This window comes from Ylistrum balloti, unplaced genomic scaffold (assembly GCF_031769215.1).
Source record: "Ylistrum balloti isolate Yb309-2 unplaced genomic scaffold, AGI_CSIRO_Ybal_v1 Utg370504, whole genome shotgun sequence".
Taxonomy (NCBI): Eukaryota; Metazoa; Mollusca; class Bivalvia; order Pectinida; family Pectinidae; genus Ylistrum; species Ylistrum balloti.
In genome coordinates this window covers 228,087-299,944 of record NW_026782326.1, presented here as the reverse complement: position 1 = coordinate 299,944, position 71,858 = coordinate 228,087, and the positions used below count along the sequence as shown (strand labels likewise).

The 71,858-nt window shown below is 37.7% G+C and overlaps 1 protein-coding gene across 1 annotated transcript; it reads right to left on the bottom strand.

The window, feature by feature from the left end:
- Nucleotides 1-48,964: 48,964 nt before the first annotated feature.
- On the bottom strand, nucleotides 48,965-68,334 carry LOC132555547 (4-hydroxyphenylpyruvate dioxygenase-like). Its single transcript, XM_060219898.1, has 12 exons — nucleotides 68,324-68,334; nucleotides 68,188-68,214; nucleotides 67,541-67,603; nucleotides 66,920-67,070; nucleotides 65,314-65,396; nucleotides 63,918-64,111; nucleotides 61,959-62,036; nucleotides 61,333-61,495; nucleotides 58,825-58,896; nucleotides 58,289-58,405; nucleotides 58,037-58,159; nucleotides 48,965-55,120 (listed from the first exon to the last, which is right to left on the bottom strand). The coding sequence occupies exons 1-12, from the start codon at nucleotides 68,324-68,326 to the stop codon at nucleotides 55,046-55,048; spliced, it is 1,149 nt and encodes a 382-aa protein (XP_060075881.1). The 5' UTR covers nucleotides 68,327-68,334; the 3' UTR covers nucleotides 48,965-55,045.
- Between the last annotated feature and the right edge of the window lie 3,524 nt (nucleotides 68,335-71,858).

The window sequence follows — 71,858 nt, the reverse complement described above, 5'->3', positions numbered from 1 at the left end:
CAATGGAACTCCAGCAAAGATAGTCATCATAATGAGTATTAATAAAATAAATTACACGTATGTTAATGTGTTCCGGATAATATTACCTAGTTCGCTTGTTTCTTTCCCCTTCAAGTCTTTCGTCCTTTAAAGCTTTCGTCTTTTCCCCGTCCTTGCCGAGTGTGCTGACTTGACCCCAATCCCCTGAGTCAATGATGACAGATGATATAATGACTTAAGTATGTGAAATGTCAAATGTTTACTGTATACAACCCTAATGAGTGTACCTACCCGGGAGGTTGTCAAACATTCTCAGGATGTAGGATAGTATCAATCTTGATCTATTTATCAACATATCATTACTTATTTACAGTAATAAGGACGTCTGTTTATACTTCATGCCTGTTTTTATCTAGTTTATAGAAGTAGAAATATCAACGTTCAGGGAATATGTTTTTATGTCCTGTGTACTTATCTCGTTAAGTACATCAGGTATACATGTACCTATTTCGGGAGTATTGGTACATCAATTGTACCTATTTTTGGAGTATTGGTACATCAACTGTACCTATTCCGGGAGTATTGGTACATCAATTGTACCTATTCCTGGAGTATTGGTACATCAATTGTACCTATTCCGGGGGTACAGGTACATCAATTGTACGTATTGCTGGAGTATTGGTACATTAATTGTACCTATTCCGGGGGTATTGGTACATCAATTGTACCTATTCCGGGAGTATTGGTACATCAACTGTACCTATTCCGGGAGTATTGGTACATCAATTGTACCTATTCCGGGAGTATTGATACATCAACTGTACCTATTCCGGGAGTATTGGTACATCAATTGTACCTATTCCGGGAGTATTGGTACATCAATTGTACCTATTCCGGGAGTATTGGTACATCAATTGTACCTATTCCGGGAGTATTGGTACATCAATTGTACCTATTCCGGGAGTATTGGTACATCAATTGTACCTATTCCGGGAGTATTGGTACATCAACTGTACCTATTCCGGGAGTATTGGTACATCAATTGTACCTATTCCTGGAGTATTGGTACATCAATTGTACCTATTCCGGGAGTATTGATACATCAACTGTACCTATTCCGGGAGTATTGGTACATCAATTGTACCTCAATTGTACATCAATATATTCCGGGGGTACAGGTTCATCAACTGTACCTATTCCGGGGGTATTGGTACATCAATTGTACCTATTCCGGGAGTATTGGTACATCAATTGTACCTATTCCGGGAGTATTGGTACATCAATTGTACCTATTCCTGGAGTATTGGTACATCAATTGTACCTATTCCGGGGGCATTGGTACATCAATTGTACCTATTCCGGGGGTATTGGTACATCAATTGTACCTATTCCGGGAGTATTGGTACATCAATTGTACCTATTCCGGGAGTATTGGTACATCAATTGTACCTATTCCTGGAGTATTGGTACATCAACTGTACCTATTCCGGGAGTATTGGTACATCAATTGTACCTATTCCGGGAGTATTGGTACATCAACTGTACCTATTCCGGGAGTATTGGTACATCAATTGTACCTATTCCGGGAGTATTGGTACATCAACTGTACCTATTCCGGGGGCATTGGTACATCAATTGTACCTATTCCGGGGGTATTGGTACATCAATTGTACCTATTCCGGGAGTATTGGTACATCAATTGTACCTATTCTGGGAGTAGTGGTACATCAACTGTAGCTATTCCGGGAGTATTGATACATCAACTGTACCTATTCCAGGAGTATTGGTTCATCAATTGTACCTATTCCAGGAGTATTGGTACATCAACTGTACCTATTCCGGGAGTATTGGTACATCAACTGTACCTATTCCTGGAGTATTGGTACATCAACTGTACCTATTCCTGGAGTATTGGTACATCAATTGTACCTATTCCGGGGGTACAGGTTCATCAACTGTATCTATTCCGGGAGTATTGGTACATCAATTATACCTATTCCTGGAGTATTGGTACATCAATTGTGCCTATTCCGGGAGTATTGGTACATCAACTGTACCTATTCCTGGAGTATTGGTACATCAATTTTACCTATTCCGGGGGTATTGGTACATCAATTGTACCTATTCCGGGAGTATTGGTACATCAATTGTACCTATTCCGGGAGTATTGGTACATCAACTGTACCTATTCCTGGAGTATTGTTACATCAACTGTACCTATTCCTGGAGTATTGGTACATCAATTGTACCTTTTCCGAAAGTATTGACACATAAAATGTACATCGTACATTGAAAATTAACAGATAATATCTACTTTATCAGTATCTACAATAGAAATAACGATGGTGTCAGTATATAGTGTCCAATGATAACGGTGGATTTGAAGTTCTGTGTCTGCTATTAGTATTTAATTTTGTCCGAGTAACTACTTCATCAACGTCATACAAAATTCCAATTACACGAGAGAGTCACGTGATGGCAGTCGATCGGTACTTTTACATAAAATAAATTGTACGATGAACATTTACGTCAGTATGGCGTAAACACGCTAAATCTAAAATAATAGAAAGATATTCAACGTGCGAATTCCATTATGTTAACACCGGTACGAGCTGACATCAGCACCCTCAAGTGGGCTTTAAGGTGCTGTACTAGATATCAGCACCCCCTACCGGCCAAAGAGGTGCCAGTCTCGTCTGCAAACGAGATGTGAGCTATAAACATCCCATCTCGAGCTATGATGTTTGAAAGTGGCAGGCTATATATTAAACAATCTGATAGCGAACGAGTACGTTAGTTTGGCACTTGTCGACGTCTTTGACCTCATATTGACTGTCACCAAACAGACCTAGTTCTCTCTAACATAATGTCTCCTTCGATACACTTCGTTTTTCATCCGAGCAAATGTCTTCATCGATACCATTTCTCTATTCGCTCACCAGTACTGTCTTCATCAATATGTTTTCTTGTTCGTTCGTGCTTGCGCTTATTAGTCTCTAGATGAAACTTACGAACTCCAATGCCTGTATTAACGGGTACTTAATCAAGGTGATAAGGCTTTCGCTAGAGATACAGTGTTGTAGATCCTTGTGCGCGTTGTTTCTAGTATAATATGACAGTTACTTGCGGCTGTTCTAGAGCCTCCATCGGTATCCATACTTGTGTATGAAAAAAAAATGTTATTAAGAGCGACATCATTCAGGCTAAATTTGGTTGAAATCTACTCAGAAGTAGTGTTAAAGCAAAAGGTAAGTCTATTCTCCTCTGGGGTCCTTCCTTAGGGATCGAATCAAATTCATTCGATTAAGGAATGGTTGACCTCCTGGATGGTAAAAGGTTTACGGAATCCCGCACTGTAACAAAGCTGTGAATATTGTAATGATGCGGGAGTGATTTGGCAATAATGAATTGTTTAGCATAAAATTATTTACTAATATCACTACTCTTGACACTACACGTAGTGAATCAGCTTCTCCGGAGCACCATTCTCGTGTTGGTCTATGCCAAGCCTTTAGAGAAGGAAAATTATGGATGTTATAAATTCTTATCTTTCGCGTAACTTCATTTTGTCTATATAATAAGTAATTCTGACAATTGAACACAAATCTGTTCTAATTCATTTGCCTAAATATACCCATCACGATAATCTATGCAGGTGCTCCCTCGCTCGTTAGCAGGAAGATCCAATTTAGATTTAACACTTCACCTGCCAAATTGTTTAATATTTTCCACTGCAAACCAATAATTGTTTATCAGCCGTTGTTAGTTTCAGTGATGAAACCACAAAGTATTCCATCAATATCTTCTTATTGCTTGTGTCTGATCCAAAGTATTGTCGCAAACAATACCGCACTGCCACCTGTCTGCCAACTCAGGAACAAGGGGCAAATAAATCGGATAAAAACACGTTTTTGCCGTTTTCAAAACAACAAAGTCGTTAAGATATATTTTCATTTAATTTACCCATTTCAATGAAAAAACCGAGATAACAAATTCTTTACATATTTTAACTTAGTCACACCTTTGATACTTATTCCGGCTTGTGCTGTTTAGGGAAGTGAGAGCAAAGTTTATCAATGCTAATGAGAATTATCATTATTTTGATTACACACTATGCACTTTAACTAGTCATTGTCCCACTACTTCCAGTTATTTTTGTGGTACATCCATTAACGCTACATTTAACGGTAACATCATTAGATAACTCTTTCATATACAACTTCCCGTGAAATGTCTAATTTAAGTCGTGAGCTTTCAACCAACCACAAATCAAGGAAACAAATCGCACCCTACTTCATTATATAATGGAGGCCAGTCATAAAATTAGGGTCTCAGTATGAGGAAGGGGACGTATTGAAGAGGAAGGAGAAATACTGAAAAAAACCATTAAAAAACCCAAAATCAGAGAAACAGTGACAGTTGGTCACTCGAAGTCCAATTAACGCGCAGTAAAGCAAAAATATAACTCTAAATTTGTTCTTTATCATACACCGTGTTGTTCTTTATCATAGAAACAATGTTGCATTCCTCACGCATGTTCCTCTCTTAATTATCAACTTAAATATTTAAACCATATCAATCGACCTATGTCATAAGCAACTATTACAGATATTAACGTTTTGATAACATCTCTTTGGATACAAAAGAACCTTTACCAACTGACACGCAGACCGTAATGTTCAGAAAATAATATTTATCAATAATCTTTCAACATAAGTGTATGGAATCCGGTTGACATAAAAACCCACGAGGACAAAGCCTGTCAATGTGGTGTGAGATATGACAAGCACATGTTAGATCTCCCCTGACCTGGCCGACCACCCAATCAATATGTAAGAGCTTTGACAGACTATCGAAAAACTTAAACACCGTTCTTGATGGTAGGCTGTCCACGATTTGATCACATTCGAACACACTGACACCTGTGATGGTTCTTGCGCAATAGGAATTACATGGTACTAATTAGAATGATAACACGTGATAATGGCGAGTTAATTATTTTCTGATTCACTACCTAAGATAACGTCACTGCGGTATGCTGGCAACCGTCAATGTTTAACAAGAGTTATCACCCTTTATCTTTCACTGGCTGCCTACCAAATCACATGTCATATGAACAATGACTACTGAACTGGAGATATTAAGCACCCATAGAATCAATACCGTCAGTGTCACGTGGCTGGGAGTAGCACCCATAGAATCAATAGCGTCAGTGTCCGTGGCTGGGAGTAGTACCCATAGAATCAATGACGTCAGTGTCCGTGGCTGGGAGTAGTACCCATAGAATCATTACCGTCACTGTCCGTGGCTGGGAGTAGTACCCATAGAATCAATACCGTCAGTGTCACGTGGCTGGGAGTAGTACCCATAGAATCAATGACGTCAGTGTCCGTGGCTGGGAGTAGTACCCATAGAATCATTACCGTCACTGTCCGTGGCTGGGAGAAGTACCCATAGAATCAATACCGTCAGTGTCACGTGGCTGGGAGAAGTACCCATAGAATCAATACCGTCAGTGTCACATGGCTGGGAGTAGTACCCATAGAATCAATACCGTCAGTGTCACGTGGCTGGGAGAAGTACCCATAGAATCAATACCGTCAGTTTCACGTGGCTGGGAGTAGTACCCATAGAATCAATGACGTCAGTGTCCGTGGCTGGGAGTAGTACCCATAGAATCAATACCGTCAGTGTCACGTGGCTGGGAGTAGTACCCATAGAATCAATACCGTCAGTGTCCGTGGCTGGGAGTAGTACCCATAGAATCAATGACGTCAGTGTCCGTGGCTGGGAGTAGTACCCATAGAATCATTACCGTCACTGTCCGTGGCTGGGAGAAGTACCTATAGAATCAATACCGTCAGTGTCACGTGGCTGGGAGTAGTACCCATAGAATCAATACCGTCAGTGTCACGTGGCTGGGAGTAGTACCCATAGAATCAATACCGTCAGTGTCACGTGGCTGGGAGTAGTACCCATAGAATCAATACCGTCAGTGTCCGTGGCTGGGAGTAGTACCCATAGAATCATTACCGTCACTGTCCGTGGCTGGGAGAAGTACCCATAGAATCAATACCGTCAGTGTCACGTGGCTGGGAGTAGTACCCATAGAATCAATCACGTCAGTGTCACGTGCCTGGGAGTAGTACCCATAGAATCAATACCGTCAGTGTCACGTGGCTGGGAGTAGTACCCATAGAATCAATACCGTCAGTGTCACGTGACTGGGAGTAGTACCCATATAATCATTACCGTCAGTGTCACGTGGCTGGGAGTAGTACCCATAGAATCATTACCGTCACTGTCCGTGGCTGGGAGTAGTACCCATAGAATCAATACCGTCACTGTCCGTGGCTGGGAGAAGTACCCATAGAATCAATACCGTCAGTGTCACGTGGCTGGGAGTAGTACCCATAGAATCAATACCGTCAGTGTCACGTGGCTGGGAGTAGTACCCATAGAATCAATACCGTCAGTGTCACGTGGCTGGGAGTAGTACCCATAGAATCAATACCGTCAGTGTCACGTGGCTGGGAGTAGTACCCATAGAATCATTACCGTCATTGTCCGTGGCTGGGAGTAGTACCCATAGAATCAATACCGTCAGTGTCACGTGGCTGGGAGAAGTACCTATAGAATCAATACCATCAGTATCACGTGGCTGGGAGAAGTACCTATAGAATTAATACCGTCAGTGTCACATGGCTGGGAGTAGTACCCATAGAATCAATACCGTCAGTGTCACGTGGCTGGGAGAAGTACCCATAGAATCAATACCGTCAGTGTCACGTGGCTGGGAGTAGTACCCATAGAATCATTACCGTCACTGTCCGTGGCTGGGAGTAGTACCCATAGAATCAATACCGTCAGTGTCACGTGGCTGGGAGGAGTACCCATAGAATTATTACCGTCATTGTCCATGGCTGGGAGTAGTACCCATAGAATCAATACCGTCAGTGTCACGTGGCCGGGAGTAGTACCCATAGAATCAATAACGTAGGTGTCACGTGGCTGGGAGTAGTACGCATAGAATCAATTACGTAGGTGTCACGTGACTGGGAGTATCAATACTGTCACGTGGCTGGGAGTAGTACCCATAGAATCAATCACGTCAGTGTCACGTGGCTGGGAGTAGTTCCCATAGAATCAATACTGCCAGTGTCACGTGGCTGGGAGTAGTACCCATAGAATCAATCACGTCAGTGTCACGTGGCTGGGAGTAGTACCCATAGAATCAATCACGTCAGTGTCACGTGGCTGGGAGTAGTACCCATAGAAACAATCACGTCAGTGTCACGTGGCTGGAAGTAGTACGCATTGAATCAATCACGTAGGTGTCACGTGACTGGGAGTAGTACCCATAGAATCAATACTTTCACAGTCCAGCGGCTGGGAGTAGTACCCATAGAATCAATGACGTAGGTGTCACGTGGCTGGGAGTAGTACCCATAGAATCAATGACGTCAGTGTCACGTGGCTGGGAGTAGTTCCCATAGAATCAATACTGTCAATGTCACGTGGCTGGGAGTAGTACCCATAGAATCAATCACGTCAGTGTCACGTGGCTGGGAGTAGTTCCCATAGAATCAATACTGCCAGTGTCACGTGGGTGGGAGTAGTACCCATAGAATCAATACCGTCAGTGTCACGTGGCTGGGAGAAGTACCCATAGAATCAATACCGTCAGTGTCACGTGGCTGGGAGTAGTACCCATAGAATCAATGACGTCAGTGTCCGTGGCTGGGAGTAGTACCCATAGAATCAATACCCTCAGAATTCTGTAATACTTCTGTAATAATAAATGATCAACCTATATTAAGTATTACAATCACAGTCTACTGTCAGGAAGTAGACCAACATGTTAAATACATAAATCATAATATATGTATCAAATCTATGTGATAGAATTACCAACACGATTAGGAAATAATCTTATCATTATTGACTGCGTTATGTACTAGGTACTCATAACACGTGAAGCGATTTCCGCGGGAGATATTTCCCGGGATTAAACAAGGACAAGGTTTTTTGTGATAACACTCTACTCGATAATGTTGATAGACTTAATCACAGGCTTTTCTACAGAACATATTTCAACTTAACGGAAAACAAATTTCTCTGTATGTTGTGTCTGTATATCGGAGTATGGGGAGAGTAAACATCACGGTATATCTGAATAACATGGACATATGTGAATAAACACTCCGACAGCCAAGTTAAACTCTTTTCAATAGCCCTTAAAAATGGATGGTTACCCAAGTGTAAGCTTGCACTGCAATGAACGGTTTTGGTTTAAAAGGGATAAGTTGAAGCTGAAAATAAAATTCTTTGTTTTCGGTAAAATTTTGTAACCAGAGATGTAACATTAAATGCAAAATCTGGAAGTCCGATCGTCCAGACAGACAATTAGGTAGATCAGTGAGCTGTCCATCATCCCTACATTTTAGAGAAATTTGTGATGTGTGATGTGTGAGGGGTAAACAATATGGGTAACCACAGTGGTAATACACTCACTACACTGTTTCATCAGGAGTTCACTGTATCTCCAGCGTAAACGTAATCACTGGTAGAGGAAGGGGCACTGTCGCACCACAGACTTCTACATTTCTCTAATAACAATTATATAGATCTAGTGCCAATATCTGCTGGACTCGGGTACTGTTACAGACAGAATGTACTGTTATAGCACAATAACAAGCCAATGCCAGATCCCCACCAACAGAAAACCTACTATCCACGCATAAGATATGGTGCCAGTTGGCACTCTGAGATAAGGAGAACTCAACGCATGGTTTGACCTTGTATTTATGTAAATAACCTAAACGTGTGTTTAAATACTGAAAAGGTATTTTAAAATCAGCGATCCATGGACGAAGACTCAACACAGAAATTTCGATAGATCTGGAAGAGTGGGTAATGACCGATGTGAAATAAATGACCAAATATTTCAGTAACTTTATCTAAGAAATCAAATAATTACATTGAATTATCTCCCTTGAACGTGATTCAATAATCATTCTGTAAGATATGTCTGAGGCGCGTTTTTTTAAGTGTGAATTGCGGTTGTATGGGGTGTGGACAGTGACTTTGTATCAAAACATACAAGTTAAATTATAAATTGTCGAAAAAAATCAATGACGTCATGTCATGGAATAGGTGGTGAGGACGAGGCATAACGTCATGTAATGAAACAGGCGGTAAGCAGACCCCAGGATGACGATATGTGACGTCATGTGATGAAACAGGTGGTAAGCGGACCCGAGGAGGACGAAACGTGACGTCACGTGATGAAACAGGTGGTAAGCGGACCCGAGGAGGACAAGACGTGACGTCATGTGATGAAACAGGTGGTAAACGGACTCAAGCAGGACGAGACGTGACGTCATGTGATGAAACAGGCGGTAAACGGACTCAAGCAGGACGAGACGTGACGTCATGTAATGAAACAGGCGGTAAACGGACTCAAGCAGGACGAGACGTGACGTCATGTGATGAAACAGGCGGTAAGCGGACTCAAGCAGGACGAAATGTGACGTCACGTGATGAAACAGGTAGTAAGCGGACCCGAGGAGGACGAGACGTGACGTCATGTGATGAAACAGGTGGTAAACTAACCCGAGGAGGACGAGACGTGACGTCATGTGATGAAACTCGTTGACCGTGATTTTGTGATTAGTATGTAAAAAAGATCTTTCGAACCTTGAAAATTTGTAGACTTAGAACTCAAACAAAATACACGCAGGTGTATTTCGGTTTAAGTGCAAACACTTATTTTAATGAGATCGGTATTCTAATTTTCTATTTTAAAGTATATCCGTCTTATTCCATGCCTAATTCACGTGCAAAGTTGATCACACCCAGCTATCCACTGAACATATGTAAGCCGTTTTTCAAAGGGTTTCCAACACCTTCATGATGCGTTTAATTAGTTCCTAGATATGCGACTAAGCTTGAAATGTTTCTATATATAAGTGGGGAAAACTTATCAAAGTGTTTAGTATATTGCACTTACAGAGTAATTCTAGTAGGTTGATATAATTTACTTAATACAGAGTTACATGTTAACAGAGTCATACCTGGATACGAAATACAGATTATATACCTGTCCTGAAGTTTGTTTACACTGTTTGACGTCCTAACAACAGCTTTGGTTGTTTGTGTTGCTTGCGTGCTTTTAACCTCCCAGTAATTATATCATTCTATCACAGTGAAACATTCTACCAACAGCCCCCGGCAGTACACCTCCGTCACATTTAGCTAACAACGGGCAACCCAGTCGTTACCCTAACAAAAAGCTGAACGTAAAGCAAGGATTGTAACACAATGAGTATGTCTCAGTCCTAGACTGAACCAACTCTACAAAAGGTCATAATAATGCTAACGAGCGATATGGAATGGGACTGATTTCATGAAATGCAGATTTAAGTTTTTTTAAAAGATATTTGAGTTAAAATAAAATGATTTTTTGCGTATTTTCTCAAATCTGATACATCATAAGTAAAACAATAATTCTTGATATAAGTAACATTTAGTGCAGGCCACACCTAGAGACGACTAAAAGGCGATAGCGAGGATGGCTCTGTACTTGGACTACCCCTTTAGAATGTGCTTTTTAACTGACAAGAAGATGAATAGGACATATGGTGTTTTAGAATGATTAAAATCTGTTCTTTTTTCACAAGTTTTTGTTATTACGGGTTTCAAATTATAGATGTAAAAGTTGTAACATAATTTGATTTTTGTAGCTTATGGTGATATTTCGATAGGTCGAAATTTCACAGTTCGTTCAGAAACAAAGTTCCAGCAAGTCAGTTGATCAAGACTGATAAGATGTGCACTTAGTTTGGTTTTAATTTCCAACGCATTCAATTTCAATTCAGAATATGATAAAACACTCGCTTTGCTCTCTATACATAGCAAATCAAAGACTTCAGACCTAACATTGGTCCTGGGGCTGTCGGAAAACCGCCAAACAGCTTTGCCGTTGACTCAAACTCCGACGATGTGGCCCGGGATGAGTACTCAATGTCCCTGGACCCCAGTCACAGTAGTATATGACGAGGATCAATGTTGGCGCAGATTCCGACGATGTGGCCCGGGTTGAGTTCTCAATGTCTCTGGACCCCAGTCACAGTAGTATATGACGAGGGTCAATGTTGGCTCAGACTCCGACGATGTGGCCCGAGTTGAGTACTCAATGTCCCTGGACCTCAGTCACAGTAGTATATGACGAGGGTCAATGTTGGCTCAGACTCCGACGATGTGGCCCGAGTTGAGTACTCAATGTCCATTGACCTCAGACAAAGTAGTATATGACGAGGGTCAAGGTCGGCTCAGACTCCGACGATGTGGCCCGGGTTGAGTTCTCAATATCCCTGGATCCCAGTCACAGAAGTATATGACGAGGGTCAATGTTGGCTCAGACTCCGACGATGTGGCCCGTGTTGAGTACTCAATGTCCATTGACCTCAGACAAAGTAGTATATGACGAGGGTCAAGGTCGGCTCAGACTCCGACGATGTGGCCCGGGTTGAGTTCTCAATGTCCCTGGACCCCAGTCACAGTAGTATATGACGAGGGTCAATGTTGGCTCAGACTCCACGATGTGGCCCGGGTTGAGTTCTCAATGTCCCTGGACCCCAGTCACAGTAGTATATGACGAGGGTCAATGTTGGCTCAGACTCCGACGATGTGGCCCGGGTTGAGTACTCAATGTCCCTGGACCTCAGTCACAGTAGTATATGACGAGGGTCAATGTTGGCTCAGACTCCGACGATGTGGCCCGAGTTGAGTACTCAATGTCCCTGGACCTCAGTCACAGTAGTATATGACGAGGGTCAATGTTGGCTCAGACTCCGACGATGTGGCCCGAGTTGAGTACTCAATGTCCGTTGACCTCAGACAAAGTAGTATATGACGAGGGTCAAGGTCGGCTCAGACTCCGACGATGTGGCCCGAGTTGAGTACTCAATGTCCGTTGACCTCAGTCACATTAGTATATGACGAGGGTCAATGTTGGCTCAGACATAAATTATAATCATGAAATTGTATATATACAAATATAGCTGGTTTAATTAGAAGATATGTCTTTTTTATCAAATTATGGTAACTACCTCCCAAACATGATAAAATATCTGGTTGTGTTATCGTCATGGTTTCATCTTCAAGCTTTTGAGCCATTTCATCAGCCCACTGCATTGATGCTTTAAAAGTTAAGCTATCTCTTGAATAAAGATATTCTGGAACATTACACAAAATAGTATCCTATATGTGTATATAATCGACCATTCATACAAAAAATGTATGATGTGCAAGATTTTATCACAAAAACTGAGAAATATTTTTTAGTGTTATCGCGTACGGACAAATGAACTCCCTGCCTTCTGTATTTCAAAGTGAATAGAGCTAATCATGGGAATTCTTACTTGTCTTTGATGACTTAACGCGATAGTTCAAAATGGGTCACTCTCAACGCCTAACTACGTGTTGGGAGGTATATGTTAGGGGAACCAAGAAATTAGATGTTTAAAGGTGCTGAACTTCACACAGCAGGTGAAATATGTAGTAATTAATGTACAATGACGTCATGTTGACTTAGCTTACGACACACTAGAGTACCTGAGAGAGAGAGAGAGAGAGAGAGAGAGAGAGAGAGAGAGAGAGAGAGAGAGAGAGAGAGAGAGAGAGAGAGAGAGAGAGAGAGAGAGAGAGAGAGAGAGAGAGAGAGAGAGAGAGAGAGAGAGAGAGAGAGAGAGAGAGAGAGAGAGAGAGAGAGAGAGAGAGAGAGAGATATATATCTATAACAGTTTAAATGTGATTGACGATTTGAATATCTCATGAGCTGACAGCTTCAGTCGTGGTTTTCAGTAGTAAGTACTAAGGTCGGCGTGTTCTGTATCTTTTAAGTGGAAGCACTAGAGACAAGTCTGGGAGCTTTGAGATCGTATAGGAGGAGATTAAAAGAAAATGGTTTAAATTTAATCGTCATCATCTCTAATGAAAACTGGATTGCCTGTATTAAAATATGAGCGTAAATGTTGATCGGAGAAATGACGATCTGGAGGTCTGACACCTGTGGAGACGTACGTAATAACTACATTACCATAAAAAAGCGGGGTGTATATCACATAGTCTTCAAAACATCACAAATCGAAACATTTAATAATACCAGAGCACCGTGCGGTGTTATCGTGTAATTCGAAGTATCAAATATCAGACGGTAAAAATGGTGGGATAGACTTATGACCAATGGTAAAATGGTAAACCAGCAAATGCATATTAACAATGAAAGACAAACAAAGGTAATACAATGAACCGACAAATACAGGTAAAACCATGAACCGACAAATAAAGGTAAAACAATAAACCGACAAATACAGGTATCACAATGAACCGACAAACAAAGGTAATACATGGAACCGTCAAATACAGGTAACACAATGAACCGACAAATACAGTTAAATCAATGAACCGACAAATACAGGTTAAACCATGAACCGACAAATACAGGTAACACCATGAACCGACAAATACAGGTAACACAATGAACCGACAAATACAGTTAAAACAATAAACCGACAAATACAGGTAACACAATGAACCGACAAATACAGGTAACACAATGAACCGACAAATACAGGTAACACAATGAACCGACAAATACAGGTAATACAATGAACCGACAAATAAAGGTAAAACAATAAACCGACAAATACAGGTATCACAATGAATCTACAAACAAAGGTAATACATGGAACCGTCAAATACAGGTAACACCATGAACCGACAAATACAGGTAACACAATGAACCGACAAATACAGGTAATACAATGAACCGACAAATACAGGTAATACAATGAACCGACAAATAAAGGTAAAACAATAAACCAACAAATACAGGTATCACAATGAACCGACAAACAAAGGTAATACATGTAACCGTCAAATACAGGTAACACCATGAACCGACAAATACAGTTAAATCAATGAACCGACAAATACAGGTTAAACCATGAACCGACAAATACAGTTAAATCAATGAACCGACAAATACAGGTTAAACCATGAACCGACAAATACAGGTAACACAATGAACCGACAAATACAGGTAACACAATGAACCGACAAATACAGGTAACACAATGAACCGACAAAAACAGGTAAAACAATGAACCGACAAATACAGGTAAAACCATGAACCGACAAATACAGGTAAAACAATGAACCGACAAATACAGGTAAAACCATGAACCGACAAATACAGGTAACACAATGAACCGACAAATACAGGTAAAACAATAAACCGACAACTACAGGTATCACAATGAACCGACAAACAAAGGTAATACATGGAACCGTCAAATACAGGTAACACCATGAACCGACAAATACAGTTAAATCCATGAACCGACAAATACAGGTTAAACCATGAACCGACAAATACAGGTAAAACAATGAACAGACAAATACAGGTAACACAATAAACCGACAAACAAAGGTAATACAATGAACCGAAAAATACAGGTAACACAAGGAACCGACAAACAAAGGTAATACAATGAACCGAAAAATACAGGTATCCCAATGAACCGACAAACAAAGGTAATACATGGAACCGTCAAATACAGGTAACACCATGAACCGACAAATACAGTTAAATCAATGAACCGACAAATACAGGTTAAACCATGAACCGACAAATACAGGTAAAACAATGAACCGACAAATACAGGTAAAACAATAAACCAACAAATACAGGTAACACAATGAACCGACAAATACAGGTAACACAATAAATGACAAATAAAGGTAAAACCATGAACCGACAAACAAAGGTAATACATGGAACCGTCAAATACAGGTAACACAATGAACCGACAAATACAGTTAAATGAATGAACCGACAAATACAGGTTAAACCATGAACCGACAAATACAGGTAACACAATAAATGACAAATAAAGGTAAAACCATGAATCTACAAACAAAGGTAATACATGGAACCGTCAAATACAGGTAACACAATGAACCAACAAATACAGGTAACACAATGAACCGAAAAATACAGGTAACACAATGAACCGACAAATACAGGTAATACAATGATCCGACAAATACAGGTAACACAATCAACAAACAAATACAGGTAACACAATGAACCGACAAATACAGGTAACACAATAAATGACAAATAAAGGTAAAACCATGAACCGACAAACAAAGGTAATACATGGAACCGTCAAATACAGGTAACACAATGAACCGACAAATACAGGTAACACAATGAACCGAAAAATACAGGTAACACAATGAACCGACAAATACAGGTAATACAATGAACCGACAAATACAGGTAACACAATGAACCGAAAAATACAGGTAACACAAAGAACCGACAAATACAGGTAACACAATGAACCGACAAATACAGGTAACACAATGAACCGACAAATACAGGTACCACAATAAATGACAAAAAAAGGTAAAAACATGAACCTACAAACAAAGGTAATACATGGAACCGTCAAATACAGGTAACACAATGAACCGACAAATACAGGTAACACAATGAACCGAAAAATACAGGTAACACAATGAACCGACAAATACAGGTAATACAATGAACCGACAAATACAGGTAACACAATGAACCGAAAAATACAGGTAACACAAAGAACCGACAAATACAGGTAACACAATGAACCGACAAATACAGGTAACACAATGAACCGACAAATACAGGTAACACAATAAATGACAAATAAAGGTAAAACCATGAACCGACAAACAAAGGTAATACATGGAACCGTCAAATACAGGTAACACAATGAACCGACAAATACAGGTACCACAATAAATGACAAAAAAAGGTAAAAACATGAACCTACAAACAAAGGTAATACATGGAACCGTCAAATACAGGTAACACAATGAACCAACAAATACAGGTAACACAATGAACCGAAAAATACAGGTAACACAATGAACCGACAAATACAGGTAATACAATGATCCGACAAATACAGGTAACACAATGAACCGACAAATACAGGTAACACAATGAACCGACAAATACAGGTAAAACCATGAACCGACAAATACAGGTAACACAATCAACAAACAAATACAGGTAACACAATGAACCGACAAATACAGGTAAAACCATGAACCGACAAATACAGGTAAAACCATGAACCGGCAAATACAGGTAACACAATCAACAAACAAATACAGGTAACACAATGAACCGACAAATACAGGTAAAACCATGAACCGACAAATACAGGTAAAACCATGAACCGACAAATACAGGTAACACTATGAACCGACAAACAAAGGTAAACAATCAGCCTACCAAATGACCTTCAATTTGCAGGTACGTTGCAATATTCGAAGCAAATGAACAAATCTAACCGTATTTCAAATTGAGATATTCTTATGCTAGGTACTACATCAGACAAAGTCGTAGTGATCGACATATGATCAGTATTGGGTCTAGCAGCAGATGGTAATCAACAATATTATTTCTCTTTAGCTAACATTTTGTTGTACTAGATGAGTCGCAATACGTACTGTTGGCTTGCTGATATACCTAGAGGGAAACTTCAGGGCAAAGATAACGGCAGGGGAAACGCACAATCCACTAACCCGTGGGGCTAGCAAAGGTCGGATGTGATTTAGGAATATCTTTATAATGAGATGATACTTAGAGGAGGGGTTGGGGGAGGGATGGGGGCTGGGGGGAATGGGGCATTATCTTTGTCGGATATATAGGATATAAGTACTGGATAGAAAAACTATCAAAGTTAACATAACTATTAGCATCGTTCTCTTAATATGTTGATGTATCGTAAAATACCCCTTTGGTAACCTCCAGATAAACGTTCTGGAGATCTTGTTGTTTGGCCATTTGTCAGAACCTTCAAGGTAAAGAAAATAATGACTGGATGGCCGAAAATTGTGAGTAAACACAGTATCATCAACAAATGGTCGGTTACCTTAGTGTCCGAGTGATAACATCTGATTCTTATAAATCTCGCCGTGACGTCATCACGAACGCGATTGTTTTCGTTACCGAGCAAGTTTCGTCGTGGTCAATGTTTGTTTCCCTTCGTCGATTTCGTCACGAATTATCTGTTCCGCAGTGTTCACCATCCTATTGTTGTGTTGACTTAGATATCAAATTTAAAAAAAAAACCACTTAATACGTATACCTGGTCATTATCTCGCATGTGGGTTATAACCAAACGTAGACAAGAATGCACCTATTTCACCAGTTCCCCGGATGTGCCATACTTAACAGTGCTTGAAATCTACCACTTAAGGCAACATAAGCTGTGGTCATAACACCCCAATGTACTCTCCATTTGTTTTCCGAATCGAATTGAATAGAGATAACCATGATAAACAGCGAACCAAAACAAGATTTCCATGCGATGTACATGAAGATTACCACTAGTGAAGTTTGGCATTAACAGGTGCATGCTGGTTATCAGAACATGTGTGGGACATTGAATATCACTGACGTAGTAAAATGTCTGTCTGTAACTTTTATTTTCTGTTTCATAAAAATAGAAAACTATATAAGATTTTTTAGATATTGTTCTTTCTCGGGGAAAGATGAGATTATATTAGCCTTCAACGAAAGATAACAATGTGTTACAGCCGAAAACTGTTCTAACCACCGCTTCATATACCTATAAATGACGACGCATGTGCACACGATGTCTGGTAGATCTGGCCCAGCCGAAATCACCAAGACAAGCAGATTGCAATATCCTGTTTCTCAATACATGCATATAACATTATTTCAAAAGATCAGGGACTTGATACGATTCTAGGGAACTTGATGGGTGATTATCCAATCATCATTTCATGTTTATTTCGACAAGTATAATCCTATCATAACGATACGATACAGTTAGGGATGGGCGTATGTCTTCAGTAACGGTCGTATTAAAACTAGCTTTTTATTTAAAGTGACCGAATTCTAGAGATGGCGTTGAAACAACTGCTATATATCGGCTGAGACGGGACCGAGCACGGACAACACAGATAATAAAATACCGTTACCGATGTTCGCTAGTAATTATAGTCCCATACTGTTCTATTTTACTGATAACATCTCATTTCATAAACAGGAGATAACACGCCCACACTACCATGCATGACTAATATTTCGTGTGAGGCTGCTAGACACGATTCCACTAAAAGATTTCTATAACATGTAGTATTGCATCACGGGTAAAGCACGTCCCAACACATTAGTATAACATTAAACAAGACGGAAGTGGTTGATACAAACACATCCAAGATCACATGTGTGTCACAAGTTAAAACTGGCAAGTTAAGAACTACCACCATCGAAACCGAAACCTTGGGCATAGAGACACTAGCAGCTTACTACAGTTAAAAACCAATCCATACCGTCGGATGAAAGACCGAATATCCGGAATAGCGAATGTTAAGCCCGTCAAATAAATTATTAATACAATCTGTTTGTAAGTATATTGTATGATCACATGGTTGCTAAGTTTCTGATATACCTATATGTTTGGTACAGTTTTCTTCTCGTTGACCTTATTCATGGTGAACTAACTTAATAGTGAAGCAGGTGACAATGTTCGCGTCACGACATTTCACGCGTTTATCTGTGTTACGACATGTCGCCCTAATTGTATATTATAATGGACCCCGGACCAATTACGTTTTTAAATAAAAATTAATTGAAATTTTGGATTTATGAGGCTAAAATGAGAAATTCTTAGCCTCGTTTTATAAATCTAGAATAAAATGGAAACTTCTACCTGATCTTTAAATAAACCATGCGATTTAATGCTTAATCCTAACCCAACTGGGCTCAGCCTACCACGGTGAAGCACGTCAAGTATGTTTTGTTGGGTGTAATAGAGTTTAGTAATATACGAAATAATTTAGATATTACTAATCATCCGATATACAAATGATTAACCGTTGATATCTCTGGCTACAAAGATAATAGAAGACGATGTTTAAGGCTTTGTGGGTTACGAACACTTAATTCTCAAACCGTTCCTGGCATAATGTTCCGACATTAAGAGTGTCCAAGTCGTCTTTACGTCCTTGAGAAGAACTGTTCCCAGTGTAACCGGAAGTGACATTGTCCCATTAACTCGGGCGGGGTAATTACAACACGAGCTTAAGTACGTGGTTATCTGTAGGAGATAAGACAAAAAGTCGGAGTATGTTTAACCACTTGTTTTATCTCCTGCTGAAGCTCCTAAAACATACAGCCGAGATGATAAGTGATCACAAATTCTACATTCAAAATAAAATTAGTTTTACGTGCAATCAAGTAGGCTATGATTCAAAGAGCCTTCTTCTCATTGGAAATCCAAATCCCTGTTCTTTTGGGGGTAGCCTGTTATCAAAAGTCATTTCAAAATTATCTATCTTCAGTCCATGATAGTTAATAAGATGTTCGTAGGAGTGAAAAACTCACATTAGAAGAGTACAAAACCTTTATGACTCATTATTTAATGCGAATACAATATCAATACTGTAACGAATACTTAACTACAGAACTTGTTGGTAGATCAGTAGTCTGTCACACTTGTTGATAGATCAGTAGTCTGTCACATCTGTTGGTAGATCAGTAATCTGTCACATCTGTTGGTAGATCAGTAATCTGTCACATCTGTTGATGGATCAGTAGTCTGTCACACTTGTTGATAGATCAGTAGTCTGTCACATCTGTTGGTAGATCAGTAATCTGTCACACCTGTTGTAGATCAGTAATCTGTCACATCTGTTGGTAGATCAGTAATCTGTCACATCTGTTGATGGATCAGTAGTCTGTCACACTTGTTGATAGATCAGTAGTCTGTCACATCTGTTGGTAGATCAGTAACCTGTCACATCTGTTGGTTGATTAGTAGTCTGTCACACCTGTTGGTAGATCAGTAACCTGTCACATCTGTTGGTAGATCAGTAGTCTGTCACATCTATTGGTAGATCAGTAGTCTGTCACATCTGTTGGTAGATCAGTAATCTGTCACACCTGTTGGTAGATCAGTAACCTGTCACATCTGTTGGTAGATCAGTAGTCTGTCACATCTATTGGTAGATCAGTAGTCTGTCACATCTGTTGGTAGATCAGTAGTCTGTCACATCTGTTGGTAGATCAGTAATCTGTCACAACTGTTGGTAGATCAGTAGTCTGTCACATCTGTTGGTAGATCAGTAGTCTGTCACATCTATTGGTAGATCAGTAGTCTGTCACATCTGTTGGTAGATCAGTAGTCTGTCACACTTGTTGATAGATCAGTAGTGTGTCACACTTGTTGATAGATCAGTAGTCTGTCAAATCTGTTGGTAGATCAGTAATCTGTCACAACTGTTGGTAGATCAGTAATCTGTCACATCTGTTGGTAGATCAGTAATCTGTCACAACTGTTGGTAGATCAGTAGTCTGTCACATCTGTTGGTAGATCAGTAATCTGTCACAACTGTTGGTAGATCAGTAATCTGTCACAATTGTTGGTAGGTCAGTAGTCTGTCACATCTGTTGTAGATCAGTAGTCTGTCACATCTGTTGGTAGATCAGTAGACTGTCACACCTGTTGGTAGATCAGTAGTCTGTCACATCTTTTGGTAGATCAGTAGTCTGTCACATCTGTTGGTAGATCAGTAATCTGTCACAACTGTTGGTAGAGCAGTAGTCTGTCACATCTGTTGGTAGATCAGTAATCTGCAACACCTGTTGTAGATCAGTAGTCTGTCACACCTATTGGTAGATCAGTAATCTGTCACATCTATTGTAGATCAGTAATCTGTCACACCTGTTGTTGATGAGTAATCTGTCACATCTGTTGTAGACCAGTAGTCTGTCACATCTGTTGGTAGATCAGTAGTCTATCACATCTGTTGGTAGATCAGTAATCTGTCACAACTGTTGGTAGATCAGTAATCTTTTACATCTGTTGGTAGATCAGTAGTCTGTCACATCTGTTGGTAGATCAGTAATCTGTCACAATTGTTGGTAGATCAGTAATCTGTCACATCTGTTGTAGATCAGTATTCTGTCACACCTGTTCTAGATCAGTAGTCTGTCACAATTGTTGGCAGATCAGTAATCTGTCACATCTGTTGGTAGATCGGTAATCTGTCACACCTGTTGTAGATCAGTAGTCTGTCACATCTGTTGGTAGATCAGTAGTCTGTCACATCTGTTGGTAGATCAGTAATCTGTCACAACTGTTGGTAGATCAGTAGTCTGTCACATCTATTGGTAGATCAGTAGTCTGTCACATCTGTTGGTAGATCAGTAGTCTGTCACATCTGTTGGTAGATCAGAAGTCTGTCACACTTGTTCGTAGATCAATAGTCTGTCACATCTGTTGGTAGATCATTAGTCTGTCACATCTGTTGGTAGATCAGTAGTCTGTCACATCTATTGGTAGATCAGTAGTCTGTCACATCTGTTGGTAGATCAGTAGTCTGTCACATCTGTTGATAGATCAGTAGTCTGTCACATCTGTTGGTAGATCAGTAGTCTGTCACAATTGTTGGTAGATCAGTAATCTGTCACATCTGTTGTAGATCAGTATTCTGTCACACCTGTTCTAGATCAGTAGTCTGTCACAATTGTTGGCAGATCAGTAATCTGTCACATCTGTTGGTAGATCAGTAATCTGTCACATCTGTCGGTAGATCAGTAATCTGTCACACCTGTTGTAGATCAGTAGTTTGTCACACCTGTTGGTAGATCAGTAGTTTGTCACACCTGTTGGTAGATCAGTAGTCTGTCACATCTGTTGGTAGATCAGTAATCTGTCACAATTGTTGGTATATCAGTGGACTGTCACACCTGATGTTGATCAGTAGTCTGTCACATCTGTTGGTAGATCAGTAGTCTGTCCACCTGTTGGTAGATCAGTAACCTGTCACATCTGTTGGTAGATCAGTAGTCTGTCACAATTGTTGGTAGATCAGTAGTCTGTCACATCTGTTGGTAGATCAGTAATCTGTCACAATTGTTGTAGATCAGTAATCTATCACCTTTTGTTGATAGAGTAGTCTGTCCACCTGTTGGTAGATCAGTAACCTGTCACATCTGTTGGTAGATCAGTAGTCTGTCACACCTGTTGTAGATCAGTAGTCTGTCCACCTGTTGGTAGATCAGTAACCTGTCACATCTGTTGGTAGATCAGTAGTCTGTCACACCTGTTGGTAGATCAGTAATCTGTCACATCTGTTGGTTGATTAGTAGTCTGTCACACCTGTTGGTAGATCAGTAACCTGTCACATCTGTTGGTAGATCAGTATTCTGTCACACCTGTTCTAGATCAGTAGTCTGTCACAATTGTTGGCAGATCAGTAATCTGTCACATCTGTTGGTAGATCAGTAATCTGTCACATCTGTTGTAGATCAGTAATCTGCCACACCTGTTGTAGATCAGTAGTTTGTCACACCTGTTGGTAGATCAGTAGTTTGTCACACCTGTTGGTAGATCAGTAGATTGTCACACCTGTTGGTAGATCAGTAATCTGTCACATCTGTTGGTTGATTAGTAGTCTGTCACACCTGTTGGTAGATCAGTAACCTGTCACATCTGTTGGTAGATCAGTAATCTGTCACACCTGTTGTAGATCAGTAGTCTGTCCACCTGTTGGTAGATCAGTAACCTGTCACATCTGTTGGTAGATCAGTAGTCTGTCACACCTGTTGTAGATCAGTAGTCTGTCACACCTGTTGGTAGATCAGTAACCTGTCACATCTGTTGGTAGATCAGTAGTCTGTCACACCTGTTGGTAGATCAGTAATCTGTCACATCTGTTGGTAGATCAGTAGTCTGTCACATCTGTTGGTAGATCAGTAGTCTGTCACATCTGTTGGTAGATCAGTAGTCTGTCACATCTGTTGGTAGATCAGTAATCTGTCACATCTGTTGGTAGATCAGTAATCTGTCACACCTGTTGGTAGATCAGTAGTCTGTCACACCTGTTGTTCAGTAGTAGATCAGTAGTCTGTCACATCTTTTGGTAGATCAGTAATCTTTCACACCTGTTGTAGATCAGTAGTCTGTCATACCTGTTGTAGATCAGTAGTCTGTCACAATTGCTGGTAGATCAGTAGTCTGTCACAATTGTTGGTAGATCAGTAATCTGTCACAATTGTTGTAGATCAGTAATCTATCACACCTTTTGTTGATGAGTAGTCTGTCCACCTGTTGGTAGATCAGTAACCTGTCACATCTGTTGGTAGATCAGTAGTCTGTCACACCTGTTGTAGATCAGTATTCTGTCACACCTGTTCTAGATCAGTAGTCTGTCACAATTGTTGGCAGATCAGTAACCTGTCACATCTGTTGGTAGATCAGTAATCTTTCACACCTGTTGGTAGATCAGTAGACTGTCACACCTGTAATAGATGAGTAGTCTGTCCACCTGTTGGTAGATCAGTAACCTGTCACATCTGTTGGTAGATCAGCAGTCTGTCACACCTGTTGTAGATCAGTATTCTGTCACACCTGTTCTAGATCAGTAGTCTGTCACAATTGTTGGCAGATCAGTAACCTGTCACATCTATTGGTAGATCAGTAGTCTGTCACATCTGTTGGTAGATCAGTAATCTGTCACAATTGTTGTAGATCAGTAATCTATCACACCTTTTGTTGATGAGTAGTCTGTCCACCTGTTGGTAGATCAGTAACCTGTCACATCTGTTGGTAGATCAGTAGTCTGTCACACCTGTTGTAGATCAGTAGTCTGTCCACCTGTTGGTAGATCAGTAACCTGTCACATCTGTTGGTAGATCAGTAGTCTGTCACACCTGTTGGTAGATCAGTAATCTGTCACATCTGTTGGTTGATTAGTAGTCTGTCACACCTGTTGGTAGATCAGTAACCTGTCACATCTGTTGGTAGATCAGTAGTCTGTCACACCTGTTGGTATATCAGTAGTCTGTCACACCTGTTGTAGATCAGTAGTCTGTCACACCTGTTGGTAGATCAGTAATCTGTCACATCTCTTGGTATATCAGTAATCTGTCACATCTGTTCGTAGATCAGTAGTCTGTCACACCTGTTGGTAGATCAGTAGTCTGTCACACCTGTTGGTAGATCAGTAATCTGTCACATCTGTTGGTTGATTAGTAGTCTGTCACACCTGTTGGTAGATCAGTAACCTGTCACATCTGTTGGTAGATCAGTAATCTGTCACACCTGTTGTAGATCAGTAGTCTGTCCACCTGTTGGTAGATCAGTAGTCTGTCACACCTGTTGGTAGATCAGTAGTCTGTCCACCTGTTGGTAGATCAGTAATCTGTCACACCTGATGTTGATCAGTAGTCTGTCACATCTGTTGGTAGATCAGTAGTCTGTCCACCTGTTGGTAGATCAGCAACCTGTCACATCTGTTGGTAGATCAGTAGTCTGTCACACCTGTTGGTAGATCAGTAACCTGTCACATCTGTTGGTAGATCAGTAGTCTGTCACATCTGTTGGTAGATCAGTAATCTGTCACATCTGTTGGTAGATCAGTAATCTGTCACATCTGTTGGTAGATCAGTAGTCTGTCACACCTGTTGGTAGATCAGTAACCTGTCACATCTGTTGGTAGATCAGTAGTCTGTCACACCTGTTGGTAGATCAGTAACCTGTCACATCTGTTGGTAGATCAGTAGTCTGTCACATCTGTTGGTAGATCAGTAACCTGTCACACCTGTTGGTAGATCAGTAGTCTGTCACATCTTTTGGTAGATCAGTAATCTGTCACATCTGTTGGTAGATCAGTAATCTGTCACACCTGTTGTAGATCAGTAGTCTGTCATACCTGTTGTAGATCAGTAGTCTGTCACAATTGCTGGTAGATCAGTAGTCTGTCACATCTTTTGGTAGATCAGTAATCTTTCACACCTGTTGGTAGATCAGTAGACTGTCACACCTGTTATAGATGAGTAGTCTGTCCACCTGTTGGTAGATCAGTAACCTGTCACACCTGTTGGTAGATCAGTAATCTGTCACATCTGTTGGTAGATCAGTAACCTGTCACATCTGTTGGTAGATCAGCAGTCTGTCACACCTGTTGGTAGATCAGTAGACTGTCCACCTGTTGGTAGATCAGTAACCTGTCACATCTGTTGGTAGATCAGTAATCTGTCACACCTGTTGGTAGATCAGTAGTCTGTCACATCTGTTGGTAGATCAGTAATCTGTCACACCTGTTGGTAGATCAGTAGTCTGTCACATCTCTTGGTAGATCAGTAATCTGTCACAACTGTTGGTAGATCAGTAACCTGTCACATCTGTTGGTAAATCAGTAGTCTGTCACACCTGTTGGTAGATCAGTAGTCTGTCACAACTGTTAGTAGATCAGTAGTCTGTCACAACTGTTAGTAGATCAGTAGTCTGTCACACTTGTTGGTAGATCAGTAGTCTGTCACATCTGTTGGTAGATCAGTAGTCTGTCACATCTGTTGGTAGATCAGTAGTCTGTCACATCTGTTGTAGATCAGTAGTCTGTCACATCTATTGTAGATCGGTAATCTGTCACATCTGTTGGTAGATCATTAGTCTGTCACATCTGTTGGTAGATCAGTAGTCTGTCACACCTGTTGGTAGATCAGTAACATGTCACATCTGTTGGTAGATCAGTAACATGTCACATCTGTTGGTAGATCAGTAACATGTCACATCTGTTGGTAGATCAGTAACATGTCACATCTGTTGGTAGATCAGTAATCTGTCACATCTGTTGTAGATCAGTAATCTGTCACACCTTTTTAGATCAGTAGTCTGTCACAATTGTTGGTATATCAGTAGTCTGTCACATCTTTTGGTAGATCAGTAATCTGTCACATCTGTTGGTAGATCAGTAGTCTGTCACACCTGTTGGTAGATCAGTAGACTGTCACACCTGTTTGTAGATCAGTAATCTGTCACATCTGTTGGTAGATCTGTATTCTGTCACATCTGTTGGTAGATCAGTAGTCTGTCACACCTGTTGGTAGATCAGTAACCTGTCACATCTGTTGGTTGATTAGTAGTCTGTCACACCTGTTGGTAGATCAGTAGTCTGTCACATCTGTTGTAGGTTAGTAGTCTGTCACACCTGTTGGTAGATCAGTAATCTGTCACATCTGTTGGTAGATCAGTAATCTGTCACATCTGTTGGTAGATCAGTAATCTGTCACATCTGTTGGTAGATCAGTAGTCTGTCACACCTGTTGGTAGATCAGTAATCTGTCACATCTGTTGGTTGATTAGTAGTCTGTCACACCTGTTGGTAGATCAGTAACCTGTCACACCTGTTGGTAGATCAGTAACCTGTCACATCTGTTGGTAAATCAGTAGTCTGTCACACCTGTTGGTAGATCAGTAGTCTGTCACAACTGTTAGTAGATCAGTAGTCTGTCACAACTGTTAGTAGATCAGTAGTCTGTCACACTTGTTGGTAGATCAGTAGTCTGTCACATCTGTTGGTAGATCAGTAGTCTGTCACACTTGTTGATAGATCAGTAGTCTGTCACACTTGTTGGTAGATCAGTAGTCTGTCACATCTGTTGGTAGATCAGTAATCTGTCACAACTGTTGGTAGATCAGTAACCTGTCACATCTGTTGGTTGATTAGTAGTCTGTCACACCTGTTGGTAGATCAGTAGTCTGTCACATCTGTTGTTAGATCAGTAGTCTGTCACACCTGTTGGTAGATCAGTAGTCTGTCACACCTGTTGGTAGATCAGTAACCTGTCACATCTGTTGGTTGATTAGTAGTCTGTCACACCTGTTGGTAGATCAGTAATCTGTCACATCTGTTGTTAGATCAGTAGTCTGTCACACCTGTTGGTAGATCAGTAGACTGTCACACCTGTTGGTAGATCAGTAACCTGTCACATCTGTTGGTAAATCAGTAGTCTGTCACACCTGTTGTAGACCAGTAGTCTGTCACATCTGTTGGTAGATCAGTAATCTGTCACATCTGTTGGTAGATCTGTATTCTGTCACATCTGTTGGTAGATCAGTAGTCTGTCACACCTGTTGGTAGATCAGTAACCTGTCACATCTGTTGGTTGATTAGTAGTCTGTCACATCTCTTGGTATATCAGTAGACTGTCACACCTGTTGTAGACCAGTAGTCTGTCACATCTGTTGGTAGATCAGTAGTCTGTCACACCTGTTGTAGACCAGTAGTCTGTCACATTTGTTGGTAGATCAGTAGTCTGTCACATCTGTTGGTAGATCAGTAGTCTGTCACACCTGTTGTAGACCAGTAGTCTGTCACATCTGTTGGTAGATCAGTAGTCTGTCACATCTGTTGTAGACCAGTAGTCTGTCACATCTGTTGTAGATCAGTAGTCTGTCACATCTGTTGGTAGATCAGTAGTCTGTCACACCTGTTGTAGACCAGTAGTCTGTCCACCTGTTGGTAGATCAGTAACCTGTCACATCTGTTGGTAGATCAGTAGTCTGACCCAATTGTTCGTAGATCAGTATTCTGTCACATCTGTTGGTAGATCAGTAGTCTGTCACACCTGTTGGTAGATCAGTAATCTGTCACATCTGTTGGTTGATTAGTAGTCTGTCACACCTGTTGGTAGATCAGTAACCTGTCACATCTGTTGGTAGATCAGTAGTCTGTCACATCTGTTGGTAGATCAGTAGTCTGTCACACCTGTTGTAGATCAGTAGTCTGTCCACCTGTTGGTAGAACAGTAACCTGTCACATCTGTTGGTTGATTAGTAGTCTGTCACACCTGTTGGTAGATCAGTAGTCTGTCACATCTGTTGGTAGATCAGTAGTCTGTCACACCTGTTGGTAGATCAGTAGTCTGTCACACCTGTTGTAGACCAGTAGTCTGTCACATCTGTTGGTAGATCAGTAGTCTGTCACACCTGTTGTAGACCAGTAGTTTGTCCACCTGTTGGTAGATCTGTAGCCTGTCACACCTGTTGGTAGAACAGTAGTCTGTCACTCCTGTTGTAGACCAGTAGTTTGTCCACCTGTTGGTAGAACAGTAGTCTGTCACACCTGTTGGTAGAACAGTAGTCTGTCACACCTGTTGTAGACCAGTAGTTTGTCCACCTGTTGGTAGAACAGTAGTCTGTCACACCTGTTGGTAGAACAGTAGTCTGTCACACCTGTTGTAGACCAGTAGTTTGTCCACCTGTTGGTAGAACAGTAGTCTGTCACTCCTGACCACATGATAATGTTAGTGACTTGTTCTCGTTTTGATAATGAGATTGATGGATTTAAAAAAAATCAGAATACACCCTTTTCAATAAAATGTTTTAATATATTTGATGCCTTTATGTACAGAATGCGCTGTCTGATAAATGTTTCAGTTTGTATCAATTTTGTAGGAAAAAAGTGCATCGAAGAAGCAGAAGAATTCCGGCCGAAGTGCGACGATATGTACCGAGTTTGATCAGTTCCCAAGAAGACTTAAATTACGTAATTTACAAAGGTAACGTGATCCACACTTCAATCCGCACTGGGATTACACGTACATTACACGTGATCTTGAGAGAAATGAGAAGCTTATTTGTGTGCGTCAAGTGACCTAATGGTAAAGACAAGTGCTTAGCTTCCCGTGGTTAGAAAGGCCAATGGAATCACTTCCCCGCCTCGGTTTGACGTGATACCGACGCGCACAGAACCACTGCTTGAGACCTCGTTTTCACTTTTTACCCATCTCCAGTGATCTAAACTATCTTTCTTACTGTTCCAGTGTCTCCCATCCCCACTCCCTCCATCCTCTCTGAAATAGTCTTTTTCCAGTTTTTTTAATTACATGTCAGGGGTTTATTGTCCGAGATCTTCCGGCTGGCGACGGTCTGATGCAAATAACAACAGGGATGTGTCTAGATTATAACATGACCATTATTTTGAGTACTTTACAAATAAGTACGTTAATTTCTGTAATCTATAGGCACGGTATGGTGTTTTAACAAAATATGTCTCTCAAGCAATAAAAACTGTTAATGACTAACAACTTAATCTAGATGGTCCATTTGTAGGACGTTTGCGGCCATATTGGTGACATCACCGGAACTCGCCAATTTATATCTTAGTTTTTCCTGTAAGCAACATTCGGAAATACTACCAGGTTAATATACACTTTGCAGTAAGTTAGGAACCACCATATTTTACATTGAGCTTAATTTTGTTCGCCATATTTGAGAAAAATGCTCAGTGATACCTAGGCAGAATATATAGGCATATTTTAAGACATATCACGATACTTTACAGAACCGGAAGTGCTGTATCATTTTAAAAAGTAGAGTTCAAAATGACATTCCCGAACTCCAGACTTTCAATGTCTCCTATTAACAAATATGTCTTCAAATCACCAATACATGTTACTAGACGTATATTCCGAGGAAGCCCGTGCTTTAAAATGATCATGGCTGTTGAGAGGACGCAAAAATCCAAGAAACAAACGAGATGAAATCTTTATAGAAATTTTCTAAAGGACGCATATCACTTCCTATACTAGACTACTAGAAGCGATCATTAAACCCCACACCATTAAACCCCACACAATCACGTGTACAGTAAGGTGCACGAGCCGTTTCATTCGCCAAAATAAATAGACAATGTATATCAAACTGGCACAGCCTAACGGTACATATAAGTTTTAAAGTGAAATGCAATGAAGGGGAAACAAGCAAGAAAAAAAACAACAACAAAAACTGAGGAATAACAAATTAATAGTACTGAATCAGTTAAATAATCTAACAATTTATTGTAGTATACAACGATCGCTATGAGGATATCGAAATTAACGTTATGGGCTAAAGTGCGCTTTAAAACAGCATCAAAACTTCGAATAGAGATAAGCCTTAACGATCGGTTGGATTTACTACACAGCAAACAAAAAAATTATCGGTTTTTTTTAACATGGTCGCAAATTATATTTGCCTTCCAAAGGGAGATAAATCTTAGAGAGATTTTCACTTTTGCGAATTTCACTAAGCGTCGTTCATTTTGCATTTGACATCATTTAACTTTATCCTACCACTGGCGTACAATGGGTGGGAACTACACAACCATTTTATCAGATTTTATCCCAATAAGATAAACCAAATGAAAACTTTCACCATATACCATCTGGTTTTGGGGGAAATTAATTAGCCATAATATCCTCTCAAAGAATGTACCTGATGCTGGTACCTCCTATCCTTTACTTTGTACCCTATCCCCCTACCCTCTACCCCCCTACCTCTTACCCTCTACTTTGTACCCTGTACCCCCTACCCTCTACCACATGCCCTGTATCCCTACCGTCTACCCTCTACCTTGTACCCTGTACCTCCTACCCCCTACCACATGCCCTCTATCCCCTCCTCCTACCCTCTACTTTGTACCCTGTACTCCCTCCCCTCTACCCTCTACCATATGCCCCGTATCTCTACCTCCTACCCTGTACCCCCTACCCTCTACCCTCTATCACATGCCCCGTATCCCTACCTCCTATCCTCTTTGTACCCTGTACCCTCTACTCTCTACCACATGCCCTCTATCCCCCACCTCCTACCCTCTACTTTGTACCCTATACCCCCTACCCTCTACCCTCTATCACATGCCCTGTATCCCTACCTCCTACCCTCTACCTTGTACCCTGTATCTCCTACCCTCTACTTTATACCCTGTACCCCCTACCCTCTACCACATGCCCTCTATCCCCCACCTCCTACCCTCTACTTTGTACCCTATACCCCCTACCCTCTACCCACTATCACATGCCCTCTATCCCCGTCCTCCTACCCTCTACCTTGTACCCTGTACCCCCTACCCTCTACCCTCTACCACATGCCCCGTATCTCTACCTCCTACCCTGTACCCTGTACCCCCTACCCTGTACCCTCTACCCTTTACACTGTACCTCTTACCTCCTACTCAAAATACGATATCCGGAACCGTTGACAGGTCGTGGGGAACCGTTGAATTGGATTTCCAGTCTTTGTTATGAACGCAAATACATCCTGTTCTTGTTGCTTGAAGTTGACTTAACTTTCAGTATGCCACACACATGTAAAAAATTCAGAATTTAAATGGTAAATTTGAATTTTGGACTGATTAGAAAAACAAAATGGCCGACATGCGATCATGCTTAACAGAAAGTTTAAGATCATTATTGCTATTTCTAAATAGGAATTTTCAAATTTCTTATAATTAAGAACAATAACAGAGAAAAAAGAGAAAGGAACGGTAGATGCAACTTTTGAAGACGAGATAAAGATCAAACTACGATGGGCGCCAAGACCCTTCTGGAATCTCTTGTTTGTTACTGGGTCCGTTCTCAAGTTAGATATAAAATCAGTATACAGTAACTGGGAAATGCATTATAATGTTCAGGGATCCGTTTTTAACATTTAGAAGTTTTGGAAAACAATAAAGAAATTATTTATAGTTTTACAAGATAGAAGGTGAAACAATTCCGTCCCAATGAATATTTTGTTCCAAATTCTACAATTCCTCTTACGTGACAGTTAATTCTATGTATGTAGAGTTCTCAGTTACGTGCCAAGAACCGAAAATACGGGGGAATAGTTGCAACGTTTCAGCGACTTAAGGTCTGAAGTTTTAACATGGTATCATATGTTGTCACATGGTATCATATATTTTATATGGCATCAGATGTGTTGTCAAAAGGTATCATATTTGTTGTCGCGTGGCGTCAGGGTAGCAAGACAATGAATATGACTGGGTCAGTACCTCATGTCGATTGATCCTTGAATTGGGGCGGAGCTACGTCTTGTATCAGTAATGATCATAGACAGAATGTTCATACTCTAATTTCATTTTTCATTTAATATTTGCAAACAAAACACTACTTACTTTCACTGACCAATATGTGAATGGCTGGTATCGTCGACCAAGTAGAAGACGCTTACTCTCCCGGAACACCTGACCTTATTATTCTTGTATTGTTTTAAAAGACTTCGTGAAACCTTTTTTTGTTCATATTTTGCCCAAGACATCAAAACAAAATAACGATTTTTATTCGTTCAGTCTCATCAATTGTATAGAACGCCATCGTTACCTTTTTCATGCCCTGTCTTTGAAATTTGACATTATTAAAGCGTCCTCATTTAATTACGTATCCACCACTTTAAACACTCATATTATGATGTAGATTTTGTAATATTCTTTCGGATTTAGATAAAATACATTTCTCACCAAAAATAATGAACATCTGTCATGGTCATTTTGTGTGGTTCAGTCAAATCTGCATGAGGTACGGCTGAAATCAGCCTAACTATGCATCGTTACAAGAAATCTCTACCAGGACGGCTTTTCCGGCCGGAAGAGCAAAAAACCAAGCAAAGTATTTGTAATCAATTTTTTTTTTTAAAGATTTCTGTAATATCAGTGTTAACATACATAAGGATATCAATTTAAATAGTTACTAATCAAGCCCGCAAGCTGATCTTAAAGACTACCGAGTTCCAAAGCGTGATAACAAAACCGCTGATTAAGGAATCCTGAATACCCATGTCAAATACTTCAATAGTTTTATTCTAAGCTAGTACTGACATATATTCTGATAAATTTAATAACGTATATTACAAAATTTCAGTATGTCCGACATCTTAATGCCTTTTAACAATATTCATGTTTCAATATTTTTCCGATGCAATATTTCTTGGAATTTGGTTAGCTTTACAATATTGATAAAACTCTATACCAAGTTTTACACAAGGAGTAGGCATAACACTTCAATGTTAGTCCATTAAGTAACTATCCTTATCATATCGGTCACGACTGAGGCGAAAATCTCTTTCCCTGAGCTTGATCTTTCAAAGTTTTTTTTTTCTTTTATAAATATTATTACCAGTCATCATTGAAAAAAAGCAAAAAAATAAATGAATTCCTAACCTAAAGTTGACTCGACTACAAAGCACGAGGAGAAAAGTTCAGGTGATCCGGAAGGGTAAGCGCCATCAGCTTCATCGACGACACACGCCATGTAGGTCTGTGTTAATGCAAGTAAGTAATGTCACGTTCTCAAATGAGAACAAGATATACAACATCTGATCAACCAGGCATACTAAGGTGTAAGTCAGAATATAACATATCGATAAAAACAGAATGGAGTTAACAAACCAAACTAGTAAATCATGACATCAAATATCATAAACAATAAAACATTTAACAGAGATTCAACAACTAAATCGGCATTGTTAAATAATCTTTAAATAAAATTTATAAAAAATCTCCTTATCAACAACTTTATCGGTATTGTTAAATAATTTTAAAATAAAAATTTAGAAAATTCTCCTTATCAACACCTAAATCTGTATTAGTAAAAAATCCCACAAATAAAAAAAAATCAATCATCACTAACTTAATCGGTGTTAGTAAAAGTCCCCAAATAAAAGTATAAGTTTTCCTGGAACCAGATTTAATCATTGTCACCAATACATTGTATATAGAAGGACAAAAATAACACCAGTAAAATATATCTTCCTACTCTAGAATTTAATGTAAAACGATACTTTACAGAGTATTATCTGAAATATATGTTGTGAGATTTCTGATGGGTGACGGGGCTCAAGAATAATCTTTATTCATAATTATCATTTTCGATATAATTTTATTTCAACCTGTCTTCAGACTTACAAGAACTGCATTTTCGGTGACCAGTTTAATATACCAGCACAATGAATGGTTAACAAATGTGTATTGATTAAATAACATATATAATACACGGAATCACCCGATTATAGAACGATAGCTACAGTATCGGATAATGTAGGTCACTGTAGCCGATTTAAAGACAAATCTGAATGGTAAGCAACATACTAGTAATCATTCACAAGTTCCCCATCTGATACCATCTGTAATACAGACTATCAGACATAATTTGGGGCGACACGTAAACATCGGGTAAATTTCATACTCGTACTCAGTAATGCGGACTTTCATAAGGTCTTATTGGTTCCACAAATAAGATGTTTCGCATACGGTGCTGCAGAATAAAACCTTAAACAAAAGTCCGATTCCCACAGAAACACTGATTGTAAAACTGCCAGCTAATGTTACCGAGGCAACGCTTCAAGCTAGGGCTAGGACAACTTGAAGGTTAAACACTCGTCTGCGTACATGAACTTTGGAACATTTGAATACGGGTTTATATTCAATCCGGTTGACGTAAGTTTCAATGTGTCTCCTTTTGAGAAATGCAGAAATACACAGCGAGATATATTTGAGAATTGTATATAAACAGTTGAAGTCATTCTTTGTGAACTGTAGGAATCCCGAATATTTACCGGTGTAATATATATGAAAATAAGTAAATTGTTTTCCATGAAATATTCTTGGCCTGACCATCAATAGGGGTTGGGCTGTGTAAAAGCATTGTATCGTCGACAAGCCTTGTCATCCAGTCAACAAGCGTCTCTGTGAACCTGTCTAGTCTGTTTACATCACGTGATTACTGTCCTAGTCATCGCTCGAAACGTTAAATTAAAGTAACATGAGGAAACGAGATTTTAATTGTAACTTTCAGTCAAGCTCGTAAACTTCATGTATCGCTCGTCGAAATGAAGTCAAGGTTGATTGTTTTAGTGCACATAAAAAATGTGCAATTTTACCGAGTGATGGATCTCATTGAGACTTCCCAGACAAGTGATTATTGACAGGGACCAATCACGAACTCTCAATTTTAATTAACAGCACTAATGACTATCTTCACAGAGCTGATTATTTGTGGATGTCTGAGCTGACGAGCATGAAAATCAACAACATGCATTTCAATCCCATAATGAACGATTAGACGTCTCTAAAGTTCCGTTTAGAAAATACAATCTGTTGAAATTGTTATCTGTGTAATTTCTTGTCTGTTTATTTTAGACGTGGTATTCTGATTGTGGCAGGTAGTGATGCCGGTTGTGTAAACAGAGCTGTCTCTAGCCCCTTCCGGTACAAACAGATGAACAGCGAAACATCTGTTGTCCAGGACGGCGGGTAGGAGCAATGTAGTTGTGTCTCTCGTGGGTGTGTGTAAGTGTGTGTGTGTGTGTCTCGTATGTGTGTGTGTCTGTTTGTGTAAGGGCGGGTGAGGGTGTGTGTGTGTGTGTGTGTGTGTGTGTGTGTCTGTGTAAGGGTGTGGTTGTGTATGTGTGTGTATGTTTGTGGTGTACTAACAGAGTATGTGGATGGGTGTCTCGTGTGTTTGTGTGTGTGAGGGTGTGTGTTTGTGTGTGTGAGGGTGTGTGTTTGTGTGTGTGAGTGAGAGAGAGAGAGAGAGAGAGAGAGAGAGAGAGAGAGAGAGAGAGAGAGAGAGAGAGAGAGAGAGAGAGAGAGAGAGAGAGAGAGAGAGAGAGAGAGAGAGAGAGAGAGAGAGAGAGAGAGAGAGAGAGAGAGGGGGGGGGGGGTGGAGAGAGAGAGAAAGAGAGAGAGAGAGAGAGAGAGAGAGAGAGAGAGAGAGAGATGTGCGGCTTACACATGTCTCTCATGGAATTGTAAAAGGGCAGTTAATTCATATCTCTTATGTAGCAGATGTAGAGAGCCAGCTAATCCTTGATTCTTAGGGGATGTAGAAGGGTAGCTAATCTATGTCTCTTGGGGGATGTAGGTGGGCGGGTCATCTATGCCTCTTGGGGGATGTAGAAGGGCGGTTTACGCATGTCTCTTGTGGGTTTATAGGGACGATTTATTCATGTTCCGTGAGGGTCTAGAGGGTGAATTATCCATTTCTCCTAAGGGCTTGAGAGGGACGACTTATCCATGTTTCTTAAGAGATTGAGAAGGGCGGTTTATTATGTTTCATGAAGATGTATGTGAGTGGTTTTTTTACATGGATCTTGGCGAAGAAGATGTAGCTTGGTGATCATTCCGTATCACACAATGGGCTGGAAACACTCGCGATTAATATCAAAACATCTTCCTAAAAGCACGTCCGAATGATATTATATTTACTGCAGTGAAATAAAGATGTCTAACTTTAATACCTTAATATCTGATCTGAAGACTATCATATCTACTCTTTATGCTGTAAAATTTTCACAGACATAAACACACGTAGTCAATTTATTTGCGGAAATAACACTGATGTATATAGTTTATATACACTGATAAAATCACCACCCTTCATACATTTACTGTGTGATGTTCATATACTATCTATCAAGCTATTTAAAACATTCTTATCATGTCGTTTCGAAACTTTTATTTTGATGGATATATTAACACTACATAAATGTTGATTTTTTTACATTCCAAAACTAATTTGATAGTTAATGTAAGTTAAAAAGGAGTAGGTAATTCAATTTTCTATAACATAAATCACACTTAGAAAACGTTAATACTTCCACAAATCTTTTTAATTTAATCTAATTAATTGATGAAGTAAAATAAAATGTACATATCCAGATTATCAGGAGTTTAATGTAAATCTACAATAGCGTATACAGAATTCCTCCGTGTAAATCTACTGTAGGTTATCTAGTCCTCCGTGTAAATCTACAGTAGGTTATCTAGTCCTCCGTGTAAATCTACTGTAGGTTATCTAGAATTCCTCCGTGTAAATCTACAGTAGGTTATCTAGAATTCCTCCGTGTAAATCTACAGTAGGTTATCTAGAATTCCTCCGTGTATATCTACAGTGGGTTATCTAGTCCTCCGTGTAAATCTACTGTATGTTATCTAGAATTCCTCCGTGTAAATCTACAATAGGTTATCTAGTCCTCCGTGTAAATCTACTATATGTTATCTAGAATTCCTCCGTGTAAATCTACAGTGGGTTATCTAGTCCTCCGTGTAAATCTACTATATGTTATCTAGAATTCCTCCGTGTAAATCTACAGTGGGTTATCTAGTCCTCCGTGTAAATCTACAGTAGGTTATCTAGAATTCCTCCGTGTAAATCTACTGTAGGTTATCTAGTCCTCCGTGTAAATCTACTGTAGGTTATCGAGTCCTACGTGTAAATCTACAGTAGGTTATCTAGAATTCCTCCGTGTAAATCTACTGTAGGTCATCTAGAATTCCTCCGTGTAAATCTACAGTAGGTTATCTAGTCCTCCGTGTAAATCTACAGTAGGTTATCTAGTCCTCCGTGTAAATCTACTGTAGGTTATCTAGTCCTCCGTGTAAATCTACAGTGGGTTATCTAGTCCTCCGTGTAAATCTACTGTAGGTTATCTACTCCTCCGTGTAAATCTACTGTAGGTTATCTAGTCCTCCGTGTAAATCTACTGTATCTAGTCCTCCGTGTAAATCTACAGTAGGTTATCTAGTCCTCCGTGTAAATCTACAATAGGTTATCTAGTCCTCCGTGTAAATCTACTGTAGGTTATCTAGTCCTCCGTGTAAATCTACAGTAGGTTATCTAGTCCTCCGTGTAAATCTACTGTAGGTTATCTAGTCCTCCGTGTAAATCTACTGTAGGTTATCTAGTCCTCCGTGTAAATCTACAGTAGGTTATCTACTCCTCCGTGTAAATCTACTGTAGGTTATCTAGTCCTCCGTGTAAATCTACAATAGGTTATCTAGTCCTCCGTGTAAATCTACAGTAGGTTATCTAGTCCTCCTTGTAAATCTACAGTGGGTTATCTAGTCCTCCGTGTAAATCTACTGTAGGTTATCTAGTCCTCCGTGTAGGTTATCTAGTCCTCATTGTAAATCTACAGTAGGTTATCTAGTCCTCCCTGTAAATCTACTTCATTCTATCATTATACTTCCTAACTCATACCCCAACACTCATTCTATCATTATACTTCCTAACTCATACCCCAACACTCATTCTATCATTATACTTCCTAACTCATACCCCAACACTCATTCTATCATTATACTTCCTAACTCATCCCTCAACACTCATTCTATCATTATACTTCCTAACTCATATTATACTTCCAACACTCATTCTATCATTGAACTCACACCCTCACACTCATTCTATCTTCCTAACTCATACCCTCAACACTATTCTATCATTATACTTCCTAACTCATCCTCCTAACTCATACACTCATTCTATCATTATACTTCCATTAACTCATCATCCCTCAACACTCATTCTATCATTATACTTCCTAACTCATATTCTATCATTATACTTCCTAACTCATCCCCCAACACTCATTCTATCATTATACTTCCTAACTCATCCCTCAACACTCATTCTATCATTATACTTCCTAACTCATAAACCAACACTCATTCTATAATAATACTTCCTAACTCATCCCTCAACACTCATTCTATCATTATACTTCTCATATCATCCCTCCAACACTCATTCTATCATTATACTTCCTAACTCATACACTCATTCTATCATTATACTTCCTAACTCATTATCATTATACTTCCTATCATTATACTTCCTAACTCATCCCCAACACTCATTCTATCATTATACTTCCTAACTCATCCCTCCACACTCATTCTATCATTATACTTCCTAACTCATCCCTCAACACTCATTCTATCATTATACTTCCTAACTCATCCCTCCACACTCATTCTATCATTATACTTCCTAACTCATACCCCAACACTCATTCTATCATTATACTTCCTAACTCATACCCCAACACTCATTCTATCATTATACTTCCTAACTCATCCCTCCACACTCATTCTATCATTATACTTCCTAACTCATCCCTCAACACTCATTCTATCATTATACTTCCTAACTCATACCCCAACACTCATTCTATCATTATACTTCCTAACTCATACCCCAACACTCATTCTATCATTATACTTCCTAACTCATCCCTCCACACTCATTCTATCATTATACTTCCTAACTCATCCCTCAACACTCATTCTATCATTATACTTCCTAACTCATACCCCAACACTCATTCTATCATTATACTTCCTAACTCATACCCCAACACTCATTCTATCATTATACTTCCTAACTCATCCCTCAACACTCATTCTATCATTATACTTCCTAACTCATCCCACAACACTCATTCTATCATTATACTTCCTAACTCATCCCACCACACTCATTCTATCATTATACTTCCTAACTCATCCCTCCACACTCATTCTATCATTATACTTCCTAACTCATCCCTATCATTATACTTCCTACACTCATTCTATCATTATACTTCCTAACTCATCCCTCAACACTCATTCTATCATTATACTTCCTAACTCATCCCTCAACACTCATTCTATCATTATACTTCCTAACTCATACCCCAACACTCATTCTATCATTATACTTCCTAACTCATCCCTCAATCATTATACTTCCTAACTCATCCCTCAACACTCATTCTATCATTATACTTCCTAACTCATACCACAACACTCATTCTATCATTATACTTCCTAACTCATCCCTCAACACTCATTCTATCATTATACTTCCTAACTCATCCCTCAACACTCATTCTATCATTATACTTCCTAACTCATACCCGAACACTCATTCTATCATTATACTTCCTAACTCATACCTCAACACTCATTCTATCATTATACTTCCTAACACATCCCTCAACACTCATTCTATCATTATACTTCCTAACTCATACCTCAACACTCATTCTATCATTATACTTCCTAACTCATCCCTCAACACTCATTCTATCATTATACTTCCTAACTCATCCCTCAACACTCATTCTATCATTATACTTCCTAACTCATATCTCATTCTATCATTATACTTCCTAACTCATCCCTCAACACTCATTCTATCATTATACTTCCTAACTCATACCCCAACACTCATTCTATCATTATACTTCCTAACTCATCCCTCAACACTCATTCTATCATTATACTTCCTAACTCATCCCTCAACACTCATTCTATCATTATACTTCCTAACTCATCCCTCAACACTCATTCTATCATTATACTTCCTAACTCATCCCTCAACACTCATTCTATCATTATACTTCCTAACTCATCCCTCAACACTCATTCTATCATTATACTTCCTAACTCATCCCTCAACACTCATTCTATCATTATACTTCCTAACTCATCCCCTCAACACTCATTATACTTCCTACTCATCCCTCTATCATTATACTTCCTAACTCATCCCTCATTCTATCATTATACATTCTATCATCATTATACTTCCTAACTCATCCCTCAACACTCATTCTATCATTATACTTCCTAACTCATACCCCAACACTCATTCTATCATTATACTTCCTAACTCATACCCCAACACTCATTCTATCATTATACTTCCTAATTCTCATTATATACTTCCTAACTCATACCCTCAACACTCATTCTATCATTATACTTCCTAACTCATCCCTCAACACTCATTCTATCATTATACTTCCTAACTCATACCTCAACACACATTCTATCATTATACTTCCTAACTCATTCTATCATTATACTTCCTAACTCATCCAACACTCATTCTATCATTATACTTCCTAACTCATCCCTCAACACTCATTCTATCATTATACTTCCTAACTCATCCCTCAACACTCATTCTATCATTATACTTCCTAACTCATCCCTCAACACTCATTCTATCATTATACTTCCTAACTCATCCCTCAACACTCATTCTATCATTATACTTCCTAACTCATCCCTCCACACTCATTCTATCATTATACTTCCTAACTCATCCCTCAACACTCATTCTATCATTATACTTCCTAACTCATATCTCAACACTCATTCTATCATTATACTTCCTAACTCATCCCTCAACACTCATTCTATCATTATACTTCCTAACTCATACCCCAACACTCATTCTATCATTATACTTCCTAACTCATCCCTCAACACTCATTCTATCATTATACTTCCTAACTCATCCCTCAACACTCATTCTATCATTATACTTCCTAACTCATACCCCAACACTCATTCTATCATTATACTTCCTAACTCATCCCTCAACACTCATTCTATCATTATACTTCCTAACTCATACCCCAACACTCATTCTATCATTATACTTCCTAACTCATCCCTCAACACTCATTCTATCATTATACTTCCTAACTCATATCTCAACACTCATTCTATCATTATACTTCCTAACTCATCCCTCATTCTATCATTATACTTCCTATCTCCTACCCCACCTCTCATTCTATCATTATACTTCCTAACTCATCCCTCCACACTCATTCTATCATTATACTTCCTAACTCATCCCTCAACACTCATTCTATCATTATACTTCCTAACTCATCCCTCAACACTCATTCTATCATTATACTTCCTAACTCATCCCTCCACACTCATTCTATCATTATACTTCCTAACTCATCCCTCCACACTCATTCTATCATTATACTTCCTAACTCATCCCTCAACACTCATTCTATCATTATACTTCCTACATTCCTATCACTATTTCTATCATTATACTTCCTAACTCATATTCTATCATTATACTTCCTAACTCATACCCCAACATTCATTCTATCATTATACTTCCTAACTCATCCCTCCACACTCATGCTATCATTATACTTCCTAACTCATCCCTCAACACTCATTCTATCATTATATTTCCTAACTCATATCTCAACACTCATTCTATGATATATATATGTCTCATTTACCTCTGTTTCTGTGTAACCACATTTGTTTTCCGTCTTTCAATTTCTTTGATGTAATCGTTAGTTAAAGTTAAATACTACTTACTCCGGATTATTTAAACACCGTTTGAGTGTTTAGTATAAAGTGTACGTAGAATACAAAGCAGGTTAAGAGTAATGTTTTACAACTGTTTCACACTATGAGCGGCGTAATTTGTTCGTTATATCATTGTGCACTGCTAGTTTCGTTTACTTAATACATAAACAATTAGCTTCATATTGTAATTAATCAGTCTGCCTTGTCAGTCTAAGAACGCATTAAACATCATGTATTTACACTTGGCCACAGCAGCAGGAGATAATGAGCATGCTATTTATTACCAGGAACAGCCTCTCTTCAAAACAAACAGCTGAATTCAGATGACCATCCCCATGATAACAATATGTCCTTTATACCTAAACCATAAAGGACCCCTCCATCAAATGGTATGTCCAAAAATATATGTCTTACAAAAAAAAAAAAAAAAAAAAACGTATATTACGTGTTTTGTTTTGAAATTGAAAACTTTTTCAACATAATTACTTCAAATAATTGGACAAAAATAAAAGAAAGCTAATAACGTGACTCATCCTTGCCTGTATGCCAGTAGATCTGAAACACAACGTCTCGTTATGTCACACGTTGTGAAGTAAGTAATGTAATAACAATTGTATTTAACACTAAATGTTTATGTTTTACTGTTGTAAGTACAGATAAACATTACTAAAACAGGTCAACCTTTTATTTTATACTGATATTGTGTAGCCTTCAAATGATATCAATATCTAGGCATGATTAAGGTTGATATACAGTCTGGTAATTACACTGGTGGGCCGGCTGTAATGTGTGATGTTTGCAGTCATACCTAAATTTGATATAAACGTGGTTCAAATGTGAGGAGGCATGTTAGATATCGTAATGTAATGTTACATGACCTCTACATATTTACAAATAGTAAATAAAAACATCTGTTAAATTATTTGCTCTTTGGACTATTCTGTTGTTATGATGTTGTCAATGGCCCCAAGTGGTGCCACCTACTGCTTCCGGTAAAAAAAATGACAGTTCAGTTAAACTCAATACTCTTCTATTTTTGAAATTTCTAATTTTAAAACTCTGCTTTTTTCAAATGTAAGTATAAGGATTTTAATTTTCTCTACTTAGATCGAAAATGATTTACATTGGGGCCTCGTACATACCGTTACCCCAATGTATAAACACTTCGATGCACAAACAAGAAGCAGACATAACCTTTGCCAACACATATTTAATTGATTCATTTTGAATCAGAAAATCATTAGTAAGATGACAGAGGTGGAGGACTTCAATAAACTCGAATCGTTGGCAATAGAGAGGAATGAAAGAATATTTTTACTTTATAAAAAATGTTTCAAATAATGTTTAATCCTTACACTAAGTACCTTTCAGATTTTGGCTCAAACAAATGAGACAGTACTGGAACATTTCCAAAATATTTCCAGGATTTTTTAATCTCAAAAATAGAGCCAAAGCAATTTCAGAAAGTTTCCGAAATGACCCACGTTATTCTCTCTGAATCATGTTCGGTAACATCCACTCTCATAATAATCATATGCCAAAACATAACGGTGATCTCTGCCTCGATGTCATCATAGATAACTTACTGAATGCCGGCGCAAACAACATTCCTAATCTTCTTTTGATCATGTTCAAAAGACAGATTGTGAGAGATCAATTTGAAAATATTTGGAATATTTGTGCTTTTATTTTAACGACAAGTAATTGGTAATGAGTTTAGCCTGCTGCCCTGCTGTAAACCCTGTATCTGTGTCTCCATAACAGATGTTTCAATTAAAGTGAATCGTCCCTCTAATTAGAGAGCAGCCTATGTTTGCCTTTGATGGAGATCAATTTCGAGATGGGGAATTTAGAAATCATTACTCACATCATTAACACCAACCATAGTCTTAGATAGTGTTTTGTGAAAATGGCATGCTTTATCTTTGTGCGTGAGTTTGTTCATCACCCGTGACGACCAGGTACCTAAATAGGCAACACCAACCAATTGGATAAGCACACATTGAGATTATTGTTAATAATACAGGTGTTCAATGATGCCCGTGATGGTCAGACTAGACGAACACCTACGTGTGCCTCGATCATTTCCTATAACGATAATCCAACAAGGGAAATAAACCTACTAAGCTTTATGGTAAACTTGATGATTACGATTTACTTGCTGTGAAATTTCCATTTCCAGATAGCAACAATCTTGCTTCCCAAACTACGGTGTTTACACGTCTTGGTTGATTCGAGTAGATTGATGAAAGATTATGAAAGTTTTGTCACAATGTATCATGTTAAGATACTCTCTCGTCACAATGTATCATGTTAAGATACTGTCTCGTCACAATGTATCATGTTAAGATACTCTCTCGTCACAATGTATCATGTTAAGATACTGTCTCGTCACAATGTATCATGTTTAGATACTCTCTCGTCACAATGTATCATGTTAAGATACTGTCTCGTCACAATGTATCATGTTTAGATACTGTCTCGTCACAATGTATCATGTTTAGATACTCGCTCGTCACAATACATCATGTTAAGATACTGTCTCGTCACAATGTATCATGTTAAGATACTCACTCGTCACAATGTATCATGTTAAGATACTGTCTCGTCACAATGTATCATGTTAAGATACTCTTTCGTCACAATGTATCATGTTTAGATACTGTCTCGTCACAATGTATCATGTTAAGATACTCACTGGTCACAATGTATCATGTTAAGATACTCACTGGTCACCATGCATCATGTTAAGATACTCTTTCGTCACAATATATCATGTTTAGATACTGTCTCGTCACAATGTATCATGTTTAGATACTGTCTCGTCACAATGTATCATGTTAAGATACTGTCTCGTCACAATGTATCTGTCTCGTCACAATGTATCATGTTAAGATACTCTTTCGTCACAATGTATCATGTTTAGATACTGTCTCGTCGCAATGTATCATGTTAAGATACTCTCTCGTCACAATGTATCATGTTAAGATACTGTCTCGTCACAATGTATCATGTTTAGATACTGTCTCGTCACATTGTATCATGTTAAGATACTCACTCGTCACAATGTATCATGTTTAGATACTGTCTCGTCACAATGTATCATGTTTAGATACTGTCTCGTCACAATGTATCATGTTTAGATACTCACTCGTCACAATACATCATGTTTAGATACTTTCTCGTCACAATGTATCATGTTTAGATACTCACTGGTCACAATGTATCATGTTTAGATACTCACTCGTCACAATGTATCATGTTTAGATACTCACTCGTCACAATACATCATGTTTAGATACTGTCTCGTCACATTGTATCATGTTAAGATACTCACTCGTCAAAATGTATCATGTTAAGATACTGTCTCGTCACAATGTATCATGTTTAGATATTGTCTCGTCACAATGTATCATGTTTAGATACTCACTCGTCACAATACATCATGTTTAGATACTCACTCGTCACAATACATCATGTTTAGATACTGTCTCGTCACATTGTATCATGTTAAGATACTCACTCGTCAAAATGTATCATGTTAAGATACTGTCTCGTCACAATGTATCATGTTTAGATACTGTCTCGTCACAATGTATCATGTTTAGATACTGTCTCGTCACAATGTATCATGTTTAGATACTGTCTCGTCACAATGTATCATGTTAAGATACTGTTTCGTCACAATACATCATGTTTAGATACTGTCTCGTCGCAATGTATCATGTTTAGATACTCACTCGTCAAAATGTATCATGTTAAGATACTCACTGGTCACAATGTATCATGTTTAGATACTCGCTCGTCACAATACATCATGTTAAGATACTGTCTCGTCACAATGTATCATGTTAAGATAATCACTGGTCACAATGTATCATGTTAAGATACTCACTGGTCACAATGTATCATGTTTAGATACTCACTCGTCACAATGTATCATGTTTAGATACTCACTCGTCACAATGTTTTATGTTAAGATACTCACTCGTCACAATACATCATGTTTAGATACTGTCTCCTCACAATGTATCATGTTGAGATACTGTCTCGTCACAATGTATCATGTTTAGATACTGTCTCGTCACAATGTGTCATGTTAAGATACTCACTCTTCACAATGTATCATGTTAAGATACTGTCTCGTCACAATGTATCATGTTTAGATACTCTTTCGTCACAATGTATCATGTTAAGATACTCTTTCGTCACAATGTATCAAGTTTAGATACTCTCTCGTCACAATGTATCATGTGAAGATACTCACTCGTCACAATGTATCATGTTTAGATACTCTTTCGTCACAATGTATCAAGTTTAGATACTCTCTCGTCACAATGTATCATGTGAAGATACTCACTGGTCACAATGTATCATGTTTAGATACTCTTTCGTCACAATGTATCATGTTTAGATACTCTTTCGTCATCGTCACAATGTATCATGTTTAGATACTCACTCGTCACAATGTATCATGTTTAGATACTCTCTCGTCACAATGTATCATGTTTAGATACTCTCTCGTCACAATGTATCATGTTTAGATACTCTTTCGTCACAATGTATTATGTTAAGATACTCACTCATCACAATGTATCATGTTTAGATACTCACTCGTAACAATGTATCATGTTTAGATACTCTCTCGTCACAATGTATCATGTTTAGATACTCTCTCGTCACAATGTATCATGTTTAGATACTGTCTCGTCACAATGTATCATGTTTAGATACTGTCTCCTCACAATGTATCATGTTTAGATACTCTTTCGTCAAAATGTATCATGTTTAGATACTCTTTCGTCACAATGTATCATGTTTAGATACTCTTTCGTCACAATGTATCAAGTTTAGATACTCTCTCATCACAATGTATCATGTTTAGATACTCACTCGTTACAATACATCATGTTTATATACTGACTCGTCACAATGTATTATGTTAAGATACTCACTCGTCACAATGTATCATGTTAAGATACTCACTGGTCACCATGCATCATGTTAAGATACTCACTGGTCACAATGTATCATGTTAAGATACTCACTGGTCACAATGTATCATGTTTAGATACTCTTTCGTCACAATGTATCATGTTTAGATACTCTTTCGTCACAATGTATCAAGTTTAGATACTCTCTCGTCACAATGTATCATGTTTAGATACTGTCTCCTCACAATGTATCATGTTTAGATACTCTTTCGTCACAATGTATTATGTTAAGATACTCACTCGTCACAATGTATCATGTTTAGATACTCAGTCGTAACAATGTATCATGTTTAGATACTCTCTCGTCACAATACATCATGTTTAGATACTGACTCGTCACAATGTATTATGTTAAGATACTCACTCGTCACAATGTATCATGTTTAGATACTGTCTCGTCACAATAGTGTATGTAACAATAATAACACAGATCTCCGAAAAAAAAACAAGATTCAGAAATCAATTACAAAATAGGCAATCTTTATCATTTACAGATTCATAGAAATACATTATTATCATTTTTACCACAATACTTGGTGTTATTTCACTCTCAGATCACTGTATACATCATTAGTAGTATCTGAACTTCCGGTCTTTCGAATGGTTGAAAAATGTTTTGAGAGCGAAAGAAATGTCCTATACAATGACCACTTGTTGTGTAACTTGTAAGGAGAACGACACGATACCATCGTAATCAGTAAGCTAGCTATATACCTCACGTCTCGTATTCCAAGCAGGAACGTGTGGAGCACATTTTGTAGTAATATGCATGGACTAGTTGTTCAGAGTGTAAAAGACACACATCATTCGGAGGGTCATGTGATAACGAACACAAAACAAGTTCCCTAGGGGATAAGCTGGTAATTGTCACAAAACAAGTCCTCTGGAGGGTCATGTGGTAACAGACACAAAACAAGTCCTCTGGAGGGTCATGTGGTAACAGACACAAAACAAGTCCTCTGGAGGGTCATGTGGTAACAGACACAAAACAAGTCCTCTGGAGGGTCATGTGGTAACAGACACAAAACAAGTCCTCTGGAGGGTCATGTGGTAACAGACACAAAACAAGTCCTCTGGAGGGTCATGTGGTAACAGACACAAAACAAGTCCTCCACAGAGTCAGTAAGTAATGGACACAACACAAGTCCTCTGGAGGGTAAGCTGGTAAATGACACAAAACAAGTCCTCCAGAGAGTCAGTAAGTAATGGACACAATACAAATCCTCTGGAGGGTAAGCTGGTAAATGACACAAAACAAGTCCTCCAGAGAGTCAGTAAGTAATGGACACAATACAAGTCCTCTGGAGGGTAAGCTGGTTACTGACACAAAACAAGTCCTCCACAGAGTCAGAAAGTAATGGACACAAGACAAGACCTCCACAGAGTAGGATGGTAAAAGACACAAGACAAGTCCTCCACAGAGTCAGCTAGTAACGGACACAACAGAAGTCCTCCACAGAGTCAGCTGGTAACGGACACAAGACAAGTCCTCCACAGAGTCAGCTAGTAATGGCCAAGTCCTCCAAGGAGTCAGCTGGTAACGGACACAAGACAAGTCCTCCAGGGAGTCAGCTGGTAATGGACACAAGACAAGTCCTCCAGGGAGTCAGCTGGTAATGGACACAAGACAAGTCCTCCACAGAGTCAGCTGGTAACGGACACAAGACAAGTCCTCCACAGAGTCAGCTAGTAATGGCCAAGTCCTCCAAGGAGTCACAACGGACACAAGACAAGTCCTCCAGGGAGTCAGCTGGTAATGGACACAAGACAAGTCCTCCAGGGAGTCAGCTGGTAATGGACACAAGACAAGTCCTCCACAGAGTCAGCTGGTAACGGACACAAGACAAGTCCTCCACAGAGTCAGCTAGTAACGGACACAAGAGAAGTCCTCCACAGAGTCAGCTAGTAACGGACACAAGAGAAGTCCTCCACAGAGTCAGCTAGTAACGGACACCTGAGAAGTCCTCCACAGAGTCAGCTAGTAATGGACACAAGAGAAGTCCTCCACAGAGTGAGCTAGTAACAGACACAAGACAAGTCCTCCACAGAGTCAGCTAGTAATGGACACAAGAGAAGTCCTCCACAGAGTCAGCTAGTAACGGACACAAGAGAAGTCCTCCACAGAGTCAGCTAGTAACAGACACAAGAGAAGTCCTCCACAGAGTCAGCTAGTAATGGACACAAGAGAAGTCCTCCAGGGAGTCATTAAGTAACGGACACAAGACAAGTCCTGCGAAAGTTCAACTACTAAGAGATAAAAACATGTCCTCCGGAGGGTGAACATTTTCTGAAGTGTAAGCTTGTAATCCAACACCAGTAAAACAAATGTGGATGGAAGTTTCTATATCACACACACTGGATACACTTATAAAACAAATAAGACATTGTTAAGAAGAAACTCTAGGTTTATTTCACACAAGAAGTTAATTTTACAAATAATCATATTCATGAAATAAAATGATACTTTTGCTCACAACTGTCTCATCCAGTCATATAATCAATGAATGTTACATACTTCTCAGTACTAATGTAAGGGATGACACACCTGTTTCCATCTGTAGTCACCAGTACCTTGTTACCATACTTTCAGCTTCAAAATTTATAAACAAATTCCCTACACACAGCATTTCTGTCAGGTTTTGTATATCAGTAAAGTACTGACATATTCGTGTCTGTTGCTATGCAGACTATTACAGAGATCATAAATGCGTGAGAGTAATTTACATGCTTTAGCTGTCTGTGCTATATAGTCAATACTTCAGGGAATACTTCTAATAGAATTTTAAAAATCTCAAACAACAGAAAACTAAACTACAGATATAACTGAGATTCGTCAAATGAGCAGTTTTTGTAATGTGAACTAATATATATACAAACAAATACACTCGCCCCTGTCTCACCAGAAAAATATCCCATCAGTTTAACTGTAAAAATCCCAACCCTGTTTCACTGTAAATATCCCACACCACTTTCACTGTTAAATCCCACATCACTTTCACTGTTAATATCCCACTCCGTTTCACTGTAAATATCCCACACCACTTTCACTGTAAATATCCCACTCCTGTTCCAATGTAAATATCCCACACCACTTTCACTGTAAATATCCCACTCCTGTTTTACTTTAAGTATCCCACTCCTGTTTCAATGTAAATATCCCATCCCCGTTTCACAGTAAATATCCCACACCATTTTCACTGTAAATATCCCACACCACTTTCACTGTAAACATTCCACACCACTTTCACAGAATATATCCCACATCATTTTCACCAGAAATATCCCAAATCACTATATCTGGAAACATCCCGCATCACTTAAACTGGAAATATCCCTGCTCCCATTTGATGAAATACCTTCTGTTTACAAGAAATCCAGCAAAGTCAAATTCCAGCTTTCCAATTTTCGTCAAAACAAGATATTTAGCAGAAAACATATCAGAAAATTGAATCAACAATTTTTATCCCATTAATGACAGATACAAGAGGAAATTCCACTAAAAAACAAATAAGCACCAAAGAAAATGTAATGACAAGGAATTAGGCCCAAAAGTAAACCAATGTGTGATGGACAGAGGGACAGACGAGAAATAAATCAACAGCCATTTTATGGCATGGATCAAAACTACGATGGAAATGAACTGATAGAACACCACAAACGAGATCATTTCTATGAGCATGGAGTGTTAGCCTTAAAGGGTAGTGATGTGACAATATGGAACATTGTGCTGATGTTTGTAAATAAACTATTCATTTTATAGTTACATCTCTAACTAATTTCATCTTCCTTATTTTCTTGATCCCAGAGAAGCCATTAACACATTTCCTGAACAAAATCTTTTTTCCTGTGATTCCTTACAATTAACCTAAGATTTCGGGCTACTTTTTTCCTGTGATTCCTTACAATTAACCTAAGATTTCGGGCTACTTTTTTCCTGTGATTCCTTACAATTAACCTAAGATTTCGGGCTACTTTTTTCCTGTGATTCCTTACAATTAACCTAAGATTTCGGGCTACTTTTTTCCTGTGATTCCTTACAATTAATCTAAGATTTCAGGCTACTTTTTTCCTGTGATTCCTTACAATTAACCTAAGATTTCAGGCTACTTTTTTCCTGTGATTCCTTACAATTAACCTAAGATTTCGGGCTACTTTTTTCCTGTGATTCCTTACAATTAACCTAAGATTTCGGGCTACTTTTTTCCTGTGATTCCTTACAATTAACCTAAGATTTCAGGCTACTTTTTTCCCATTTTTTTGTTGTAACTTGACTGAATCAAAAACTTGTTTGATGGATAGTCAGTCTTCCAAAACTAACATCAAAAGACATGCTTGCACAGAACACTTCCCTATGTTTAAACATTCACATTTTATTCTTTTGGTCCAGATAACAGTTAGTACATCAAACAAAGCCATAATCACACAAGAAAACAGAAAAAAAATTTTTTTTTTTTTTTAAAATAAAAAAAGGGATAAATCATACCAACATCTAAATACATATCATGGAACTGATCACAGTAACACCTGTCTGGTTATAAAGAGGAGAAAGTCAAATATTACAATTCTGAATCATCACCAACACACCAAACCAACAAAGAACTGAAACTTCTCTGTTTCTTCACTCTTCATATCAGTAAAACTATTTATTTGTTTTTCTTATTTCAAAGAAAATGTAAATGATTGAATTCTTCATGGATTATTAGAAGTACCGTTTTCTTCACACCTTTAGTTCAACATTACATATAACTGTACATAATTTAGGTATTATTTAATTTCAAATATTGTTCAAGAGAATAAACATAGTTTAAAGACTGTACATGCCAATATGGTAAACATTCTATATCCAAAGAAATTTTACATCCTCAATACAAGTAGAGAACGGTCGAACCGAATTCTACATAATCTTTGTCAAGCTGCCTCAGGGCTGCAGGTTTACAGTATACACAATCTTTGTCAAGCTGCCTCAGGGCCGCAGGTTTACAGTATACATAATCTTTATCAAGCTGCCTCAGGGCTGCAGGTTTACAGTATACACAATCTTTGTCAAGCTGCCTCAGGGCTGCAGGTTTACAGTATACACAATCTTTGTCAAGCTGCCTCAGGGCTGGGAAAGTTCAGAGCTAGGTTACATGTATGTAAGTTTCCAGTACTTTAATACTACATGTTATGTTTATGGATGGTCAGGTGGTGCAGTGGTAGCACACTTGCCTTTCACCTAACCGTCCGGGGTTCAAATCCTGAAAAGGACATAAAAAGGTATGGAAAGACCAGCCCGAATATATGTGGGTTTTCCCTGGGTACTCCAGTTTCCTCCCACAGTAACACCTCCCATGTGCTTCCATCCAGGCCAACAAGAGTGACTGATATAAGCTGAAAGCTTGTTTCACAATTGTTGTAAAATAGATAAAGTTTATATATATTAGATGTAAATAGAAATATTTCTCACCTTGTGTTTTATGAATCTGTCATTATACCACAGAATCAGCATTTTGATGTTATGTAGGCTTCATAAATGTATCTTTCAATGCCAAAGACCAGTCAAAGGGAAATTCTCTGTTGTCCTTGAAATCAGCCCACTTTTGGACAAATACTAAACTCTTGTTTCTGTGAGTTAACTCTTTCTGAAAATTCATCGTTGCTCTTAAGTTTGGAAACAAGGTACAACTGATCTTGGTTGCCAATCTTGAACACACTTTTAAAGAATCTTATATATAAAGCATTAAATGTTTGTTAGATAATCCATATTTACAAATACTGCAAATAAAAAAAATATCTTTGTATAGGTTACATAATTAATCACATCACGTATTACCAGTTACACTGTTTAGTAGTAGATCCATTAGCTCTATTTGTATCAGTTTTCCTTCCTGTATATGATTCCTAATTCTAGTGACTTTCTTTAAACTTTCCACAAAGTGCTATTAATAAAAAACAAAGAAAAAAAACAAGATGTCCAATGGGTCTGCATCGCTCATCCGGCTCATTAAGCTATTCAGATATTTAATAAAGAAATTAATTAAAATTAATTAATTTAATTTCTGACATAATTTCCCTATTGGGTCCCACCCTTGTTGTAAACTTGGCCATTAGGGCTAGGTGAGCTTTATAAAAAAAATGGAGGGATGCATTTCATATAACTATTTAAAAGAAAAAGATCCCACATAAAAGAGTGTTGATTGGTAAATTACAGTCACTTAATAGCTGGGTACATGGGAAGTATACTAAAACCAATCATAACACAGATCAACACAATGCTACACTCTTTAAGTTGTGAAATTTTACAGAGTTGTAAATAATCAGAATTCATGGTTCTAATACATGTTCATAAGGCTATCTGTATACTTATCATTATAATTATTTTCTGATTATGTGAGGTCTTAATTCTCCTCAACAGCTTAGGTCACGTGACAACAATAACAGACACAACCATGACATTAAAAATTATGAACAGACTGTCATTTCTCTGACTAATACACCAACACCACACATTAATGTCTGATTATAATGCTGAAGAGTTTAGTACATATGTATATGATAAAATCAACGAATACTATTCTGACTTGAACTGTGAATGTTTCACTGAGTAGTGAAATTACATTTTCCAATTTTAAACTTATTTATTGGAATTAACATTCAGTATAACGACCCTTGACCTTTCAGCAGACTAGCCATGTTAAGTTAGTCCTGCATCCTGTTTCCTGCTTCATCAGTTTGTGCTGATTGAAACATCAATGAAGTGGGTCTTGCCTGTGTTACCTTAGTTTCATCATAAGACTACTTCACCACTGTAAAACATGACATAGAAGAACATATGTTCTACTTGATGGTCCAGTAGTGAAGTGGATGAACCACTCAACTGTGGTGACCAGGGTATGATTTCCTTATCGATTGTAAAAAGGTCTGAGGTCACCTGCCAGACAACAATATATACCTAAAACAAACACAGATGATTGTAAATCACAAACAAGATTATCACTCTAATACTGGACTGGTATATATCTGATTGAAAGGAAAATTGGTAAAGCATGATCAAGTTCTAACTCCCCCCCCCAAAAAAAAAATTAAAATACTGAAAAAATTGAACAGCATCATTCAAGTCCAAGGGAAGCGTACCTAAGTTAAACTTACCATACCTGCCAAATTTTCAAAATTCTCATGGGGGAAAAAATGTGTGAACGATACTTTAGACTCGCCAGGAAATCTTGTGCATCATGATGTTTGTCACAAAAGAAAAATTAATTAATGTATATTTAATCAATACATCTAGATAATTTTAAATTGATAAAGTGCATTCTCTACTATACTATAACAATGAAAAATTATCTGCATTTTGTATGTAAGGTTCAAGTTGGAATTTATTCATTTAAATTCTCAGTATTCACTGAACTCACCCAATATAACAGATATTAAAATTAGTGATCATCTGTTTGGTTGTAAGTAAGGATATATATTTTCAAATGTGATGCACTTGAAAGAATTTGTTTAATTGACAACAGGAAAAAATCATATTAATCATCTTATGAAATTCTAAGCTGTCATTTTATCAACATAAAAGTCTTACAAGTTCAGTACTTACAACCCAGCTAACCATTCACAACTTAAACTTACAAGTCTAGTGTCTGACATAACAGCCAACCTAAAGTACATTACTTACAAGTCTGGTGTCTAACATAACAGGCAACCGAAAGTACATTACTTACAAGTCTAGTGTCTGACATAACAGCCAACCTAAAGTACATTAAACTTACAAGTCTGGTGTTTAACATAACAGGCAACCTGAAGTACATTAAACTTACAAGTCTAGTGTTTAAAATAACAGGCAACCTGAAGTACATTAAACTTACAAGTCTAGTGTTTAAAATAACAGGCAACCTGAAGTACATTAAACTTACAAGTCTAGTGTTTAAAATAACAGGCAACCTGAAGTACATTAAACTTACATGTCTAGTGTTTAACATAACAGGCAACCTGAAGTACATTAAACTTACAAGTCTAGTGTCTAACATAACAGGCAACCTGAAGTACATTACTTACAAGTCTAGTGTTTAACACCCAAGCCAAACTTTAGTAAGTTAAACTTACAAGTCTAGTGTTTAACACCCAAGCCAAACTTTAGTAAGTTAAACTTACAAGTCTAGTGTCTAACATAACAGGCAACCTGAAGTACATTACTTACAAGTCTAGTGTTTAACACCCAAGCCAAACTTTAGTAAGTTAAACTTACAAGTCTGGTTTCAAATACATTAAAATGTTTTGATTGATGAATGTGTATATAAGAAAGCGAATGGAAGAGATTTTGTACAAAGATATGTTATCATATGCTGCACACAATGTTCTGTGTCCACCAATGTCTCCTTTCCTTTAAGCAATCTATCATCACTTTCACATCACATCCCACTGTATATATAAGAATTTTTTTGTGAGGACATGACAACCTCATCATGGCTCACATTATCACTATCCTTTCACAGATTGCCCCTTTCTGCTTGCTCCAGTTCAATAGCTTCAAACAGCGACTTGAAGTTTCCAGCTCCAAATCCCTGAAATAGTAAAACAAAAGTGTTTATTAAATCATCAATTCATAGTCATATGATAGCATGAAATAAAGACCAACTTGAACATTCTGGGGACTGAGGGCTTGTTTAGTATACCATACACATCCTTATCTCCTAGACATACTGTTACAGGCCCCTGTGATAGTATACCATACACATCCTTATCTCCTAGAAATACTGTTACAGGCCCCTGTGACAGTATACCATACACATCCTTATCTCCTAGAAATACTGTTACAGGCCCCTGGGATAGTATAACATACAAGCTCTCATCCCCTAGAAACACTGTTTAAGGCCCCTGTGGTTTACATGATATGAAAGCCTAATACTTGATTTGAACGAAGCTAACAAGCATACTGAGTATTGGTAAATTACTACATGATGGTCCTCACATACTATTGATGATAATATTGTAATAATCTATAAAGATGGCGCAGTTTAGCATAAATTTGGAAAAAAAAACAAAAAACAATATGATTAGTGAGTAACCGATTATAAAGAACAGTTGACCTAGACCCAACAACTCAAATTTTGTCAGAGGGACTGGTGGAAGGACAGAAAATCATAGTTCCCCCTCAGTTTCACAGGCAGCAGACTAATAATGTGAAATCCTTCTAAATCCAACTCTTTCATTTATCAAATAATTACGTCTCAAAACACCTCATGAGATTTCTACTGGTGGAGAGACCTCCAAACTCTCAACATGTGAATCACATTCATAACTATGCACTCATATGTACTTCTCAGATGTTGAAAAATCTGAATGATAATCATTTCTAATGTCCTGATGTTCTTCAAATATTATTTCAGCATTTTTCAGCACTTGATTATCTCTGTGTAAATGTAAATTAGGAGAATTCTTAAAAAAAATCAATTTATAAACAGAATGACAATTATTGTCAATATTTTCAAAAGTAATTAACTCTCCACAGTAGCTATATACTAACACTGTTGTTGTGTTTCCCCATATACCACAGTTGCTATATACTAACACTGTTGTTGTGTTTCCCCCTATACCACAGTAGCTATATACTAACACTGTTGTTGTTTCGCCCCCTATACCACAGTAGCTATATACTAACACTGTTGTTGTGTTGCCCCTATACCACAGTAGCTATATACTAACATTGTTGTTGTGTTGCCCCTATACCACAGTAGATATATACTAACACTGTTGTTGTGTTGCCCCCTATACCACAGTAGCTATATACTAACACTGTTGTTGTGTTTCCCCCTATACCACAGTAGCTATATACTAACACTGTTGTGTTTCCCCCTATACCACAGTAGCTATATACTAACACTGTTGTGTCTCCCCCTATACCACAGTAGCTATATACTAACACTGTTGTTGTGTTCCCCCTATACCACAGTAGTTATATACTAACACTGTTGTTGTGTTGCCCCTATACCACAGTAGCTATATACTAACACTGTTGTTGTGTTTCCCCCTATACCACAGTAGCTATATACTAACACTGTTGTTGTGTTTCCCCCTATACCACAGTAGCTATATACTAACACTGTTGTTGTGTTTCCCCCTATACCACAGTAGCTATATACTAACACTGTTGTTGTGTTGCCCCTATACCACAGTAGTTATATACTAACACTGTTGTGGTGTTGCCCCTATACCACAGTAGTTATATACTAACACTGTTGTTGTGTCGCCCCCTATACCACAGTAGATATATACTAACACTGTTGTTGTGTTGCCCCTATACCACAGTAGTTATATACTAACACTGTTGTTGTGTTCCCCCTATACCACAGTAGCTATATACTAACACTGTTGTTGTATTGCCCCTATACCACAGTAGCTATATACTAACACTGTATTTGCGTTGCCCCTATACCACAGTAGCTATATACTAACACTGTTGTTGTGTCGCCCCCTATACCACAGTAGCTATATACTAACACTATTGTTGTTTCCCCCTATACCACAGTAGCTATATACTAACACTGTTGTTGTGTTGCCCCTATACCACAGTAGATATATACTATATACTATATACTAACACTGTTGTTGTGTTGCCCCTATACACTGTATATACTAACATTGTTGTTGTGTTGCTCCGTATACCACATTAGTTATATACTAACACTGTTGTTGTGTTGCTCCGTATACCACAATAGATATATACTAACACTGTTGTTGTGTCGCCCCCTATACCACAGTAGCTATATACTAACACTGTTGTTGTGTTGCCCCCTATACCACAGTAGTTATATACTAACACTGTTGTTGTGTCACCCCCTATACCACAGTAGCTATATACTAACACTGTTGTTGTGTCGCCCCCTATACCACAGTAGTTATATACTAACACTGTTGTTGTGTTTCCCCCTATACCACAGTAGCTATATACTAACACTGTTGTTGTGTTGCCCCTATACCACAGTAGCTATATACTAACACTGTTGTTGTGTTTCCCCCTATACCACAGTAGCTATATACTAACACTGTTGTTGTGTTGCCCCTATACCACAGTAGCTATATACTAACACTGTATTTGTGTTGCCCCTATACCACAGTAGCTATACACTAACACTGTTGTTTCCCCCTATACCACAGTAGCTATATACTAATACTGTTGTTGTGTTGCCCCTATACCACAGTAGTTATATACTAACACTGTTGTTGTGTTCCCCCTATACCACAGTAGCTATATACTAATACTGTTGTTGTGTTGCCCCTATACCACAGTAGCTATATACTAATACTGTTGTTGTGTTGCCCCTATACCACAGTAGTTATATACTAACACTGTTGTTGTGTTCCCCCTATACCACAGTAGCTATATACTAATACTGTTGTTGTGTTGCCCCTATACCACAGTAGTTATATACTAACACTGTTGTTGTGTTCCCCCTATACCACAGTAGATATATACTAACACTGTTGTTGTGTCGCTGAATGACCTCCAGGAAAAGTGTTGGTCTGTCCTGCATCATCCTTGTGAAGATCTGTAGAAGGTAGCCATTCTCATCGAAGTCAACCAAGATCCTTAGCTTCTGTAGCTGTAACAATAAGTCTTCTTAGTATCACAAATAACAATAATAGTTTATTATTAGGCAATTTACTGAAATTACAGTAATATTTGACATAGTGATCAGATATCAAGTTTTCCTAACAAAGCCAATACGTACAGTATCCATGTTTTCGGTGACCTTGATATTGGAGTGCTTTAACCTCTCTCTAAGGTTATCATAATACTTCATAGGAATCTCGAGAAATTCCTGACCACGAGCTTTCATACGTGATACCTGAAAAAAAATTACATTTCAATTAGTCCTGGACATTTTCAGTATCTTAATTTCCTGGGTATGGCATTTATTTTTCAATTTTCAGTTCTGATGAAATCAGACGAGTCACACAGAACATCAAATCAGTAACATGTTTCCGAGATAATGTAAATACTGTTAGCAGCTTTGTTAAATGTTAGGACATATCACAATCAAAATATGGAAAAGCAAATTGATTTTACATTTTCAAATTAACACATCTGTAAAAACGATGTTTTTCATTACTCATTCAACATTAAAACTCGTCATTAAATTCAATATTCAACCTGGTAAAAATTTTTTTATTGTTTTCCATATCAGTACAAGTTATGACTATGGAAGATCTCTAGGGAAATTCACTACTAATGTATGGTTTGTAGGGAAATTCATGACTAACATACAGTTTCTATGATGTTGTCTGTGTTCATTGCTATGTGCTGTACTCCAGCTCCTCCGTTGAAGTCCACGTATTCCTACGAGCAAACAAACAAAACAAGACCAGTTATGAGATTTACAACATAAACTTCAAGAAAAGTCTTTAATTGGCTCATAGCACAGGTTCAATACGCATCTTAAATAGGACAATACAACACCGTAATGAAATACACATTTTTGGTTTTACTGGTTTAAAGGTCACTGGCAACAATATTTTGTATATATCCAAATTTTGACATAGATATCCCCACTCGATTTGGTTGTAGCCGAGGTTGTTCGGCTGCAGGTGAGTCTGACTACCTGTTCACGGTTTGGCTTTCTGTGAACTCTGTAATATCTGCCCAAAATGTTAATTAGAAAATATATATCAATTTCAGCTAGTGCTGACATCCTTTTCATGTTAGAAATATACCTTGACACCTTTACACTCCTGGACACAGGTGTGTGTAAATACTCACCACCAGGTCACATTACGTCACATTTAATCGTATATTTTCATACTGAGGCTAAGCAGACTTAGAGATCGGATATTGTACCATTATTATAGACTCTACTGTAAACTATTACGTATATCAGAATAAAATTAGATAACATTGATTATTTCATTTAAAAATTCTGACAGAATACTTATATATTCTTTCAATTACACATTTACGTATTTCATGATTATAGTATATAATAAAACCTTTACTGATGGTGGGGAAGGATAGCAGAGATAGATTCCTGCTCACTGGATGCATTTATGAAGTGTCCTAAGCTATCTTTGAAAACAGTTCAGCAAATACATTGGTTTTACAGTTAATACCAGACTTCACAGTAACTATTGATTTACATCTCCTTGTTCTAGGATAACAATTGGCAAACACCAAGTGATAATTATATGATACATCTATATTTACACATTTAATGCACAACATGTGGAAGTTGTTGATGTTGTACAGCACGTGTGCATGTGTTACTGTGAAATTTGTACACTTTCATCGAAGATATAAAGTCCTGCTCTGTGTTTCTCTTTGTTTTTCTATCCCAGCTTACATGTGTACTTACTGCATTTTCTGTGAGGAATGGAGTGGAGTGTAGTAGGCATGGGGTGTACAAGATATAAGATTGATTTTTTGACAATCGTTTACAATAAGATGTATACAATTGTCAAGAGATAATGTTATATCTTAATACGCAGATAAAAAACACCAGAAGCAAATCCAAACAGCTTAACACTATGTATTTACTGACAAGCATGAAAGTAGTTAGATACATCACAGAATCCAAGATGAAAGCAAACTGGAAGCTGAAATAGTAATTCATTTTTATGCATTACAAAATTTGCCAGTAAGCATAAAAATTTCCCCACGGGTAGGTGTTTACTTACGTAGACCTGGGCACTTTAGACTTAACAGCAAGGAATAATGTGATGAATATTGCATTTCATAAACACATTATGTTTAGATTAAAAGGAATTTTCTTTTATTTTTGAGATCTGAATAAAATCCGAAAAATAGTAAAAGACGGTTCCCATCACTGCAGAGAGTACAAAACCCTTAATTTATATAGAATGATAATGTCTTCAGATACACGAAAGTTGTCGCATATGTAAATATAGATGTGCAGTGAATAAATAGAAGTTAAAATAAGTTACAATCGCCTTTCATCAAAATACTGTATGTCTATAATCTATGCTGGCATCGGACAAGCTAGAATATGATTTATTGCACAAATTATCTGGTGTTTAGTTAGCTACCTTGAGGCTCAAACTCTTCTGGTCTGATAACAAACTTTACATCTGCTGGACAGACTTACTAAATCAAATACAGCCGATGTACAGTCTTCATAAACATTACTGATAAATATGTGTCTGATGACGGATTTGAAGTCACAAATGATCAACAAAGGGAAAGAACTCTAGATGTTTTAACTGTTGACATTGTTTACAGGTAGATACAGTGCTACCTGTACACCGGGCAATACACCAATCAATTTTTTAAGATATTATCTCATGATTTTTCATGCAAAAGTAACTTTTTATTTGTATTGTCGGTGATCTTTAACACAACTTCATATGGAACTGTTCTTCATTTCTATGGATTGCTACAGATATATACAGATATAAGGTAATGATACAGATTAATGAATCCTCTATAATGATACAGATAAATGAATCCTCTATAATGATACAGATTAACAAATCCTCTATAATGATACAGATTAACAAATCCTCTATAATGATACAGATTAATGAATCCTCTATAATGATACAGATTAATGAATCCTCTACAATGATACAGATTAACCAATCCTCTATAATGATACAGATTAACGAATCCTCTATCATGATTCAGATTAACGAATCCTCTATAATGATACAGATTAACAAATCCTCTATAATGATACAGATTAACCAATCCTCTATAATGATACAGATTAACAAATCCTCTATCATGATTCAGATTAACGAATCCTCTGTCAGTTTTACACACCTGAATCTGACTTTTCCTCCTTCCTGTGGCTGGCTCGTTGATGGGCATCTTGATGGTTTCCTCATAGTTAGTAACCACGATTGATCGTAAGGCTGAGTACTCTGTGTGTATCTGTTTGTCATCCACAGACCAGAATCTGTGGAACATCAGGTTTCTCTCATACCTACCAAATAACAAGTAAAACTTTTCATACTTACTAAATAATTGATAAACCTATCCTTCCTTCATTACTTACCATGTTTAAATGATATCAGGACCAGCTAACTGTTTCCATGACCACCAAGAAGTTTTTATCATCTGGATCAATTTTCAGGTTTTTAAATTCACATTATATAGGAGTCTGTCTATAAATATCCAGTGTAAACCCAGAGATTTTTTAAGTCACTTAAATTGAGGTAGAGATTTAACTTGTACATGACACTAATACACATCTGTACAAATTATGCCCATATATCTATTTCATTAAATAAATACTTTCATGTTTGCATATGTTTCAAAGTAAACTGAACACAAAGCTGTACATATATCATCACACACATTTAGTTTATAGTGTTATTTTTTATGATATTTGAATATAGGGTTAGTAGAATGAAATAGAAAAGAACATGTAAGACAAATGAACCTACCATTCTGCCACAGATACCATGTCATCTTCTGGCTGGTTTCCCACAATGTGGTCGATGAATTTCAAGTTTGTCTTTGGACTGAAAACAGTGATGCATAATGTATATTACGATAAAATAGATGTCATGAGGTTGCTTTGATATAAAGTAAAGTGCGACAAGATCAGTTGATTACAAATTTTAACCAAGTGTACAGAGATAAACAGTGACATATATATAGCAGTGTTCCCCATAACCCCAACCAAATTGAGTACAAGCCCCCCCCCCCCCCCAACCAAATTGGTAAAATTCAGTGACTTGTACCTCCCATTTACAAGCAGTCTCCTATATAAATACAATGTATATTGTGAGGGGTACATTCAGGGCTCTCGATCTGCCAGATTTGGGGCCGAATTCCCAATGCAAAATAGTATCTTTTTTTCCCAATACAGACCCCAAGTTTTCCCAATTCTAAGGAAAACACCATTATTTTTCCCAATTCAAAGGGCCCCCGGGCCCCAGTCCCAAAATGGGGTGTGAGAGCCCTGACATTGTACCCAAAGTTTCAAAAGACAAGAGGGGAACTTTGCAAATAGTGACATAATGTGAAATACTTAAAATATAGAGACTGACATAGGCATCTGATGATGGGCTTATTAGCAGTCCCCATTTTAAATGATCTTATCTCCATGTTAGATCCACATTAAAGGAACATTGTACCAAGTTTTCAGTCAATCTTTGGGGAAAATTGAACAAATCTGAGGCACAGAAACAACAAAGTTTACCTTAAACTTTCTGCCATCATTTAACAACCTAATGGAGACCTTATCAGATAGATTTTTTACATACTTCACATTGTCCCATCAGCCTTAATGCTAAATATGAAAAAAGGATTGAAAATGTTGCATCGTGAATTAGAGGTCACCTTTGAGTAAGTGTAGAAACAGATTATCAGGAATCAGAGGTCACCTTTGGGTAAGTGTAGAAACAGATTATCAGGAATCAGAGGTCACCTTTGAGTAAGTGTAGACACAGATTATCAGGAATCAGAGGCCAATTTAGAATACCAGGTAAGTGTAGAAACAGATTATCAGGAATCAGAGGTCACCTTTGAGTAAGTGTAGACACAGACTATAAGGAATCAGAGGCCAATTTAGAATACCAGGTAAGTGTAGAAACAGATTATCAGGAATCAGAGGTCACCTTTGAGTAAGTGTAGACACAGATTATCAGGAATCAGAGGTCACCTTTGAGTAAGTGTAGAAACAGATTATCAGGAATCAGAGGTCATCTTTCAGTAAGTGTAGACACAGATTATCAGGAATTAGAGGTCACCTTTCAGTAAGTGTAGACACAGATTATCAGGAATTAGAGGTCACCTTTCAGTAAGTGTAGACACAGATTATCAGGAATTAGAGGTCACCTTTCAGTAAGTGTAGACACAGATTATTAGGAATTAGAGGTCACCTTTCAGTAAGTGTAGACACAGATTATCAGGAATTAGAGGTCACCTTTCAGTAAGTGTAGACACAGATTATTAGGAATTAGAGGTCACCTTTCAGTAAGTGTAGACACAGATTATCAGGAATTAGAGGTCACCTTTCAGTAAGTGTAGACACAGATTATTAGGAATTAGAGGTCACCTTTCAGTAAGTGTAGACACAGATTATCAGGAATTCGAGGTCACCTTTCAGTAAGTGTAGACACAGATTATCAGGAATTAGAGGTCACCTTTCAGTAAGTGTAGACACAGATTATCAGGAATTAGAGGTCACCTTTCAGTAAGTGTAGACACAGATTATTAGGAATTAGAGGTCACCTTTCAGTAAGTATAGACACAGATTATCAGGAATCAGAGGCCACCTTTGAGTGAGCCTAGACACAGATTATTAATAACACCACTTGACCATGTTACCATCAAAGTGTTTGTATCAGGTCAGAAGTTTTTAGAGACCAGAAACACAACACATTTGACAAACTTACAGTAGGTCATTGAGCGGGTCCTTGAAAGTTGTGGCGCGATATCCCGGGAGGAAGACACCCTTGTATTTAGATCTATCCACAAAAGTGTGTGTCGTGTCCCCATAGGTTTTCACCATGGCTAATTTCACAGTGCCATCTTCATCAGTCTCTTCCCATGGTTCCTTGACCACAATAGCACCTCGCTCTATAGCTCGCTGTAAAAGGAACAACACACATTTATACCAGATATCAAATTGTATTTTCAATTACAGATCTTAAAAATAGTCCAAAATATTTAAGAGTAGATAAGAAATGACAATTAGGGGGATAGGGTCACTTATTTCGGTTTGTGAGAGAAATGTTTTTTGTAGGCTTGATGATTATCATACAGCAAAGATTTCTACCAAAACTAAAATGATATTGCATGTGTAACTGTGTATTAAATGCTAATTGTTTTCTTGTTCCTATAAACACCCTTCAAAATGACTTCAAAACAACAGAATTGTTTTCATGAACAAAAAAACTTGTCTTTCCTGAAAACAATCAGCCAATTTTCATATTTCAGGACATTTTCTATGGGTTGGTAATGTCAATAGAATGAATTTTTTACTACATAAACTTTTGAAGATTTGAGTGTGAGGTTTTGATGACTACTAAGTTATCTTCCTCAGACAAATGACCAGTGTGGAGCCTACAGACAAATGACCACTGTGGAGCCTACAGACAAATGACCATTGTGGAGCCTACAGACAAATGACCATTGTGGAGCCTACAGACAAATGACCACTGTGGAGCCTACAGACAAATGACCAGTGTGGAGCCTACAGACAAATGACCACTGTGGAGCCTACAGACAAATGACCAGTGTGGAGCCTACAGACAAATGACCACTGTGGAGCCTACAGACAAATGACCATTGTGGAGCCTACCGACAAATGACCACTGTGGAGCCTACAGACAAATGACCAGTGTGGAGCCTACAGACAAATGACCACTGTGGAGCCTACAGACAAATGACCACTGTGGAGCCTACAGACAAATGACCAGTGTGGAGCCTACAGACAAATGACCACTGTGGAGCCTACTAGCACTGATATGTGTTATAAGGGCTTTTATTCAAGCTAATGTTTATATTTGCATTAATTTGACATTTAACTAAGTGGTAAAGTTTACAATTACCTAATTACAATTACAATCCTATCATTTGCGGTAAAACTATACCTTCACATTCTTCACTTCTTGGAATCAAGACCTAAGGAACAACATATTGTTTCTTCCAGGAAAATATCAGATGTAAATAAGTCATGGTCGCCCTCCTTTTAGCACCTATACAGCTGTTTAAGAAAATTCCTGTTCTTAACTAACTTTTTCAAATAATCAACAGGAAACCATAGTGATGAAACATGAGACATCTCACCTTAAATATGGCGTCTAAATCTTCCACCTCGAAGGCGACGTCCTTGGCACTATCTCCATGTTTTACTAAATGATCGCCCATCTCTAAAAATAAAACCAGTTTTAGTTATACAGCTAATCAAACCCAGTAAGATTGCTAATGGATACTTCTGACTTATTCTTATAAATTGCTCCCTCCTCTCAAATTTGATTCTTAGATATTTCAAACTGCAGGGTTCGAAATTCCCTATATACAACTAGCAAAAATTCCAGCTAAAATCTGGTAATTGCTAGCTGGAAAATAATGTACTAGTAAAATTTTGCGAGTGGAAATGAACTATACCTAATCACTATTTTTTGACGAAACATCTGTCACAAAATGCCTTTCTCCGTCTGCCTTTAAATGTGTAAATAGGTTACAAAAGCTAAAGTGACATAGATTATCAATACATTCGGAATTCCTCCAGTTTTTCCCTTGATAGTTATGTGTAAACCGAATAAAAAGTTGTCTTGGAAAACTCTACGATTTCTGTCTGCTCATCATGTGAAATGCGACATATCAGCTATGATAACAAACTTTTTCAAAAGGAAAACATCTGACAGTGCTTGTGATGACCAAGACAATAGTCAAAAGCCGCAGCCTGGCCCTTCTGAAAAATAAATCGTCGAAATCGGAGAGCGTTTCTTCTGACGCTGCTGATATAAAATCACTGCCACAACAACGTGCATATACGGCCACGTTAAAAACAGTACGGAAATGAGAAAAAGAATTGAATATTATTCTAGGATACAACAAATCATCTAGTAACGATGTTGTTAATACAGTATGGCGCAATGACTGCCGAGAACACGGAAGATAGTTGTCTTGATAATAATTTATTGAAATGATCGTTTATGTGAACAATTTTTTAAATAATATAAATTTGGGTACAGTTACATTTATAAATGGATCTGATCATATGACAGTCAGATTAGATGTAGCTCATACATGAAAAAAAGAAAACTGATAAATTCAAAGTTATATAGATTTAAAATGTTGATACAGCTAGCAATCAGCCATTCTTATCCAATGTCTTGGATAACTTTTCCAATATCACTCAGTTCCTGAAAAACTCAATATAACAGTAAATAAAAGTCAAACCTATTCACCAAAAAATTGCTAGTTTGTTCATCATCTTTGCTAGTGGAAATTTTAGGCACTAGCAATGGTTTGCTAGTGCCTAAAACAGTTAATTTCGACCCCTGAAACTGGAATTGAATTTCATGCATTTGATTTATCAATTATTATTATGATTAGAAATGGCAAAAATTAGAAAGAAACACCCTCCTTTTCTGAAACAATATTGTAAACAGGTCTCTGTTATCCAGAAAACTTTTTGAAACTATATATTCTGATAATTTACATTTATCAAGTCTATAAAATATTGTCTTTGGCAGGAATATAACCTAGTCCAGGATAACCTTTCCGTTGTACAGTATTATAAATCAAAATGTTTTGAACAGTGAAAAGTTTATGATTGCGAGCTTATATTTGCAATAATCTACATGTACAATAAGAAAATAGAATTGTAATTGAAAAAAAAAAAAAAAAAAAAAAAAAAAAAAAAAAAAAAAATAAGTATGTTGACCTTTTGGTATGTTTGGCTGTAACATGGACTGAAACACAAAGACGATTTTGTTCTGGCGGACGACATGTGCTGCCATTTCACGACTACCAGTCTCCAGACCTTTGTAGGCAAGTAATTCAAATCCGAGCCTTGCACAGTAGTAGGACGCCGCCTACATAAGAAATACAGAGTAGTATAGAACACTGCCTTCAACACAAAAGTACATATATGTAAAAAATAAACAGCAGTATGACACCAAATTCAACCTTAATATCTATTGAAAAACATTTAAAAATTTCCTTCTGTTTTTCCAATTCCCACCCCCAACTCCACATACATGTAAATGTAACATTACTAAAACATCAAACAATTAAAAATGCAAGGAATATGAAAAAAAATACCAATTAAAAACAAACAAGGGAAAAAAGGAGAAACAAAAAGTAGACTTATTCCAACAAAATATTTTAACATCTTCCCTGGCTACGGTATATACCTATTAATATACAAGTGTGTAGGGAAATGACTGGAATGACTAATGTCGTCTGTGACTCTGTTCCTATATCCAGAAAGGAATACACGTGCATACAGTACAAATGTATAGTATTCTGTAACTTTATATAATTTACTAAGATCAGACTTTACCTGCTTGGCATTTCCAACCCAGAATGTGACATGATCGAAGCTGACAAATCTGCCTGATTCAGGCTGTAAAAATAGCAATCTTGTATATATGTTAATTTAAATATGAAAAAAAAAACATTTGTACAGTGATAATCACAAATGCAAATAGATAATACTAAACACAAAAGTCAACAACATACATTATTCATTAGACTGTCAGAGTTGAACTAATGACCCACTTTACTTCTCACAGCTGATTTATTGTATTGGTATAATGGTTTTTTTACGTGTATATTGTATAATTACATAACATTACATTACAGTCAACATAACGTGACGCTACCCAAAAAGTATTTACAATCCATCACGATAGATGTACAAGTATATTGTCATTCAAACCAATCACAACGTAAGGGAATTAACTCTCACAAAATTTAAGACGCGTCTACGTGTCCCATCAAGTATAGAATGCAACCGGAAGTATAATTGATGACTTATTTAGGGTATTAAAAGAAAAGAAATAATCCATTAGCTAAAATGGTAAAGGTTGTCAGTCCATGAAAACTGGTCAGAGATGTCTACAGTATCAATCTCATCCTGGTTGTTTTTGTTGACTCAGGTCAGATAAAATTGGACGTGAAAGTGCTGATCTATCCAATGTCACGTACCTTTTCGCCTTTGTCTGTATAGCTTGTCTGAAATTAGATAAACATATGATACTAAGCATGATGAAATATAATCTAAGATCGATCTAAATGGTTACTTGTGCCTAATAACAAAACAGTTTACAAAGTCAACACTCACCATCTTGTCCTTGAACGTGTGCCTCTGTTAGCAAATGTAACCACGTTTATGATTAGTTCCTTTTTATAGACACACCTCCAAATTGACTAATGGTAGCGATCGTTAGAAACTAATACTTTCCACACCCCCAAACAGAGGTGGCGACACTCGGAGTCCTGTCGTTTATGTAGTTGTAACGGACAGACCAGTCGTTTTCGTTTCTGGCCGTTTTCGCAGGCACGTTTTGACTGAAGAGGTCCAATATTAAATATATATATATTATAAATAGCAAATGATTGATAAATAATTTTCAGTACTGGGGTTTATTTGGTTTATTTATTCATAATGATAGGCTTGATCATATTCTTACAGAGCTTGGAAAAGTAATCCTGCGGCATTATCCTGTTTAAAGAGTAACTTACTAATTAATTCAGTCACATTTGTATGGTATATCTCTGTAATAACTGTTCCAGAGTCTTATGATGATTGTATTGTCAAACTTTCTGTTTTCAGCAAATTACAATAACATTCTAACTCAGAGTTGCATCATACTACTACAATGGTATTACACTTTGATTAATAATTTCCTGTTTCATGTATAAAAGAAAAAAAAATATTCATGCATTACCTTCATTATAGTAACGACAAACTTTATAAATGTTTGAATCAATTTCCTACCCTTGATAATAAACTTCATTGTTTATTAACACATTTACTTCTTAATTGACCTTCTCACAGCAATGTTTTTTAGCCAAAATTTAAAAATGAGAAATAGTTTTTCATCTTCTGTATTATATCAACAAAGTGTTCCATAGGACTATATTTACCGTAATACATTAGTCAATATAACGACATTAGTGATTAATTTGATCAGGAGTTTGGCTGATGTATTACTTTCAACTTTACAATTGGATGAAGACTAGCAGTAGTGTAAGGAGAGCGAAACTACCCTATATTTTATGAATTGTAATAATTCACTTTTCCAAACACATAATGTTATAAAATGTAATACTCATTCTTGAAAATAATTGTAATCAAAACATGAAAAGTTTATCTATTTGATTTTAAATTCAAGAATTTGCTTGATCTGGTAATTTGGTGTGTTCCCATTTCACCTTAGTTACATATTTTGGTATGAAACAGGTGGAAATGTTCTAAGGCGAAATAGGAATTGGGCTAAGGCAAAGTGGGAATTTAGGAAAAGTGTAGAAAGATAAACAAACCAATTACATGCAGCAGTTGTTGTTTTTACAATAACTCATTCTACAGTTAAATCTTCATTGTAATTTGAAATTGACAGCTAAAAATAGGACCTCAATCACCTTTTTAGAGTAAAGTGAAATGAATGAAATGGAAACTTGTATTCGAGAGATTGGGTCCAATCCCTGATGGATAAATCACACACAGCTATGTACTGTGTACATTAGAAAACACATACATAGATAACGTTGATTTACTTCAATTAAAATAATTAACAAAATTAATAGAAATTACAGCATTTACTAAAAATACACTGATTTTACGCCATTTAGTATGAGAAATTCATCTGATGCTTAAGTGATGTTCTCCATCAACCACAGTTCATATACTACTGTGGAACTCTGCTGAGAAGGAAAGAAAAAAAATAATAGGAAACCGGAAAGTGTCTGATATAAAGCCAATAAATGTAGCAATTGAAATAAGAACAAATGTTACAAAAAAAAAAAAAAAAAAAAACAAACAAAAAAACTTGGCTTCTTTGAAAATGCATTGTTATCAATTGATAGAATTTTATTTACCCAAAATACATGTTCTTGCATTGATTGGGAACATCATTTTTAAATAACATTTTCGCATAACTGAAAAATAATTTTCTTAACAAGGAATGTAAGCATTTTCATAATTATCATATGCTATTATATTATCTGTTTTGTCTTCAACTGTGAAAACACCAAGAAAACAGTAATACAGAAGTTTCTAATATCAAACTAAAAATATGTATGGTCATTGACATCTATACTCATTTGATTAACAAATAATTCAACAATAAAATAATAAATTCCTAAAAATATTTACTTAATACGTATTTTTCAATGCACATGGTACTGGTTTGTTTTGATGTTTAAATAAGTAGTTGATCTATAATCTATAATTACTTATGTCTTATCCTTATCTGAGGCTTATTTCATGACTTTTCCTCACATAGTATCAGAGACGTATATATCACACACGTCTCTGATTGTATTGACTTTGCAGAGGAGTTTATGATAAAGTAAGCTGGACTAATTAATTTAAAATCTCGATCAGATTTAATGTCTTTTTCTTGCTCTTAATGATAAAGCTGTTTCAAAATCATTATTATTGTCGATGTCCGAAAACAATGTATCAGAAACTAGAAATCTTCCAAAATATAAATATTTAAAGTAAAGTATCTGGTAAAATTGTCACTGGTCGTCATATTGGAACGAAAATGGGGTGCTAACAAGTGCTTTTAAGCGGAACGAAACCGTGGAACCTGCGTGCCGTTACGACCGGATAAAGGAAAGCGACCCAGCTTTTCGCGTAAGCAGTTGAAATTGCTGCATCAGCTGAACTAACAAGAAAAACGTCAGGCATAGATCGGGATCGAGGCCGGACTTTGGAATATTCGCCACATGCAGATTGAGGGGCCCAACCGTACCTGTCCGAAACTAAATTGCTGAATATAATTAGTTTTCAGGATTTCAGCAGAAGTAGAATTGATGGACACACATATTTCCGAAAAGATTGTGCTATTAAGTATGAGTGAAATGGATGGTATCTTAATTTTATCTCTTTATTTTATACTTGACAGGAAATTCCGGAACTGTGCATTTTGAGCTTTACATATGTCGGGTCCAACATCCAGACCACTGAACCGTTTCAAACGGGTCACGCGACTGCAGTCCAGGAAACTGTTATCTGTAATAATGATGATCATACATTCCGGTAATGAAGCATATCACATGATATCATATGATATCACATTATATTAAAATAACACACTATGCTATTCAGCTCACACAGATCACAATACAGTTTCAAGTTGATGTATAGAACAGTAGGGTTTTTAGTATTATTTTACAATATGTGTAGGCATATATCATACTATACACATCATATGTACATGTGATGGAATCTTTCCGCGATCAACTCTAAACGTATCACAAGTTTTGTTTTTAAATATAATAACAGAGGAGCTTAAAGTGCATTAAAGTTCAGGCTGATAGTACGACAGGAACCATCCTTGTAGCACGGGACAATATAAAGCCCAGCATTGACTAAGGGTTGTGTGTCCCAACCACCAAATGATCATCAAAAGTGACTTATTTTCAATGGTGTCTCATAGAGAAATGCTGACCCAGTGCTGTACTTGACAAAATCAAGTATGACATCTAACTTATCAAATATGACATCTAACTTATCAAATATGACATCTAATTTATGAAATATGACATACAATTTATGAAATATGACATCCAATTTATGAAATATGACATCTAATTTATGAAATATGACATCTAATTTATGAAATATGATATATAATTTATGAAATATG

Excerpts from the sequence above, each read along its gene's own strand:
- LOC132555547 (XM_060219898.1), bottom strand. Across the intron at positions 67,604-68,187 it reads ATACAGACAAAGGCGAAAAG|CCTGAATCAGGCAGATTTGT; the intron begins GTACGTGACATT and ends CTATTTTTACAG. Across the intron at positions 64,112-65,313 it reads ATTTAGACGCCATATTTAAG|CGAGCTATAGAGCGAGGTGC; the intron begins GTGAGATGTCTC and ends TTCCTTTTACAG.